This window comes from Physcomitrium patens, chromosome 10, assembly GCF_059467195.1.
Source record: "Physcomitrium patens ecotype Gransden chromosome 10, ASM5946719v1, whole genome shotgun sequence".
Lineage (NCBI taxonomy): Eukaryota > Viridiplantae > Streptophyta > Bryopsida > Funariales > Funariaceae > Physcomitrium > Physcomitrium patens.
The window spans coordinates 3,297,476-3,369,564 of record NC_143419.1 but is presented as its reverse complement, the minus strand read 5'-3'; the positions used below and the strand labels follow the sequence as shown (position 1 = coordinate 3,369,564).

At 32.5% G+C, this 72,089-nt stretch overlaps 4 protein-coding genes, 1 long non-coding RNA gene and 1 pseudogene across 18 annotated transcripts; all 6 read left to right on the top strand.

The window, feature by feature from the left end:
* The first annotated feature begins 24,063 nt into the window (after positions 1-24,063).
* On the top strand, positions 24,064-26,257 carry LOC112287802 (ornithine aminotransferase, mitochondrial-like; annotated as a pseudogene).
* Positions 26,258-27,091: 834 nt separating this feature from the next.
* LOC112287497 (U-box domain-containing protein 1) lies at positions 27,092-29,420 on the top strand. Its single transcript, XM_024530535.3, has one exon. The coding sequence runs from the start codon at positions 27,322-27,324 to the stop codon at positions 29,410-29,412; it is 2,091 nt and encodes a 696-aa protein (XP_024386303.1). The 5' UTR covers positions 27,092-27,321; the 3' UTR covers positions 29,413-29,420.
* Positions 29,421-48,674: 19,254 nt separating this feature from the next.
* LOC149988205 (uncharacterized) lies at positions 48,675-50,917 on the top strand. Of its 3 annotated transcripts, XR_016504983.1 has the most exons (3): positions 48,675-50,071; positions 50,353-50,426; positions 50,613-50,917. It is a non-coding gene; the product is annotated as an uncharacterized LOC149988205 (long non-coding RNA). The 3 variants fall into 3 exon arrangements; XR_016504982.1 differs by having other exon boundaries at positions 48,675-50,421; XR_016504981.1 differs by having other exon boundaries at positions 48,675-50,426.
* Positions 50,918-56,578: 5,661 nt separating this feature from the next.
* On the top strand, positions 56,579-59,783 carry LOC112287254 (uncharacterized). Of its 9 annotated transcripts, none has more exons than XM_024530086.3 (6): positions 56,579-56,882; positions 57,181-57,257; positions 57,402-57,738; positions 58,034-58,597; positions 59,162-59,295; positions 59,449-59,783. In XM_024530086.3, exons 3-6 carry the CDS (start codon positions 57,519-57,521, stop codon positions 59,569-59,571), a joined length of 1,041 nt encoding a protein of 346 aa, XP_024385854.1. In that variant the 5' UTR covers positions 56,579-56,882; positions 57,181-57,257; positions 57,402-57,518; the 3' UTR covers positions 59,572-59,783. The 9 variants fall into 9 exon arrangements, 6 of the variants coding, with proteins under 6 accessions (XP_024385854.1, XP_024385860.1, XP_024385853.1 ...); XR_016504980.1 differs by having other exon boundaries at positions 56,583-56,882; positions 57,176-57,257; positions 58,903-59,233; XR_016504978.1 differs by having other exon boundaries at positions 56,583-56,882; positions 57,176-57,257; positions 58,903-59,295.
* Positions 59,784-61,435: 1,652 nt separating this feature from the next.
* LOC112287907 (protein LIKE COV 1) lies at positions 61,436-65,858 on the top strand. 4 transcript variants are annotated; one of them, XM_090253456.1, is made up of 8 exons: positions 61,436-61,515; positions 61,692-62,148; positions 63,583-63,635; positions 64,046-64,155; positions 64,341-64,508; positions 64,766-64,863; positions 64,989-65,115; positions 65,286-65,858. In XM_090253456.1, the coding sequence occupies exons 2-8, from the start codon at positions 62,011-62,013 to the stop codon at positions 65,369-65,371; spliced, it is 780 nt and encodes a 259-aa protein (XP_090109582.1). In that variant the 5' UTR covers positions 61,436-61,515; positions 61,692-62,010; the 3' UTR covers positions 65,372-65,858. The 4 variants fall into 4 exon arrangements, with proteins under 4 accessions (XP_090109582.1, XP_024387288.1, XP_024387287.1 ...); XM_024531520.3 differs by having other exon boundaries at positions 61,448-61,515; positions 62,075-62,148; XM_024531519.3 differs by lacking the exon at positions 61,436-61,515 and having other exon boundaries at positions 61,522-62,148.
* Positions 65,859-67,505: 1,647 nt separating this feature from the next.
* Positions 67,506-71,609, top strand: LOC112287197 (protein LIKE COV 1). Its single transcript, XM_024529959.3, has 7 exons — positions 67,506-68,296; positions 69,288-69,340; positions 69,465-69,574; positions 69,787-69,954; positions 70,224-70,321; positions 70,707-70,833; positions 70,997-71,609. The coding sequence occupies exons 1-7, from the start codon at positions 68,153-68,155 to the stop codon at positions 71,080-71,082; spliced, it is 786 nt and encodes a 261-aa protein (XP_024385727.1). The 5' UTR covers positions 67,506-68,152; the 3' UTR covers positions 71,083-71,609.
* The last annotated feature ends 480 nt before the right edge of the window (positions 71,610-72,089 follow it).

The window sequence follows — 72,089 nt, the reverse complement described above, 5'->3', positions numbered from 1 at the left end:
CAATTGGTACAAAACTTGTGCAATCTAGGCCTCTCTAAATAATCAATCCTTACATTTGAGAAATGACCTTAATGTGTTATGGAAACTTGTTAGACAATCAATTAAATATTTGAGATTTTTACTTGGATATCAACTACCAAATAAAAAATGTGGCAATAAATGTTTTGAACAAATTACAAAACAATTAGTAAAGTGGAGGCCAAAAAAAACTTTTAATAGTCGGATGACTACTAACCATCAATCAAGTAATTCTTGTATTGATGTGGTACCTAATATCATGTATCAACATCTAAGGCAAAACCTTCACCCAAGTGCATGTTTTGATCCACAATTATCTAACACGAGGCATTGTAAGTGGCTAAGTAAGAGCTAAAGTCAAATGGGACATAATAATCCAACTAATTGCCAAAAGAAGATTCAAGATATTTGATTTTGTCACTCAAGCCAAAGCCTTCCTAACCAAGCTTACATAACATGTGGACTCATTTCAGGGCTAGAATCTTGAAAAATTCTAGTTTGACGTTAAATAGATACAATAAGATATATCAAATATAGTACATTATATCCTAATAAATACTAGCTAGTAGGGAGCTACTTATCAATAAATATCCAAGTCTTATAGTTTTAGTGTAATACAATCACAGCTTGGCTCAGTAACCAACACAAGCTCACCTCCGTCATACCAAAATATAGAGACAAGATCTTTTACTAACACTTCTATAGTAACGTCCAATTAGTAGATGTAGAACAAAAGATGTGGGATTAAGACAAAGACAATAGATTCATTCTATGGTCCTCCAAAAGAGTCCATGCAGTGCTTGACATCTGAGATGACAATAGACGGGATTGGTATACATCTACTTACCTTTGACAACAAACAAGAAGTTGTATAGCAAAACTCCAATACTACCAATTACTCAACAATATCCGATGGCACTCCAAAAATGTCCAATCATATTTTCCATAAGAATGGTGATGACAGATATTAGAGGTACAATTGTCAAAGTATTCCACATTGAAGTCCTTGACAATGGAGTCTTCATGGGCACTAAATACATTGTGCTATCTTTTGAAGAACTCAACCCAGTGTATGAAGGATCCCTGCAAATAAGAAAAGGAGGAACTACGAGTCTGGGTAGTCATAAAAAACAAGAAATAACAATGTGTTTCAACCCCAATAGCTTGGTACAATGGCCACAAACACTGTGGCTTGCAGGACCCTACATAACACTTCGTTGTAGTATGTCCCATAATAGAAAGAATCTTCAACTAATATGACAAAGATGTAATGTCTACGGTGAAGTGTGAATAACTCTACACTGTCAACATTGTGGCATCCAACTCGAGCAAAGAAGAGAGTAGTGATATGGTAGAGGGGAGTGAAGATGGAGCGAGCAGCAAGATGAGAAGCAAGTTTGCCTCAGAAAATCGTGTACAATGGAGATGAGAGCTGATTTTCTCCCTTGTGAAGTGCTAGTCATAGAGCGAGCTCTAATTAACAATACAGTTATCCTTCATTTTATTTTTGAGTTTGTTTGATTTTGTCTTCTGTGATCGGGTATTTGTCTCATCTAAGTGGTGGCTCCTAAGTGCAAAGATCTGGCGGGCATTGACAGCAAAACTTTTGTTTCACTTTACTTCGGGTTTGACTACCTCATGTGACGTACTGCTGGATTGTAGTATTGTACAACAGCTTACGTGCACTAGTGGTTAGTACCTGCTTGGGTGTACAATGAGGCTATGTATGGTTTTAAACTGGCACAAGTCTTGAATAAAATGGATAAATGCCCCGTTGGCTAGACACTACTAGAACATGAACATCAATATTGTAGATGTTATAATCATAGATAAGATATCATCGAGACATAATTCTGGACACCCGTCGATGCATCAACTGGATATCCATTGGACTAGAGTAACTTATTCTGTATAAGAACAATGCGTGCGATGAAATCCACAATTCGCTATTCTTAGCACCTGCAGTGGTGTCACAGCTCATTTTTAGAAAATTGTTTGCTCTTGTTATTCTATGTGTTTTTACTGTGATTTACTATGACTCATAGGCGCAAGAGACTGGTTTATAGTTTTTGTTATCAAGTACTGAGGATTGATAAAATGCGATTCAATGTAGAATCAGAGAAAGCGATGTAATAAAGATAGAACCAGATTTACGAGAGAAAGTAATAGAATCGATGGAATCTATTATTGCACCTTTGGAAATGCTTGCAGGTCCAGACAACAACAAGATGTAGAGCAGTACCATACACAGCATGTTCGAGCAAGAAGATTTGTGGAACGTGGTAGTCCCAACCAAGATTTTGTAAGGAAACCAAAGCATGAAGGCATCACCATTAGATAGTGGCACCTTGTCAAGCACAACCATGATGGAGCAAGAAGCGGAAGTAACGTCGATTGAAGCCAACAACACTGTTTCAAAGACAGCCTTAACACCGCAGGAGAAGGAGATTCTCCGCAGACAAAGAACAAGGGTAATGGGTTTTTTTTGCCTCTCATTGACAAAAATGATAAAATCCTACATTCTAAATATCTTGATCTTGCACTTGCTTGGAAAACCCTTGCAAATGTATATTCCACAAAAGCAATTGCAAAATGTGATAAAATTTCTGGACAAGTGGAGAAATCTTAGGACGATAGAAGACATGTCGATATCTATTTTTATGCAGCATGAATACGATTTACGGAATGATCTGAAATAGATCAACGAACTTCCAACAGATACTATTATTGTACACATGATTTTCAAAATTTTGCTAGAGAAATATGAAACATTTGTAAGAATGCTGCGAGTAGATAAGGTAACACCTTTACTCTCAAGTCTAGCTACCAAATTGCACATGGAGGAACTAGAAATGAAGTTAAGGTCAGTTTTGAATGAAGAAGCTTTCATGCTTTGAACAGGAAACAATCCACTAAAGACATTCACGGGGTCCAAAGATTTGAATTACTCATGCAACAACTTTTGGGGTAGACCATCACAATTTCGATCAAATGCTAGAAAATGCACAGAGCAGTCTATCACAGCAATGTGTCATCATTGTGGCAAACTGGGATACATTGAAAGATATTGTCATGCACAGAAACCAATGAACTAGAATCGGTATCAATTTAAAGCCAACCATGTACCGACAGAAAGATTTCCCACTGCTAGTAAGATTTAGAATGCATTGTAGATTCTATCTGTTGCATCACAAGAGAAGGAATGGATAATAGACGGTAGAGCTTAGTGACACTTCTCAGGATACCATGGAGTTTTCACACATCTAAAAAAAATTCGGAACAACATACAGTGGCAACAGCGGACGATGGATCACACTCCTTAAAAAGCAAAGGAGATGTAAGCTTTTGGAAACAAATAACAAAATAAAGCTAAAAAATATTTTCTATTTCCCCAAGTTAACGCAGAATCTACTGTCGGTTGGTCAATTTATACGCAATAATGATCAACTATTGATACTTGGGAAGGAACGATGTATTGCTGTCACAAATTTTCATCCCCAATAAATATATTCACTGGGGCATTAGGATGCAGAGTTCCGCCTCTATAAATTGAGTATTGATGGTAGAGCCAGCTCATCTTGAAATTCATTATAATCGACTGATCTTATTGACAGCACAAAGATATGGAAACCGTTGACCTCGGTAAATGGAAATGGAAAATCAAAATTAAATATGAGTGAACAGAAGTTATCAAAGGTGCAAACTCCAAGGTACCAATAGTTTTTGGAGGCGCTAACAATGTGATTGCGATCCTCTTTTAAATCCCTGAGCTTGCAAATGCCGCCATTCATAAGAAATTAAGAAAATTTTACATTGGCATATAGTATATTCCACCAGTAGAAGAGTAAAATATAGTACAAGATTGATATACTAATACAAGATTAATATAAGAATAGTATTCAGTACAAGATATGTATACCAATACAAGACCAATATGAGATTAGTATATTGTATTCTCTATCAGTACAAGATAGAATTGTAATTTTGTATAATACACTAGAACACAACAAGACTAGAGTATATCTAGTATAGCTTGTACTAGTGTATCTTGTACTAGTATACTAATCTTATATTGGTCTTGTATACAAGATTGATATACTAGTATAAGATATACTATAAAGACATGTCAACAAAAATTATTAACAAATTTTCGTAGGAGGTTGTTTTGAATCAACAGTCAAATTTTTTCACAAATATATATATATATATATATATAATGATCAAATTTCCTGTTTATGACTTTGACATCTTGGTCAGGCATGATTACAAAAGATGATATTGCTAGATATTGAGAACATGCCAAAAATCAAAGCAAAAAAAATATCTTATCAACATTGCCTTGAAAAAAATTAAATAAAAAATTCTATAGCTAAAAAAAGAGCATCAAGAGCAAAGTAAATATTAGACTTAATACATACAAATTTATATAGTTTGTTACCTATTATGTCTCTATCAAATACAAAAGATTTCTTTGTGTTGATGACTACTCTAAAAAATTATGAATTTATTTTTTCAAAAAAAAAGGAACAAACATTTGATAAGTTTATAGAATTCAAGGCAATGATAGAAAAAACAACAAAAAAACTCATCAAAGGATTGATAACTAATAATAGAAAAGAATTCATAGTATACAACTTTTCAAATTATTGCACAAGGAATGGGATTATTTGACAACTCACAGAACCATATATATTCTAATAAAACAGAATAGTAGAAAGAAGAAATAAATTTGTATTGGAAAAAACAAGATATATGTTATTATTTGAAAAATTACCAACCTAGTTATGACCTAAAGCGACAATAATAGCTGTTTATATAATAAATAGGCTACCTACAAAGATAAACAACTTCAATATGTTACTAGAAGAAGCATTCTCAAGAATTATATCAAAATTACATCACATGAAAACCTTTGGATGCTTATCAAATGTACACATAGGGCATCAATCAAGAAATAAACTACAATCATGGTCCATTATTAGCACATTTGTGGAATATAAAGAATATTCTAAGGAATATAGAATATTTTTGTATCATCTCAAGAAAATTATAGTCATAAGAGATGTAATATTTGAAGAAAAAAAAAATTATAGATTACTACAAACTTCAAGATAAAAATCTTACAAATCTCAAGAAAATTATAGTCTTTAGAGATGAAATATTCGAAGAATTTTTTTTTATCGATTACTAGAAACTTCAAGATAAAATTTTTACAAATCTCAAGAAAATTATAGTCTTTAGAGATGTAATATTCGAAGAAAAATAAAATTATAGATTACTACAAACTTCAAGATAAAAATCTTACAAATCTCAAGAAAATTATAGTCTTTAGAGATGTAATATTCGAAGAATTTTTTTTTATCGATTACTACAAACTTCAAGATAAAAATCTTACAAATCTCAAGAAAATTATAGTCTTTAGAGATGTAATATTCGAAGAATTTTTTTATAGATTACTACAAACTTTAAGATAAAAATCTTACAAATCTCAAGAAAGTTATAGTCTTTAGAGATGTAATATTCGAAGAAAAATAAAATTATAGATTATTACAAACTTCAAGATAAAAATCTTACAAATCTCAAGAAAGTTATAGTCTTTAGAGATGTAATATTCGAAGAAAAATAAAATTATAGATTACTACAAACTTCAAGATAAAAATCTTACGAATCTCAAGAAAGTTATAGTCTTTAGAGATGTAATATTCGAAGAAAAAAAAAATTATAGATTACTACAAACTTCAAGATAAAAATCTTACAAATCTCAAAAAAATTATAGTCTTTAGAGATGTAATATTCGAAGAATTTTCTTTTATAGATTACTACAAACTTCAAGATAAAAATCTTACAAATCTCAAGAAAGTTATAGTCTTTAGAGATGTAATATTCGAAGAATTTTCTTTTATAGATTACTACAAACTTCAAGATAAAAATCTTACAAATCTCAAGAAAGTTATAGTCTTTAGAGATGTAATATTCGAAGAAAAATAAAATTATAGATTACAGAAACTTCAAGATAAAAATCTTACAAATCTCAAGAAAATTATAGTCTTTAAAGATGAAATATTCGAAGAATTTTTTTTTATAGATTACTACAAACTTCAAGATAAAAATCTTACAAATCTCAAGAAAATTATAGTCTTTCGAGATGTAATATTCGAAGAAAAAAAAATTATAGATTACTACAAACTTCAAGATAAAAATCTTACAAATCTCAAGAAAGTTATAGTCTTTAGAGATGTAATACTCGAAGAATTTTCTTTTATAGATTACTACAAAACTTCAAGATAAAAATCTTACAAATCTCAAAAAAATTATAGTCTTTAGAGATGTAATATTCGAAGAAAAAAAAAATTATAGATTACAGAAACTTCAAGATAAAAATCTTACAAATCTCAAGAAAATTATAGTCTTTAAAGATGAAATATTCGAAGAATTTTTTTTTAAAGATTACTACAAACTTCAAGATAAAAATCTTACAAATCTCAAGAAAGTTATAGTCTTTAGAGATGTAATATTCGAAGAATTTTTTTTTATAGATTACTACAAACTTCCAGATAAAAATCTTACAAATCTCAAGAAAGTTATAGTCTTTAGAGATGTAATATTCGAAGAATTTTTTTTTATAGATTACTACAAACTTCAAGATAAAAATCTTACAAATCTAAAGAAACTTTTAGTCTTTAGAGATGTAATATTCGAAGAATTTTTTTTTATAGATTACTACAAACTTCAAGAGAGAAATCTTACAAATCTCAAGAAAATTTTAGTCTTTAGAGATGTAATATTCGAAGAATTTTCTTATATAGATTACTACAAACTTCAAGATAAAAATCTTACAAATCTCAAGAAAATTATAGTCTTTAGAGGTGTAATATTCGAAGAATTTTCTTATATAGATTACTACAAACTTCAAGATAAAAATCTTACAAATCTCAAAAAAATTATAGTCTTTAGAGATGTAATATTCGAAGAATTTTTTTATAGATTACTACAAACTTCAAGATAAAAATCTTACAAATCTCAAGAAAGTTATAGTCTTTAGAGATGAAATATTCGAAGAATTTTCTTTTATAGATTACTACAAACTTCAAGATAAAAATCTTACAAATCTCAAAAAAATTATAGTCTTTAGAGATGTAATATTCGAAGAATTTTTTTTTATAGATTACTACAAACTTCAAGATAAAAATCTTACAAATCTCAAGAAAGTTATAGTCTTTACAGATGTAATATTCGAAGAATTTTTTTATAGATTACTACAAACTTCAAGATAAAAATCTTACAAATCTCAAGAAAGTTATAGTCTTTAGAGATGAAATATTCGAAGAAAAATAAACCTATAGATTACTACAAACTTCAAAATAAAAATCTTACAAATCTCAAGAAAGTTATGGTCTTTAGAGATGTAATATTCGAAGATAAATAAAATTATAGATTACTACAAACTTCAAGATAAAAATCTTACAAATCTCAAGAAAATTATAGTCTTTAGAGATGTAATATTCGAAGAAAAAAAAAATATAGATTACTACAAACTTCAAGATAAAAATCTTACAAATCTCAAGAAAGTTATAGTCTTTAGAGATGTAATATTCGAAGAATTTTCTTTTATAGATTACTACAAACTTCAAGATAAAAATCTTACAAATCTCAAGAAAGTTATAGTCTTTAGAGATGTAATATTCGAAGAATTTTTTTTTATAGATTACTACAAACTTCAAGAGAAAAATCTTACAAATCTCAAGAAAGTTATAGTCTTTAGAGATGTAATATTCGAAGAATTTTCTTTTATAGATTACTACAAACTTCAAGATAAAAATCTTACAAATCTCAAGAAAGTTATAGTCTTTAGAGATGTAATATTCGAAGAATTTTTTTATAGATTACTACAAACTTCAAGATAAAAATCTTACAAATCTCAAGAAAGTTATAGGCTTTAGAGATGTAATCTTCGAAGAATTTTTTTTTATAGATTACTACAAACTTCAAGATAAAAATCTTACAAATCTCAAAAAAATTATAGTCTTTAGAGATGTAATATTCGAAGAATTTTCTTTTATAGATTACTACAAACTTCAAGATAAAAATCTTACAAATCTCAAGAAAATTATAGTCTTAAGAGATGTAATATTCGAAGAATTTTCTTTTATAGATTACTACAAACTTCAAGATAAAAATCTTACAAATCTCAAGAAAGTTATAGTCTTTAGAGATGAAATATTCGAAGAATTTTTTTTTATAGATTACTACAAACTTCAACAGAAAAATCTTACAAATCTCAAGAAAGTTATAGTCTTTAGAGATGTAATATTCGAAGTATTTTCTTTTATAGATTACTACAAACTTCAAGATAAAAATCTTACAAATCTCAAGAAAATTATAGTCTTTAGAGATGAAATATTCGAAGAATTATTTTTTATCGATTACTACAAACTTCAAGATAAAAATCTTACAAATCTCAAGAAAATTATAGTCTTTAGAGATGAAATATTCGAAGAATTTTTTTTTATAGATTACTACAAACTTCAAGAGAAAAATCTTACAAATCTCAAGAAAGTTATAGTCTTTAGAGATGTAATATTCGAAGAATTTTCTTTTATAGATTACTACAAACTTCAAGATAAAAATCTTACAAATCTCAAGAAAGTTATAGTCTTTAGAGATGTAATATTCGAAGAATTTTTTTATAGATTACTACAAACTTCAAGATAAAAATCTTACAAATCTCAAGAAAGTTATAGGCTTTAGAGATGTAATCTTCGAAGAATTTTTTTTTATAGATTACTACAAACTTCAAGATAAAAATCTTACAAATCTCAAAAAAATTATAGTCTTTAGAGATGTAATATTCGAAGAATTTTCTTTTATAGATTACTACAAACTTCAAGATAAAAATCTTACAAATCTCAAGAAAATTATAGTCTTAAGAGATGTAATATTCGAAGAATTTTCTTTTATAGATTACTACAAACTTCAAGATAAAAATCTTACAAATCTCAAGAAAGTTATAGTCTTTAGAGATGAAATATTCGAAGAATTTTTTTTTATAGATTACTACAAACTTCAACAGAAAAATCTTACAAATCTCAAGAAAGTTATAGTCTTTAGAGATGTAATATTCGAAGTATTTTCTTTTATAGATTACTACAAACTTCAAGATAAAAATCTTACAAATCTCAAGAAAATTATAGTCTTTAGAGATGAAATATTCGAAGAATTATTTTTTATCGATTACTACAAACTTCAAGAATCTTACAAATCTCAAGAAAATTATAGTCTTTAGAGATGAAATATTCGAAGAATTTTTTTTTATCGATTACTAGAAACTTCAAGATAAAAATCTTACAAATCTCAAGAAAATTATAGTCTTTAGATATGTAATATTCGAAGAAAAAAAAAATTATAGATTACTACAAACTTCAAGATAAAAATCTTACAAATCTCAACAAAATATAGTCTTTAGAGATGTAATATTCGAAGAATTATTTTTTATCGATTACTACAAACTTCAAGATAAAAATCTTACAAATCTCAAGAAAATTATAGTCTTTAGAGATGTAATATTCGAAGAATTTTTTTATAGATTACTACAAACTTCAAGATAAAAATCTTACAAATCTCAAGAAAGTTATAGTCTTTAAAGATGAAATACTCGAAGAATTTTTTTTTATAGATTACTACAAACTTCAACAGAAAAATCTTACAAATCTCAAGAAAGTTATAGTCTTTAGAGATGTAATATTCGAAGAATTTTCTTATATAGATTACTACAAACTTCAAGATAAAAATCTTACAAATCTCAAGAAAATTATAGTCTTTAGAGGTGTAATATTCGAAGAATTTTCTTATATAGAATACTACAAACTTCAAGATAAAAATCTTACAAATCTCAAAAAAATTATAGTCTTTAGAGATGTAATATTCGAAGAATTTTTTTATAGATTACTACAAACTTCAAGATAAAAATCTTACAAATCTCAAGAAAGTTATAGTCTTTAGAGATGAAATATTCGAAGAATTTTCTTTTATAGATTACTACAAACTTCAAGATAAAAATCTTACAAATCTCAAAAAAATTATAGTCTTTAGAGATGTAATATTCGAAGAATTTTTTTTTATAGATTACTACAAACTTCAAGATAAAAATCTTACAAATCTCAAGAAAGTTATAGTCTTTAGAGATGTAATATTCGAAGAATTTTTTTATAGATTACTACAAACTTCAAGATAAAAATCTTACAAATCTCAAGAAAGTTATAGTCTTTAGAGATGAAATATTCGAAGAATTTTTTTTTATAGATTACTACAAACTTCAACAGAAAAATCTTACAAATCTCAAGAAAGTTATAGTCTTTAGAGATGTAATATTCGAAGAATTTTTTTATATAGATTACTACAAACTTCAAGAGAAAAATCTTACAAATCTCAAGAAAATTTTAGTCTTTAGAGATGTAATATTCGAAGAATTTTCTTTTATAGATTACTACAAACTTCAAGATAAAAATCTTACAAATCTCAAGAAAATTATAGTCTTTAGAGATGAAATATTTGAAGAATTTTTTTTTATCGATTACTAGGAACTTCAAGATAAAAATCTTACAAATCTCAAGAAAATTATAGTCTTTAGATATGTAATATTCGAAGAAAAAAAAAATTATAGATTACTACAAACTTCAAGATAAAAATCTTACAAATCTCAAGAAAATTATAGTCTTTAGAGATGTAATATTCGAAGAATTTTTTTATAGATTACTACAAACTTCAAGATAAAAATCTTACAAATCTCAAGAAAGTTATAGTCTTTAGAGATGAAATATTCGAAGAATTTTTTTTTATAGATTACTACAAACTTCAACAGAAAAATCTTACAAATCTCAAGAAAGTTATAGTCTTTAGAGATGTAATATTCGAAGTATTTTCTTTTATAGATTACTACAAACTTCAAGATAAAAATCTTACAAATCTCAAGAAAAGTATAGTCTTTAGAGATGAAATATTCGAAGAATTTTTTTTTATCGATTACTAGAAACTTCAAGATAAAAATCTTACAAATCTCAAGAAAGTTATAGTCTTTAGAGATGTAATATTCGAAGAATTTTTTTATAGATTACTACAAACTTCAAGATAAAAATCTTACAAATCTCAAGAAAGTTATAGTCTTTAGAGATGAAATATTCGAAGAATTTTTTTTTATAGATTACTACAAACTTCAAGAGAAAAATCTTACAAATCTCAAGAAAGTTATAGTCTTTAGAGATGTAATATTCGAAGAATTTTCTTTTATAGATTACTACAAACTTCAAGATAAAAATCTTACAAATCTCAAAAAAATTATAGTCTTTAGAGATGTAATATTCGAAGAATTTTTTTTTATAGATTACTACAAACTTCAACATAAAAATCTTACAAATCTCAAGAAAGTTATAGTCTTTAGAGATGTAATATTCGAAGAATTTTTTTATATAGATTACTACAAACTTCAAGATAAAAATCTTACAAATCTCAAGAAAATTATAGTCTTAAGAGATGTAATATTCGAAGAATTTTTTTTTATAGATTACTATAAACTTCAAGATAAAAATCTTACAAATCTCAAGAAAATTATAGTCTTTAGAGATGAAATATTCGAAGAATTTTTTTTTATCGAATACTAGAAACTTCAAGATAAAAATCTTACAAATCTCAAGAAAATTATAGTCTTTAGAGATGTAATATTCGAAGAAAAAAAAAATTATAGATTACTACAAACTTCAAGATAAAAATCTTACAAATCTCAAGAAAGTTACAGTCTTTAGAGATGTAATATTCGAAGAAAAAAAACATTATAGATTACTACAAACTTCAAGATAAAAATCTTACAAATCTCAAGAAAGTTACAGTCTTTAGAGATGTAATATTCGAAGAAAAATAAAATTATAGATTACTACAAACTTCAAGATAAAAATCTTACAAATCTCAAGAAAGTTATAGTCTTTAGAGATGTAATATTCGAAGAATTTTCTTATATAGATTACTACAAACTTCAAGATAAAAATCTCACAAATCTCAAGAAAATTATAGTCTTTAGAGATGTAATATTCGAAGAATTTTTTTATAGATTACTACAAACTTCAAGATAAAAATCTTACAAATCTCAAGAAAGTTATAGTCTTTAGAGATGTAATATTCGAAGAAAAATAAAATTATAGATTACTACAAACTTCAAGATAAAAATCGTACAAATCTCAAGAAAGTTATAGTCTTTAGAGATGTAATATTCGAAGAATTTTCTTATATAGATTACTACAAACTTCAAGATAAAAATCTTACAAATCTCAAGAAAATTATAGTCTTTAGAGATGTAATATTCGAAGAATTTTTTTATAGATTACTACGAACTTCAAGATAAAAATCTTACAAATCTCAAGAAAGTTATAGTCTTTAGAGATGTAATATTCGAAGAAAAATAAAATTATAGATTACTACAAACTTCAAGATAAAAATCTTACAAATCTCAAGAAAGTTATAGTCTTTAGAGATGTAATATTCGAAGAATTTTCTTATATAGATTACTACAAACTTCAAGATAAAAATCTTACAAATCTCAAGAAAATTATAGTCTTTAGAGATGTAATATTCGAAGAAAAATAAAATTATAGATTACTACAAACTTCAAGATAAAAATCTTACAAATCTCAAGAAAGTTATAGTCTTTAGAGATGTAATATTCGAAGAATTTTTTTATATAGATTACTACAAACTTCAAGATAAAAATCTTACAAATCTCAAGAAAATTATAGTCTTAAGAGATGTAATATTCGAAGAATTTTTTTTTATAGATTACTATAAACTTCAAGATAAAAATCTTACAAATCTCAAGAAAATTATAGTCTTTAGAGATGAAATATTATAAGAATTTTTTTTTATCGAATACTAGAAACTTCAAGATAAAAATCTTACAAATCTCAAGAAAATTATAGTCTTTAGAGATGTAATATTCGAAGAATTTTCTTTTATAGATTACTACAAACTTCAAGATAAAAATCTTACAAATCTCAAAAAAATTATAGTCTTTAGAGATGTAATATTCGAAGAATTTTTTTTTATAGATTACTACAAACTTCAACATAAAAATCTTACAAATCTCAAGAAAGTTATAGTCTTTAGAGATGTAATATTCGAAGAATTTTTTTATATAGATTACTACAAACTTCAAGATAAAAATCTTACAAATCTCAAGAAAATTATAGTCTTAAGAGATGTAATATTCGAAGAATTTTTTTTTATAGATTACTATAAACTTCAAGATAAAAATCTTACAAATCTCAAGAAAATTATAGTCTTTAGAGATGAAATATTCGAAGAATTTTTTTTTATCGAATACTAGAAACTTCAAGATAAAAATCTTACAAATCTCAAGAAAATTATAGTCTTTAGAGATGTAATATTCGAAGAAAAAAAAAATTATAGATTACTACAAACTTCAAGATAAAAATCTTACAAATCTCAAGAAAGTTACAGTCTTTAGAGATGTAATATTCGAAGAAAAAAAACATTATAGATTACTACAAACTTCAAGATAAAAATCTTACAAATCTCAAGAAAGTTACAGTCTTTAGAGATGTAATATTCGAAGAAAAATAAAATTATAGATTACTACAAACTTCAAGATAAAAATCTTACAAATCTCAAGAAAATTATAGTCTTTAGAGATGAAATATTCGAAGAATTTTTTTTTATCGATTACTAGAAACTTCAAGATAAAAATCTTACAAATCTCAAGAAAGTTATAGTCTTTAGAGATGTAATATTCGAAGAAAAATAAAATTATAGATTACTACAAACTTCAAGATAAAAATCTTACAAATCTCAAGAAAGTTATAGTCTTTAGAGATGTAATATTCGAAGAATTTTCTTATATAGATTACTACAAACTTCAAGATAAAAATCTCACAAATCTCAAGAAAATTATAGTCTTTAGAGATGTAATATTCGAAGAATTTTTTTATAGATTACTACAAACTTCAAGATAAAAATCTTACAAATCTCAAGAAAGTTATAGTCTTTAGAGATGTAATATTCGAAGAAAAATAAAATTATAGATTACTACAAACTTCAAGATAAAAATCGTACAAATCTCAAGAAAGTTATAGTCTTTAGAGATGTAATATTCGAAGAATTTTCTTATATAGATTACTAAAAACTTCAAGATAAAAATCTTACAAATCTCAAGAAAATTATAGTCTTTAGAGATGTAATATTCGAAGAATTTTTTTATAGATTACTACGAACTTCAAGATAAAAATCTTACAAATCTCAAGAAAGTTATAGTCTTTAGAGATGTAATATTCGAAGAATTTTTTTTTATAGATTACTACAAACTTCAACAGAAAAATCTTACAAATCTCAAGAAAATTTTAGTCTTTAGAGATGTAATATTCGAAGAATTTTCTTTTATAGATTACTACAAACTTCAAGATAAAAATCTTACAAATCTCAAGAAAGTTATAGTCTTTAGAGATGTAACATTCGAAGAATTTTTTTTTATAGATTACTACAAACTTCAAGATAAAAATCTTACAAATCTCAAGAAAATTTTAGTCTTTAGAGATGTAATATTCGAAGAATTTTCTTTTATAGATTACTACAAACTTCAAGATAAAAATCTTACAAATCTCAAGAAAGTTATAGTCTTTAGAGATGTAATATTCGAAGAATGTTTTTTTATAGATTACTACAAACTTCAACATAAAAATCTTACAAATCTCAAGAAAGTTATAGTCTTTAGAGATGTAATATTCGAAGAATTTTTTTATATAGATTACTACAAACTTCAAGATAAAAATCTTACAAATCTCAAGAAAATTATAGTCTTAAGAGATGTAATATTCGAAGAATTTTTTTTTATAGATTACTATAAACTTCAAGATAAAAATCTTACAAATCTCAAGAAAATTATAGTCTTTAGAGATGAAATATTCGAAGAATTTTTTTTTATCGAATACTAGAAACTTCAAGATAAAAATCTTACAAATCTCAAGAAAATTATAGTCTTTAGAGATGTAATATTCGAAGAAAAAAAAAATTATAGATTACTACAAACTTCAAGATAAAAATCTTACAAATCTCAAGAAAGTTATAGTCTTTAGAGATGTAATATTCGAAGAAAATAAAATTATAGATTACTACAAACTTCAAGATAAAAATCTTACAAATCTCAAGAAAGTTATAGTCTTTAGAGATGTAATATTCGAAGAAAAATAAAATTATAGATTACTACAAACTTCAAGATAAAAATCTTACAAATCTCAAGAAAATTATAGTCTTTAGAGATGAAATATTCGAAGAATTTTTTTTTATCGAATACTAGAAACTTCAAGATAAAAATCTTACAAATCTCAAGAAAGTTATAGTCTTTAGAGATGTAATATTCGAAGAAAAATAAAATTATAGATTACTACAAACTTCAAGATAAAAATCTTACAAATCTCAAGAAAGTTATAGTCTTTAGAGATGTAATATTCGAAGAAAATAAAATTATAGATTACTACAAACTTCAAGATAAAAATCTTACAAATCTCAAGAAAGTTACAGTCTTTAGAGATGTAATATTCGAAGAAAAATAAAATTATAGATTACTACAAACTTCAAGATAAAAATCTTACAAATCTCAAGAAAATTATAGTCTTTAGAGATGTAATATTCGAAGAATTTTTTTTTATAGATTACTACAAACTTCAAGATAAAAATCTTACAAATCTCAAGAAAGTTATAGTCTTTAGAGATGTAATATTCGAAGAAAAATAAAATTATAGATTACTACAAACTTCAAGATAAAAATCTTACAAATCTCAAGAAAGTTATAGTCTTTAGAGATGTAATATTCGAAGAATTTTCTTATATAGATTACTACAAACTTCAAGATAAAAATCTTACAAATCTCAAGAAAATTATAGTCTTTAGAGATGTAATATTCGAAGAATTTTTTTATAGATTACTACAAACTTCAAGATAAAAATCTTACAAATCTCAAGAAAGTTATAGTCTTTAGAGATGTAATATTCGAAGAATTTTTTTTTATAGATTACTACAAACTTCAACAGAAAAATCTTACAAATCTCAAGAAAATTTTAGTCTTTAGAGATGTAATATTCGAAGAATTTTCTTTTATAGATTACTACAAACTTCAAGATAAAAATCTTACAAATCTCAAGAAAGTTATAGTCTTTAGAGATGTAACATTCGAAGAATTTTTTTTTATAGATTACTACAAACTTCAAGATAAAAATCTTACAAATCTCAAGAAAATTTTAGTCTTTAGAGATGTAATATTCGAAGAATTTTCTTTTATAGATTACTACAAACTTCAAGATAAAAATCTTACAAATCTCAAAAAAATTATAGTCTTTAGAGATGTAATATTCGAAGAATTTTTTTTTATAGATTACTACAAACTTCAACATAAAAATCTTACAAATCTCAAGAAAGTTATAGTCTTTAGAGATGTAATATTCGAAGAATTTTTTTATATAGATTACTACAAACTTCAAGATAAAAATCTTACAAATCTCAAGAAAATTATAGTCTTAAGAGATGTAATATTCGAAGAATTTTTTTTTATAGATTACTATAAACTTCAAGATAAAAATCTTACAAATCTCAAGAAAATTATAGTCTTTAGAGATGAAATATTCGAAGAATTTTTTTTTATCGAATACTAGAAACTTCAAGATAAAAATCTTACAAATCTCAAGAAAATTATAGTCTTTAGAGATGTAATATTCGAAGAAAAAAAAAATTATAGATTACTACAAACTTCAAGATAAAAATCTTACAAATCTCAAGAAAATTATAGTCTTTAGAGATGTAATATTCGAAGAATTTTTTTTTATAGATTACTACAAACTTCAAGATAAAAATCTTACAAATCTCAAGAAAGTTATAGTCTTTAGAGATGTAATATTCGAAGAAAAATAAAATTATAGATTACTACAAACTTCAAGATAAAAATCTTACAAATCTCAAGAAAGTTATAGTCTTTAGAGATGTAATATTCGAAGAATTTTCTTATATAGATTACTACAAACTTCAAGATAAAAATCTTACAAATCTCAAGAAAATTATAGTCTTTAGAGATGTAATATTCGAAGAATTTTTTTATAGATTACTACAAACTTCAAGATAAAAATCTTACAAATCTCAAGAAAGTTATAGTCTTTAGAGATGTAATATTCGAAGAATTTTCTTATATAGATTACTACAAACTTCAAGATAAAAATCTTACAAATCTCAAGAAAATTATAGTCTTTAGAGATGTAATATTCGAAGAATTTTTTTATAGATTACTACAAACTTCAAGATAAAAATCTTACAAATCTCAAGAAAGTTATAGTCTTTAGAGATGTAATATTCGAAGAATTTTTTTTTATAGATTACTACAAACTTCAACAGAAAAATCTTACAAATCTCAAGAAAATTTTAGTCTTTAGAGATGTAATATTCGAAGAATTTTCTTTTATAGATTACTACAAACTTCAAGATAAAAATCTTACAAATCTCAAGAAAGTTATAGTCTTTAGAGATGTAACATTCGAAGAATTTTTTTTTATAGATTACTACAAACTTCAAGATAAAAATCTTACAAATCTCAAGAAAATTTTAGTCTTTAGAGATGTAATATTCGAAGAATTTTCTTTTATAGATTACTACAAACTTCAAGATAAAAATCTTACAAATCTCAAAAAAATTATAGTCTTTAGAGATGTAATATTCGAAGAATTTTTTTTTATAGATTACTACAAACTTCAACATAAAAATCTTACAAATCTCAAGAAAGTTATAGTCTTTAGAGATGTAATATTCGAAGAATTTTTTTATATAGATTACTACAAACTTCAAGATAAAAATCTTACAAATCTCAAGAAAATTATAGTCTTAAGAGATGTAATATTCGAAGAATTTTTTTTTATAGATTACTATAAACTTCAAGATAAAAATCTTACAAATCTCAAGAAAATTATAGTCTTTAGAGATGAAATATTCGAAGAATTTTTTTTTATCGAATACTAGAAACTTCAAGATAAAAATCTTACAAATCTCAAGAAAATTATAGTCTTTAGAGATGTAATATTCGAAGAAAAAAAAAATTATAGATTACTACAAACTTCAAGATAAAAATCTTACAAATCTCAAGAAAATTATAGTCTTTAGAGATGTAATATTCGAAGAATTTTTTTTTATAGATTACTACAAACTTCAAGATAAAAATCTTACAAATCTCAAGAAAGTTATAGTCTTTAGAGATGTAATATTCGAAGAAAAATAAAATTATAGATTACTACAAACTTCAAGATAAAAATCTTACAAATCTCAAGAAAGTTATAGTCTTTAGAGATGTAATATTCGAAGAATTTTCTTTTATAGATTACTACAAACTTCAAGATAAAAATCTTACAAATCTCAAGAAAATTATAGTCTTTAGAGATGTAATATTCGAAGAATTTTTTTATAGATTACTACAAACTTCAAGATAAAAATCTTACAAATCTCAAGAAAGTTATAGTCTTTAGAGATGTAATATTCGAAGAATTTTCTTATATAGATTACTACAAACTTCAAGATAAAAATCTTACAAATCTCAAGAAAATTGTAGTCTTTAGAGATGTAATATTCGAAGAATTTTTTTATAGATTACTACAAACTTCAAGATAAAAATCTTACAAATCTCAAGAAAGTTATAGTCTTTAGAGATGTAATATTCGAAGAATTTTTTTTTATAGATTACTACAAACTTCAACAGAAAAATCTTACAAATCTCAAGAAAATTTTAGTCTTTAGAGATGTAATATTCGAAGAATTTTCTTTTATAGATTACTACAAACTTCAAGATAAAAATCTTACAAATCTCAAGAAAGTTATAGTCTTTAGAGATGTAACATTCGAAGAATTTTTTTTTATAGATTACTACAAACTTCAAGATAAAAATCTTACAAATCTCAAGAAAATTTTAGTCTTTAGAGATGTAATATTCGAAGAATTTTCTTTTATAGATTACTACAAACTTCAAGATAAAAATCTTACAAATCTCAAAAAAATTATAGTCTTTAGAGATGTAATATTCGAAGAATTTTTTTTTATAGATTACTACAAACTTCAACATAAAAATCTTACAAATCTCAAGAAAGTTATAGTCTTTAGAGATGTAATATTCGAAGAATTTTTTTATATAGATTACTACAAACTTCAAGATAAAAATCTTACAAATCTCAAGAAAATTATAGTCTTAAGAGATGTAATATTCGAAGAATTTTTTTTTATAGATTACTATAAACTTCAAGATAAAAATCTTACAAATCTCAAGAAAATTATAGTCTTTAGAGATGAAATATTCGAAGAATTTTTTTTTATCGAATACTAGAAACTTCAAGATAAAAATCTTACAAATCTCAAGAAAATTATAGTCTTTAGAGATGTAATATTCGAAGAAAAAAAAAATTATAGATTACTACAAACTTCAAGATAAAAATCTTACAAATCTCAAGAAAATTATAGTCTTTAGAGATGTAATATTCGAAGAATTTTTTTTTATAGATTACTACAAACTTCAAGATAAAAATCTTACAAATCTCAAGAAAGTTATAGTCTTTAGAGATGTAATATTCGAAGAAAAATAAAATTATAGATTACTACAAACTTCAAGATAAAAATCTTACAAATCTCAAGAAAGTTATAGTCTTTAGAGATGTAATATTCGAAGAATTTTTTTTTATAGATTGCTACAAACTTCAACAGAAAAATCTTACAAATCTCAAGAAAATTTTAGTCTTTAGAGATGTAATATTCGAAGAATTTTCTTTTATAGATTACTACAAACTTCAAGATAAAAATCTTACAAATCTCAAGAAAGTTATAGTCTTTAGAGATGTAACATTCGAAGAATTTTTTTTTATAGATTACTACAAACTTCAAGATAAAAATCTTACAAATCTCAAGAAAATTTTAGTCTTTAGAGATGTAATATTCGAAGAATTTTCTTTTATAGATTACTACAAACTTCAAGATAAAAATCTTACAAATCTCAAAAAAATTATAGTCTTTAGAGATGTAATATTCGAAGAATTTTTTTATAGATTACTACAAACTTCAAGATAAAAATCTTACAAATCTCAAGAAAGTTATAGTCTTTAGAGATGTAATATTCGAAGAATTTTTTTTTATAGATTACTACAAACTTCAACAGAAAAATCTTACAAATCTCAAGAAAGTTATAGTCTTTAGAGATGTAATATTCGAAGAATTTTCTTTTATAGATTACTACAAACTTCAAGATAAAAATCTTACAAATCTCAAGAAAATTATAGTCTTTAGAGATGAAATATTCGAAGAATTTTTTTTTATCGATTACTAGAAACTTCAAGATAAAAATCTTACAAATCTCAAGAAAATTATAGTCTTTAGAGATGTAATATTCGAAGAAAAAAAAAATTATAGATTACTACAAACTTCAAGATAAAAATCTTACAAATCTCAAGAAAGTTATAGTCTTTAGAGATGTAATATTCGAAGAAAATAAAATTATAGATTACTACAAACTTCAAGATAAAAATCTTACAAATCTCAAGAAAGTTACAGTCTTTAGAGATGTAATATTCGAAGAATTTTCTTTTATAGATTACTACAAACTTCAAGATAAAAATCTTACAAATCTCAAGAAAGTTATAGTCTTTAGAGATGTAATATTCGAAGAATTTTTTTTTTATAGACTACTACAAACTTCAAGATAAAAATCTTACAAATCTCAAGGAAATTATAGTCTTTAGAGATGTAATATTCGAAGAAAAAAAAAATTATAGATTACTACAAACTTCAAGATAAAAATCTTACAAATCTCAAGAAAATTATAGTCTTTAGAGATGTAATATTCGAAGAATTTTTTTTTTATCGATTACTACAAACTTCAAGATAAAAATCTTACAAATCTCAAAAAAATTATAGTCTTTAGAGATATAATATTCGAAGAATTTTTTTTATAGATTACTACAAACTTCAAGATAAAAATCTTACAAATCTCAAGAAAATTATAGTCTTTAGAGATGTAATATTCGAAGAATTTTTTTTTATAGATTACTACAAACTTCAAGATAAAAACCTTGCAAATAAGAATATAGACATCATGACAACAAATATCCCAACAAAAGTATCTCAACTCATACTCAGTTATAAAGAATAAAAGTTTTAAAGCTCTCTTAAGAAGGCAAATCAAATTCAGAAAGATCTTAAACTCAAAATATTTTGATTCTTTAAGAAAATATAGAAATCACTCATCTAATAGATCCTTGTAATAACATACATGATTCTTTACAAAAAAAAATAATTTTTGAATTATAAAAATAAAATATTCAAAAATAATATGACTATTTTTAGCTACACTTTATATATTGAAATAGATGGATGGCCTAACATTGAAAAACATGCACCTTTCAAAATTGAAAAATAGTATAACTTGGACATTACCAATTATCACATAAGTTGGCAAACAAATAAGAGCACCAAAGTAGATGAGAGATCATTTAATAAGACTCATGATATTATCAAATCTAGAACCATCAACATGTCATGAAGCGGCACAATATAAGAGATAGATGGAAGCTATCTAGGACAAGATGAAATCCATACATAAAAATGAAACTTGATATCTTACAAATCTTCTCCATAGAAAATCTGCTATTTCTTCATAGAGATTTAAAAGAAGAGGTTTGTATTACTCAACCATAAGGTTTTGAAATAGTTGGTAAAGAATAAATAGTTTACAAGTTACAAAAGGCATTGTACGATTTAAAATAAGTGTCACGAGAATGGTATAAAAAAATAAACTCTTATTTAAAAGAAATAGACTTTCAATAAGACATAGGTAATCATTACTTATATTCAATATTATGAAAAGATAAGATTATTCTAATTGCACTATATGTTGACAATCTTTTGATGATTGGAAATTGTATAAAAAATATAAATAAATTCAATAAGAAATTACATGATCACTTTGAGATGTCCAAATTATCAATGGAGGAAGTCACTCTTAATTTTAAAACAGAATGCATAAATATTAAAGAAGAAATATTCATGATATAAAAGGCCTATGTACACAATATCTTAGTAACTTTTTGAATAGAAAATTGTACACTAGTGACAACATGTATAGATAAGAAAATAAAACTCAAAGGAGTTGTGAGTCGTTTCATGGCAAGACCTTAAAAATCACATGTCCTAGCTACAAAAAGAATCTTAAGATACATCAAAAACACTTAAGATTACAAAAATTCATATTAAAAAATTAATCAAAATCCTCTCATTGGATATGTAGATTCTAATTAGATAGGATATTTGGAATAAGAAAAATCAATAACTAGTTTTGTTTTTAACATAAGAGATATATTTATTTCATGGTCATCCAAAAAACAACCAATAGTGGTCTTATCATCATCTGAAGTTGAATACTGCATGTTGCCAAATGCCTTTAAAGAAGCCACATGACTAACTATTCTTCTCAAGAATCTACACATAGAAACCAAACAACCAATAATTATTCATTGTGACAATAGAAGAAGTATCAATATTACAAGAAATCCAAGAGTTAATCCTAGAACAAGACATATAGCAATACATTATTATTTTACTAGAAAAAAATTAAATTGGGAGAAATCAATCTTTAATATATTCTAACCTTGGAACAAGTAACAAATATATTTATAGCCACTATGATGATTCCTACTTGAAAAATTTAGGAAAAGACTAAATGTGGTTAATACACTCAGTATTATTATATAGCATTAGAGGCATAAAGTTTATAAATAAAAAAAATAATAAAAAATAATAATAATAATAATAATAATAAACGGGAAGGATAGTCTAGTAATCTAGTACATATTTTTTTTGCCTCAAACCTATTTTTAACGGCTTTATACCTAGAATTTTTGAATCCTTTAACTTCAACCTCACATTCTGCCCAAGTCCTGTAAATTTCGGAATGGAATCTGCACTTAATAGCATAATATTTTTGACTACGAGGCACTACAATTTCTTCCAAATCCTCATAAGAATTGCACACTCCATGAAGTTGAGCAGGAACTTGAAAAGTTCGGCCAGAGAAACATCTCCAATATTGCTCCGACTAGAAGCCCTCACAGGAACAGGAAACAAACAGCTCCCCAATCACCTCAGCATCCATTTGCAGAGATTTGTCCCAAACACAAGCAAAGACCAGATGACTAGCCCGAAGGATTGACTTTGAGAAACCACACCAAACTTCTATTTCAAAACAATTGCAAGGAGAATTTATACAACACCGAGTAAATAGTGAGACCCACCAGTAAATTGCAATGGTTTCCCTGCTCTTGCGCCATCAGTTTTTTACTTTCTCGTTGATTCCTACAAACAGTAAAGCGATCTTCAAACTAAAACCCTTACACAGCTTTCTACAGCGAGCACGCAACGTGGAGCCTCCGGAGTGAGGGAGGGTGTTGAATATAATGGATAGATGCTCCGTCGGTAAGACACTATTAGAATATGAACATCAACATTGTAGATGTTATAATCATAGATAAGGTATTATCGAGACATGGTTCTGGACACCCGTCGATACAACAAATAGATATCCATTGGACTAGAGAAACTTATTCTGTATAAGAACAACGCGTGCAATGAAATCCATAGTTCACTTTTCTTAGCACCTGTAGTGGTGTCACTGCTGATTCTTGGGTAATTGTTTGCTCTTGTTATTCGGTGTGTTTTTACTGTGATCTACTGTGGCTCGTAGGCGCAGGAGACTGGTTTGTAATTTTTGTTATCAAGTACTGAGGATTGATAGAATGTGATTCAACAACTAGGTGGTCAGGAAAAAAGTAGACTTTGGTGACGCTAGTGCCCTTGAAACACTGCTTCAAGGACAGAGTGGCTATGAGTCTCACAACTTGTCATATATTCTTTGCTTGGTACCAGTACTTTTGACTTTACATAGAGAACCAGTGTAGCTAGAGGTTCAATTTTTGTCTCAGTTTGCACTAACTAAGACCCTCAGTAAGCAGCGTCTTAACATGCTCTATTGATGAAAATGCAGAGAAAGGAGACAGAATAGCTGCATTCTTGTTTGAGCCCATCCAAGGAGTAGCTGGGGTATGTGTCAAATCTTGATTGTTTATATGTTAAAATACAACCCGGTTTAAGGAAAATTGATTAGTTTCCTACCAGCCAGAATTAGGCACTCATTACATTCGTCTGAAACAGGGTTTGTAGGGTATACTTTTGTTGCTTCCATAGTCTTTACAGTAACAAGCACAGAAATAGATGCTTTTAGAGCTATACCTCATGACAGTTAATATGCGCGCAGTTTGTCCTGCCGCCGGATGGATATTTGAAGGTCAGAGAATTATGCACGAAGCATAAAGTTCTGATCATAGCCGATGAGATTCATACAGGGATTGCGCGCACAGGGCGCCTCTTGACATGCGACTGGGAGGATGTCAAACCTGATGTAATGGTAAGTGCATTCATACATTCTGCAATCGCTGGAAACAATCTCAACGTCTTGTTTTTGTCCACTGGAGCTTTTTGACTGTAATTTGTCATCCTTTCTCTTTCAGAACAGATTGGGTGTTTGCATTCCAATAACATAAGAACTCACCAGTTTTACATTTGCAGATTCTGGGAAAGGCATTGGGAGCAGAAGTGTTGCCTGTCAGTGCGGTGCTTGCGGATGAGGATATATCATGTTGTGCATCAGACCGGGCGAAAATGGCAGGTAGGCGATAATCTTGTGGAAGTGTCAATTTTGAAGTTGTACCATGTACAATGTTGTGAGCGCCGTGCATGGTACAGCTTTAGGATCTTCCTCCTTATTTACTGGGTGTTATGTAAATGTATATGACATAAGTTGTATATCAGATGATGGTTGAGTGAAGTTTATGAGTTCATTCTCTGTGAATATGCACTCCAGTACTTTCGGAGGAAATCCATTGGCCAGTGCTGTGGGAATAGATTCCCCGGAAGTAGTCATCGAACAAAACCACTGTGAAAGGTATATTCTTCGATCTAACCCCTAAAGGTTTTCGCTACATTATTCTCGTACCGAAACAGCTGGCCCTTGCTTATGAACTGGTTATTTCTTGTTTTGGTACTGGTGTTACAATCTGACTTTTATGCAGATGTTCCTCTTCTTCTTTCCATCTTCATCGGACCAGATGGAAATGACGGAATAGATTCCTTAATCGCAGCACCCTGTAGTGTTCTGGTGTAGGTAGGAACTCTATGTGCAGACTGAGAAGGATCTCATGTACTTGTTTTATTTATTGTGAACAAGGCTGATAAGATGGGAGAGGAGTTCAGAGAGCAATCACGAGATGTACAAAAAGGATACCCCAAGTTGATTAACGAAGTTCGTGGTCGTGGGCTTCTGAATGCTGTGGTGCTGGACCAGGCGGGGTTGGGCAATGCTACCGCCTACGATGCGTGCATTGCCCTAAAAATATCGGGGGATTCTAGCTAAACCCACACATGGAAATGTAATTCGGCTGTCGCCACCTCTTATCATCACGTTACATTTCTCAACTCTCGACCACGTCGTGATTAATTTATCTTCTACTAAATGGATTTCACTGTGTCACCCACAAATGCATCCAAGTCAAGCCGTTAAGCTGTTTTGTACATTCGGTGCAGGCGAGAACAGATAGCACAGGCTAGCAAATCACTGATTGAAGTTTTTGAGTTTGATTACCATGAAGCTCCACGCTGAAAATCGCACTCCACCGAAAACTCCTGACGCCTGCGATTACTGTGGGCGCCACAAGTGTGTCATGCCTGAGACTGATCTTTGAGCCCCTTTCGATTCCAAACTGACAGTTTTATTGTAGGAACATGTTGTGTTATCTGATTCATTAGTTTCATCACTGCAAAACTCTAGTATTGAGAGAGCCCCACCACAGCAATTTTGTGCATAGGCTCTACCCACACCAACGATACGAAATAGATCAAGACCCCCAGTGTGTAAAGCTTTGCTGATATGAACAGTTTGTTCACTTTGCTGGCGCATTCAGCTGTAATATTGGTGACCATTTCACGGTTAAGTTTCATGGTCTCAAGAGCCGAAAAGCTTGCAATGAGTCTACATGATAAAACTAAAATCTTACAGGAGGTAGAGCTGCTGATTTCGAATGAGAGAGCACAATGATCTCACTGATGTTTAGAATATTTTTATATATATATATATATACACATATATAAATATTTCACACATCATACCTGCGATAGAAGATTATCCACACAATGTGATATGCATCATGAACAGAGTATTACTAACTTTGACCTTTTCACATTATTTATGCACAACCATTGATTGGAACCATTCTCAAATAACTTTTTCTAATAATATCATTCAACAGAACGAAGTATGTTTCTTTTCTATCGATGATGAAAAAAAACATAATTAATAAATAAACTAGCAAATAGCTTGTTGTGCATAAGGAGCACAATTTTACATTGCTTGCATCAGGTGTGACCAAGTTAGAACACATTGGCAGGAGGGATCTAATTTTTTATTGGAATAAAATAAATCAAAGAAATATGTTGAGGAGGTGACAATGGCAGTGGCAAAAATTGTGCTGACATTAACAATATCCTCTCTCTCTCTCTCTCTCTCTCTCTCTCTCTATATATATATATATATATATATATATAAGAGTTGCCTAAAAATTAGGGGCCTCACTGTGCCTCATTCAACCAAGTGGTCTTAGTTTTCAAAATAAAAATGTAACAAATTTCAAACAACCTTACAGTCTCAAAATGACTTCATGTTTAAAATATCAATGATAGATTCTTTCTTGAGAATTTACGAATTCAATATCCACGTATACCGACCACTATACGTCTGTACATACTTAGAGGTCAATTATTCCACAGTAGCAAGTCCGAATTGGAGCCACGCCGAAGACCACGCAAAATTTGAGTCCACCGAAACACGGCATCCGTTATTGCCAACGAAAGGCGGCTCGGTTGTAAGTGCAGCGCGTTGACGGTGCAAGTCAGACCGAAGTCACTCTCGCCTTGAAATGCTTGGAAGTCCCTAACTCTTCCTCATAACAACTAAGGACTTGTGGACAGGATTGAGAAGGTTAAGACCGTGCGGAAAGAGTTGGACAGTTGATATACCCCTGGAAGTGGTGAGAAGCAGCAGAACGCATTTTGTGAAAAGACAATAGGGTGAAGGAAAGGAAAAACAAAGTATATCGATAGGAAGTTGTGTTGAGTTTTGCGGTAGAGAAGACGGTGTTGGGTATGGCACACCTTGCGCCTGTGCAGATCGTGAGGAAGAAGCGGCTGATGCTACCATTGCCTCCCCCAGCGACTCCCTCCGCGAAGAGTTTATTGAAAGCACTGATCAGCCTGACGAAGGTTGTGTCGTCATGTGGGAAACCGAAGGCATGTCAAAGCCGGAACGTCTCGAACATTGTTCGGAGAGTCGAGCTGTTGGCGGCTCTTTTCGAGGAGATTAGAGAATCTCGCAGCCCTATTCCCCCATCTGCTGTGGTAGGTTTCCAAGAGTTACACCGATTGGTGCAGAGGATCTACATACTGCTCGAGGAGTGCAGAGAGATGAGCGTGTTTTGGTTGCTTATGGAGCAAGAGGAATACAATCAATACTTTTATGAGCTCACGCAGACTTTTGGAAGTGTACTGAGTTCCATGCCTTTGGAGCTTCTGGATCTGTCAGAGGAAGCAATGGAACAAACCCTGCTAGTTCGTGCACAAGTGCTCCGAGCACGCCTCGCGCTGAATCCCGTCGAAGTTCAACTGCGTGAAAATGCCATCAATATGCTTCAGATGGTGGAGAGGAACGAGATCCCTCGACTATCTCAACTGGGATCTCTCTTCAACAAGCTACAGTTGCTGAACGCTACAGACTGTGAGACGGAGATCCATCGCTTAGAAGATATTAGCATGCAAGAAAACAGAAAGGACGATGAAAAGACACAGCATGGGATTGCCGGGTTAATCAGCTTCGTGCGATACGGGAAGTATGTGCTTCACTCGGCAGACCTTGACGAAGTTGATGACGAATCTTCTCAAGTAAGCTCAAGAAACAGTCGAAGAGAAGGGTTGGATGAGGTTTCCACCAGCAGGCCAGGTGAAGACGCTGCGATGGTCGGCCCTCCAGTTGAGTTCCTTTGTCCGATTACCCTTGACCTCATGCGAGACCCCGTGATTGTTACAACTGGGCAGACGTATGACAGGACATCAATTACTAGGTGGATTCAAGAAGGCCACTCCACATGCCCAAAGACGAGTCAGAAGCTTGATCGGAACAAACTAATTTCAAATCATGCATTGAAGAGCTTGATTTCACAGTGGTGTGAAGACCACGACGTTCCATACGAAAACGGAACTCTTAAAGCTGGTAAAAAAGTGGCTGGTATTCAACACGTGCACAGTACCCGAGTTGGCCTTGGGGCTATGAGGCTCACTGCAACATTCTTGATCGAGAAACTAGCTACTGGTAACGTGTATGTGCAGAAGCATGTTGCCCGTGAGCTTCACCTGCTTTCAAAAAGTGGAGCGGACGGTAGGATCTCCATTGCAGAAGCTGGGGGTGTTCCCCTTCTTCTTCCCCTCCTATCATCCTCCGATGCTAAAACTCAAGAACACGCCATCACAACTTTGCTGAATCTTTCCCTTGTCAAAGAAAACAGTAAAAAGATCGTTGCAGCTGGTTCATTGGAACGCATCATTGAGGTTTTGAAATCAGGTCATACGATGGAAGCACGAGAAAACGCTGCTGCAACATTGTTTTCTATATCTGTTAGTGATGAGTTTAAAGTGGAGATCGGAAGCACGTTTGGTGCAATTCCATCTTTGATCACACTACTTCGGGACGGAAGCATGCAAAGAGGGAAGAAAGATGCTGTAACCGCATTGTTCAACTTGGCTGTCTACCATGGCAACAAAGCCAAGATTATTAAGGCAGGTGCGGTGCCGTTGCTTGTTGTTCACTTGTCGGACCAATCATCCTCTATAGCTGAAACGTGTGCGGCAGTCCTAACTTTGCTCGCAACCTCCCCAGATGCCATTGATGCAATACACAACGCGGCTTCCATCTCTGAGTTCCTTCCCCTACTGCGAAATGGCTCGCCTAAAGGACGCGAAAACCTCGCCTCGATACTGTTGTCTATGTGCCTCAGTGGTGACCAAAAGGTCATCGACGATATCTTTCTCCATCTTAAGGACATTGTCCCAATTCTTCACAGCTTGCTCCTGTCTGGAACACCACGGGCAAAGCGCAAAGCTGCTTCTCTGCTTAAGCTCCTCAGCAGCTTGAACCCTGCTGAAGTCAAGCGCTGCTTCTCAGGAGTTCGACTAACAGCACACTGAGTCATCAGCGCTGTGTTACAAAAATTCCTCGAAACTCCTTGTACCAAATAAAGACGCCGTAAATACATTTTAGTGGAAAAAATTCACAGCATGTTCATTGTAATTAGTTCATACAGCATTATTTTCACATTAATTAGTATAATTATACTGACGGAAGCAGCCATTATGAGGGTTCGTAGATAGACAAGTACAGATTTCAGCAGACCACGCGATTCTGAGCATGGAAAGGAAAGCCAAGGGAAATAAAGAGAGTTCAGTTGAGTAGGTACATTTTTTCGGCACCTAGCGCAGACACGGACATGGATGTCCTGAGTTGTATTCTTCCTGTACGAAATCTCAGAACGTTCCTCCTCTTAGCTGTACATACAACACACGATCTCGGAAGTCATACACTGTGTCTAACAAAGTCTTCATGCTACAACACTACATCGGTGCGACGGCATCAGAGGCGGCGCGAAAAAACCGCGTGTGGAGGACCGAACCCTCTTTGAATTCAAACCATGCGACCCACATTCATCTGAAGCGCATCGACTTCGTTGCTTCCAGTCGGCATTCATCCACTCGTCTATCCATCCACATTTACGTTCATCCATTTTATTCATCCATAAATACAACCTTCCATTTCTCATTTGATAGTGTTAAAAATAAGCTTGGAAAGATTCATGTATCTAAATTACAAGGAAGCTTAATTATATGACTGAGGCTTAATAAAAATAAATAAAAATAAACTTTCTTATTGGGCCAAGACAAAGAAGTCTTCCCATTAGCCAAAAACATATGTTGCTCTTTCACAATGTCAAAATATATGTTGTCATTTCTTGTTGTATGTTGATTTTTCATAATGCACTTCTTCTAATACAATCAAGATTTTTTTATCTTGAAAATTATACAACAAAAAATACCATAATAAATGTAATTTATTTTAAAAATTTATTGAATTAGTTATTTTAACTATTGAAGTAAATAGAAATTGCCTTTGCCAATAATACTAAAGAAATGTAAATATTTCCATGTTCTTTAATATTTTTATTAATATTATTATTTCTTTTATTTCTTTGGGCTGACATTTCTTTAGGAGTTGTTGATTTTTGACTTTGAAAATTAAAATACAACTTTTTTGTATCCAATAGCACATGTTTCTACTAACTAACTAATTATATATATATATATGTATATATATATATATATATATATACACTTACATACACATATTTATCCATATTGGTGTGAACTACAATAAAAAAATAAAAATTTATTTGTCTATTTATTTTGGTTGTCATAACAAAGAAATTAAAATAATGTAATATTTTAAGTTTATATTCTAACTTGATGTTGTAACACTGAGGGTTTTTTCCTCATCAGTAATGCCTAATTTTAATGTATTCAAAATAAATGTAGCTACAATAAGAATATATGAGTGGTTTATTTGGTCACTAGCTCATGAGCAAGATGATTCTTTCATGATCTTTAATGGCATCAAGAATTACTAAATATTAATTTAAATAAAAGTGATTTTTTATTTGATTGCATCAAATAAAATTTTATGGAATGAAAATAATTTAAAATTAAATATTTTTTCATAAATTCATTATTAAATTTAATATTATAACAAGTCTTAAAATCAACATGGTTTTAAATTCATTTATTTTTACAATAAAATAAACAAATACTTTTAATACGGTTTTTTTGTTTAAAATATATATTTTGAAACTTATGTTGGTCTTTACACAATTGATCAGAAATACTTTAAATTATTCATGGTAATAATATTTTTTAAATCAATACAACATCATTACTCTATTGAGTATTTTTTAAGGTTTTTGATATTTTTACATAGTAGATATTCTATTGTATCATTTCTATTTGTGTATATTGAAAGTTTCAAATAAAACTTTGTTTTAAAAATGCATCAATTCATTTTAAATTCAAATTTGACTTTTGTGCATTTGAATGAATGACCAATCAAAGGTAGTATTACTCTACAACAATATAAGCATATCAATATTTTTAGAACCACAAACATTAAATTTTAAAATTTAATCAGTTAATTAATTATAATAAATAAATCATTAAAATTTTAAACTTTATGATCTTTGTGTCACAAATACATATATTTATTCTAATATTTATCAATATGATTAAGTAGAAGTAGATAAAAATAGATTTATTCCATAATATCTTTTAGAGAAGCTTTCTAAAAGCTTCATAGATGTTGTGTTCATTTAAAATATGTTTGTTGTTAATTGGTAGATTAGAAACTTGGTCAACAAGTTAATAATATGTCACATGTTTTAGTAGCTTGTGTCATACTACTAATATGGCACATATATAAAAAACTTTTCTTGCAAGTTAAGATATGAGTCTTGCAAAGTCAACATATTTTAGAGGTTCTATAGAACATTGCTACATAGCTCTTAGTTAAATAATATATATGGAACCAAGAGTGAAGCCTTTTTATTCTTATCAATGCTTTTCTAGTCCTTAGTTTTGTTTCAAGTCTTTCTAATCTTTTGTCTTTAGCAATAGCCATTCTAACTTAATACTATATTATCTTTGAGTGATTTTTTAATTCTTTTGAATGACAAAAGAGCATATTGAAGTTTTATTTTTTCAAGATTCATGTCTTTGATAATTTGGTAAGGATGCTAATTTACTATTTTTGTTATGTGTGAGGCCAAATTTCACCACTTGATGAAACCTATGCCACACAACAAGTCTAAGAGGTGGAATTAGAGAGCTCCCAATTGTGTAATTGTTAGATTAATTTAAATCTTTATATTAAAAATTTAATTATTTTTAGGCCTTCTAAGCAATGATTATCAACACTGAATTAACATATTAAATGAAATTTACTATGCAAACACAATAAAAATAATTAACTAAGTTATTACTATTAATTGACCATAAGAATAAAAACTTAAGTTTGAATTAAAAGCTAAGTTAAAAGTTAAGTTAAAAAAATTTACAATTAAAAATTAAGATTAAAAATTTAAGTTAAAAGTTAAAATTAAAAGTTTAAGTAAAAAAATAAGTGAAAAGTTAAAATTCAAAGTTAAAGTTAAAAAGTTAAAAGTTAAAAGTTAAAGTTAAAATTTAAAAGTTAAAAGTTAAAAGTTAAAGTTAAAATTTAAAATGAGAATATTAAAGGTTAAAAGTTAAAGTTAAAATTTATTAGCCAAAAAGTGAAATGTGGAGCTTACAAGTCACTGTGAAGACGAGAGTAAAAATAAAGTGAGAGAGGTAAAAGCGAAGGTACCTTGACAACACGTAAGGATTAAAGGCAGTGACCCCTTTCTACTCCAAAATTTGCCAAAATTTTTAATCGGCTTCAATATGAATGATTCTTAGCTTGTTGCAAGGCTGACTTAAAGGCGCTTTTGATCCAACAATCCTTGTTGCAATCTAATGATCCAGTCGTGAGAATTCCTCCTTTGAAGTTGAGTGATCCAAACTGCCACGATGACCAACCCTCTTCACTTAGAAATTCACTAAAAATTCAGATTGTTTTTAAATTCAACAAAACTTGTGCCTTTTAGAGCTTAGCTTATAAATCTTGATGATCTCAAAATTTCAAATAAATTCAATCACTACGCACTGAGAAATACCTTTCCAAACTTGATTGATTCAAACTGCAAAGGCAGTCGACTCCCTCAAACTCAGAAATTCACCAAAAATTCCTTCTTCTTCCAAATTAAGCAAGTCTTATCTTCTTAGAAAACTAACAACAAAGGCTACAATTATTCAGAATCTCACATTGAAACAATGGAAATTGAGTGACTGATTGAAGAAAATCCGAGTCCCTTAAAACCTTTGAGATATTTGAAAGTCCAAGGAGATATCTACCTCAATGAAATATATTTTAAAACTTAATGACCATCCATCACAATTCAAAATCCATACAAACACAATCACAAGGTTCACAATGAGAATTAAAATGTAATTAAAATTAAGATTAGGATTTCGGCCAAATTTTGGCATGGCTCCGCCCTTCACTCAAAAGAGGAGAGAGAGAGGGCTTGGAAAACCATACCTCTCTCATAAAATTGAATGGAGGCTCATAGAAGGGTGGCTACACTTCCACCCTTGATTTTTAAGATCCCTAATCTAGATCTATGGCCTTCATTCATTCAAGAGCCAATCTCGTTACCAAGGCTGATGGCTCTTGTAAGTGGTCAAGAAAGTATTTTTTTTGTAAATCTAACTTCACTATTGTGTTCAAAACACTTTTTTAAGCTAGTACCGACTACTCACATGCCTCAATCCATGTTCAATTATAATTTTCATGGAAGTTTTTACTTACAAGGATCTTGGCAATTTTTGTGAAATTCTTCAAAATGAGAATTTCATTGCTTTTCTTGTATTTTGAAGGAGAAGTTGCTGATCTTGTTTTCTTCACTCCACGAGGTAAATCCAGTGCCACCATTGCATTAAAAAGACTCACATTAAGTAAAAGAGCCACCATGCCGCTTGAATTTGTCAAATTTGGAAGAAAATTCAAAATTACCATTGCTAACTTCTTTAAATCTTTTAGAGAATTATAATTCCAACTCCTAAATCATGTGAATGATTATAGATGCACTCATAGGCTTTTAGTCAACCCTTATAGTAATGACTAATAACCTCTAAATTATTAAATTAACTAAGTTGCTATTCTAATTTTCTAACTCTTATCATTTTAGTCCAATTAACCTAATTCAATGAATTAGGCTATGATTTATACGATCAAGGATTGTAATCCTAAAAAATTCTATAAAACTGAATTCCACTTATATAAATCCTAATCTAACATGTTTAATTAGGATTCATAAAATGCATAATATTATCATAAAATAGGAAAATAACAAAAATTTAAATTTTAGAGCATAATTGTGAGCTTATATTATGTTTTAGAAATGAGGGAATTATTCCACTTCTATTGTTGTATTTTGAAGGTTACAAATTATCTACTTTTAAACAAATAATTTAATTTTCTAACACTAATTTTTTCTTTTAAAAAAAATATATATCTTTCTTTGTAGAAATTTTTATTTGATATTAGAAGTTATAGATTACCCTCTTCTAATTTGACTTGTGGATTTGTTAGGTTATTTGAAATAGAAGGAAAAATCATGGATATTATTCTTGGTAGAAGTGAGAATAGATTTGCAACTATTATAGATCTTCACAAACTTGCCAACATTTTTAGGGTGGAAATTTCAGGCATCACCAATGCCAACTATGGAAATACTAATCCTATGCCTGTAGAAGAAGTTCAAAGTCTATGTCAAGAAGTTGAAAGAAGCAAGTAGATCAACCTCACAACCAAATCCAAGAAATTTTGCTTCTACAAGTATGATAGGGATAAGGATTAGTATGCCCAAGAAATTTGATGGAACAAGATCAAAATTTTAAAGATTTCTATAAAAAAATCAAATTCTATCTTAGATTGCATTTCTTCCAATATCTTAATGAATTTACTCAAGTTGGATTTATGGATGCACTTTTATCTAGAAGTACTCTCTCTTAGTTTACATCTTTGATGGAAAAAGATTCTTTACTCTTTTATGATTTGAATTCATTCCTAAAGGTATTTACGGCCATATTTAGAGCAAATAATTGAGAAATAATAGCAAAGATTAAGTTCTTAACTTCACAACAAAGATCATAGTCAACTACCATATATATTTTTGAATTCCAAAATCTTGCTTATGACATGGACTAAAATCACAAAGCCCTTATTAATCAATTTTTATATAGGTTTAAGAATAATGTCAAAGATTTATTATTAACAATGCCAAAAGGAGAATCTATGAAATAATTTATTGCTCAAGCCATTGCATACAAAAATCGATTATTTGAAAGGTGTCAAGGGAAAAGATTTGGCTAGAGATAAATAAGTCAAGTATCGATAGCAATTTCTAAGTTTTTACAAACTTATTCATCAAGACCAAAACCAATACAAATTAATACAATATACTTTAAATTCTTCACAAAGAAAGAAAAGAGGGTTTATGCTTATATTATAGAAAAACTAAGTACACTACTCAATATTATCCAAAGAAGTAATGTAATCACAAAATAAAGAGAACGATTGCCAAAGAAGATAATGTATCAAAAAATGAGTTTTTTCAACTATAATAGAGACTATGTGGCTGGAATTATGTGCAATATCTAGTAAAGGTCCTATTTTTTTTAAAATATTTTACTTTTATTTATAGTAGATATATGTTTAGGACCTAAAAATCACAAAGTCTTTATATTATTAGATTCAAGAGCCTCAATTTGTTTTATAGACAAAGGCATTGTCAAAAAATAAGAAATATCTTTACTTAAGAAAACTAAATCTATACATATAGAAGTCATAGATGGTCGTTTATTTTCTTATGAAGATGTTATTTATAACATTTTTCCTTTAGATGTAATAATTAAAGATCACAATATTATACTAATATTTAATAATATTAGATCTCATTTTAGTTCAATTATTTTAGAATTATTATGGTTAAAAAAATACAATCCTCAAATAGATTGGATTTCTTATAACCTTAATATTTTTGGTAGTTTAATCCAAAATCTTATTAGTAAAGTAGAAATATATAAATTTAGTATATTTAAATCCTTACTAGTAGAAACGAGAGCTTTCATGCATGCTGCAAAAGAAGGATCATCTTTTAATATGTATACCACATTCATTTTTGATGGTAGAAAGACTTCAAGTGATATTCCAAATTAGTATTAAGATTTTTAGGATGTTTTTGAAAAGAAGAATGTAGATATTTTTTTAAAGCATTGACCTTATGATTATTTAATTGATTTTTAAGAAGGAGCTCAATTACTATTTGGACTAATCTATAGCTTATTACACAATGAGTTGGCTGCATTAAATGAGTAAATTGATAAAAATTTGGCTAAGAACTTGTCACGACCATAATCATGTAAGCTAATAATTACATATAGAAATAGGTAGAAGTAAGTAAAAGTATATAAAAGTAAGTTAATTCTATAATATTTAATATGGAAGCTTTCTACAAACTTCTTAGATGCTGCTTTGACTTCATAGGTGTCTTTAATTGACTTTTTGGATTAGAAACGTGGTCAACAAGTTGGCCATGTGCCACACATGTTGTTATCTTGAAGATCAAGCTAACTATGTGGCCCACACGTAGAAAAACTTGCCTTGTAAGTCAAGGCATGTGTCCTACAAAGTCAATACATATTGGAGGTCCTATAGAACGTCGCCACGTTGCCCCTAGTTAGATAGTATATATAGAGACAAGACTGAAGGCTTCTTCACTCTTGTCAACTCCTTTCTTGCTTCTAGTCTAGTTTCAAGGGTCTCTAGTTTTCTTGTCTTTTGGCAATAGCCATTCCAGTTCCTCTTTCAATATATATACTTGTTTATATATATTTTGTTACCTCTCTTTGAGTGAAGGCTCACTTGTCTGAATTATTTTTTCATCGAGTTCTTGTCCTTGACAGATTGACAAGAGTACACCTACAATATCAGAGCTTTGTCTAATCTTGATTAAGAGTGGATTACCCCTTTTTTTTTGATAAGATATAAGCGTATTAGAAGTTGCGGATTACCCTCTTCTAAACTGATATTGTCTTTAGTATTTTCTTTGTCCGCAAGTCCTCTCTTCTATTTGTCTTGAGTGATATTAGACATCTTCTCTCTTCTAAGTGTTATCATGGCAGAACTTCTTGAACTGAAGAGTGCAATGGCACAAATGCAAGAGCAATTGAGGGAGTTAATGCTTGCAATGCATCAACTCAATTTACCACCACAAGGAGCAACAAGATTGGCAGGAAGTGAAGATATAGAAATGGTTGGAGCTGCTTCAACATCTGTACCAAATCATGTCCTTTTTCCTATGGTAGAACGCCCTTCAAATGTTAGAGAACCAAGAATTGCCCTACCCGAGAAGTTTGATGGCACCAGATCCAAGTTTCGAGGATTTATCAATCAAGTGCAACTTGTGATTGAACTTCAACCCCAAAGCTATCCAACTCCAGGATCACAAGTTAGATTCATTGGTACGCTTCTTTCAGGTTCGGCACTATCGTGGTTTTCATCTTTTCTTGAACGACGAGATCCAATATTGGATAATCTAGAGGCTTTTTTGGTGGAGTTTCGATCCATGTATGGAGAACATAATGCAATTCGTATTGCAACCAGTAAGATTCATATTTTACGACAAGGCAATCGATCAGTAATGTTATATGCTTCACAATTTCGACAACTTGCAACTGATATCAAGTGAGATGATGCTGCACTTATTAGCCAATTTTTCTACGGATTACAATATGAGGTAAAAAAATTAATGCTCAACTTACTTGATCCTCAAACATTGAGTCAAGCAATTGACTTTGCTGTGAAGTGCGACAATCGTCTTTTTGAATTTCGATCTCACAACCGTACAAGTGGACCTCAACGTTACTATAATTCAATGGCAACACCAACACGTGTTCAACACATACATTCGGAAGTAGAGGATATGCAAATTGATGCAGTACGTTTCAAACCTCTTACTGAGCAAGAAAAGACTCGTCGTCATCAAGAAGGATTATGTTTATATTGTGGAGAACCAAAGCACACTGCTCAACATTGTCCAAAGAAATGACACAATCACAAAATGAGGAGTATGGCTGTGAAAGAAGATAATATGTCGAAAAACGAGTTTGTCCAGCTACAATAGGGACCGTGCGGCTGGAACCTTGCACAACATCTAGTAAAGGTCCTATTCTCTCCTCAGAGCCCTCTCCTTGTTTTACATTAAATGTTATTATAGGACCTAAACATTACAAAGTCTCTGCCTTGTTAGATTCAGGAGCCTCAGCGTGTTTTTTAGATGAAGAATTTACTAAAAGACATAGCATATCTTTAGTAAAGAAAACTAAACCTGTTCATGTAGAAGTCATAGATGGTTGTCCATTGTCTTCTGGAGATATTACTCATGAAACCCTTCCTATAGAAGTAATAATCAATGGTCATAATAGTTTTGTAGTATTTAATATCATTAGATCTCCCTCTAATCTAGTCATTTTAGGTTTATTGTGGTTAGAAAAATACAACCCTCAAATAGACTGGATTTCCCGAACTCTTACTTTCTCTAAAAGTATAACTAACATTATAGTTAAACAAGTAGAGAGTCATAAGTCCAGTTCAATTAAACCCGTATTTATAGGTGCAAAAGCTTTCTTGCATGCTGCTATGAAAGAATCACTGTACATTATTTATGCTACACCCGTTTCTACTGGTGAAAAGACTTCAAGTGGCATTCCAAGCCAATATCAAGAATTTCAAGATGTATTTGAAAAAAAAAATGCGGATATACTCCCGGAACATCGTCCCTATGATTGCTCAATTGACCTTCAAGAAGGAGCACAACCACCATTCGGACCAATCTATAGTTTATCACAAAATGAGTTGGCTGAACTCAACAATTATATTGAAGAAAATCTAGCCAAGAATTTCATACGCCATTCTAAATCTCCGGCACGAGCTCCAATTCTATTTGTGAAGAAAAAAGATGGATCATTGCGGATGTGTGTTGATTATCGAGGACTCAACAAGATTACCATCAAAAACAGGTATCCACTACCTTTAATATCCGGACTTCTTGATCAGTTGAATCAAGCTAAGATCTATACAAAAATAGATCTTCGAGGAGCATACAATCTAGTACGCATCAAAGAAGGAGATGAATGGAAGACTGCGTTTCGAACTAGGTATGGACATTTTGAATACAACGTCATGCCTTTTGGACTTACAAATGCACCAGCAGCTTTTCAACATCTAATGAATAATATTTTTCGAGAGTTTTTGGATGATTTTGTAGTATGTTATCTAGACAATATCTTGATCTATTCTAAGAATCCAAAAGAACACGAACTTCATGTTCGTCATGTGTTACAAAAATTAAGAGATGCAGGACTCTATGCCAAGATAGAAAAGTATGTATTCCACACTACTCAAGTCGATTTCTTAGGTTACATCATTTCAAATGATGGAATTATGATGGATCCTAAGAAAGTTCAAACTATTATAGACTGGAAGATCCCAAAAACGGTAAGAGATGTCCAATGTTTTTTGGGATTTTCCAACTACTATCGGATCTTCATCAAAGACTTCTCTCGAGTTGCAGCTCCACTTACACGTTTGACTTGTAAAGACAAACTCCAATGGAATCAAGAAGCGGAAGTTGCTTTTGAATCTTTAAAGACAGCGTTTGTTTCTGCACCAATCTTGTATCGTGTTGATTTTTCCAAAGCATTTTTTATGGAAACAGATGCATCGGACTTTGCTTTGGGTGCGGTTTTATCACAAATGGGAACAGATGACAAACTTCATCCAGTAGCCTTTCATTCAAGAAAATTCTCAGCAGCAGAAATCAATTATGAGATCCACGACAAAGAACTTCTTGCAATTGTGGATTCTTTCCAAAAATGGCATCATTATCTAGAAGGCGCTTCTAATCTAGTCACTGTGTATACGGATCACAAGAACCTCGAATATTTTATGTCAACACGTGTATTAAATCGTCGCCAAGCTCGTTGGAGCATGTCTTTATCAAGATTCGAGTTCATCATCACTGATCGGCCAGGAAAACAACAAGGTTTATCCGATGCCTTGTCTAGACGTTCTTATCTTGCACCAAAAGAAGGAGATGCAGCTTTTGAGCAACAAAGAATGGTTCTCTTGAAGCCGGAACAATTTTATCTTCGAGCAATAATATCAACATTGACTGTTGATTTAACTTTTCTTAAGCAAGTCCAGTTAAGTATGTCTTCAGACCCTCTTGTTCATGATATCAAGAACAATTCTTCTAAATCTCATGATCCATCTAAATTTGAATTCAAGAACAACCTACTCTATTTCGAAGGACGCCTATATGTTCCAGAAGGAGAAACACGTTTACGTGTTCTTCAAGCTCGTCACGACTTCCCAGCAGCAGGACATTTCGAATATAATAAGACTTTGGAGCTGATATCTAGGGATTTTTGGTGGCTTCATATGTGGAAGGTAGTTAAAGATTTTGTACAATCATGTGATGTTTGCTCAAGATCAAAAATCCCTCGTCATCGACCTTTTGGACTTCTTCAGCCATTACCCATTCCAGAACAACTATGGTCTTCTGTTTCTATGGACTTCATCACGGATCTTCCAATCTCAGGTTCTTATGACTCTATATTCGTGATAGTAGATCATTTTACCAAGATGGCACATTTTGTACCATGTACAAAATCTATCACAGGTGAAGAAACAGCTAAGCTCTTTCTTGACAATATCTATCGCTATCATGGATTACCTAAGGATATTATATCAGATAGGGGAACTCAATTTATATCAAGATTTTGGTGGACTCTTTTCAAGATTCTTAAAGTGGATATAAAACTATCTTCGGCATTCCATCCTCAAACTGATGGACAAACGGAGCATGTTAATCAAGTTTTGGAGCAATATTTAAGATGTACCATTAATTACCAACAAGATGATTGGAAAACTCTTTTGCCATTGGCAGAGTTTGCTTACAATAACACGGTACACTCTTCTACAAAACAAACACCTTTCTTTGCTAATTATGGTTATCATCCACGACTTGATACTTTTGACTTTTCAAAAGTTGATAATCCTGCTGCGAAAGATTTGGCAATTCATTTATCAAAGTTACATGCAACGATGAAGGTGCAGTTAAAAGAGGCTCAAGAACAACAAAAGGCCAATGCGGATGTCTATCGAAAGGAACAACCATCATTCATCTTGGGTGATAAGGTATGGCTACTTCGTCGCAATATCAAGACCACTCGTCCTTGTGACAAGTTGGACTATCGAAGGCTTACACCATTTTCTATTTCTGCACAAATCAATCCAGTTGCATATCGTTTAGATCTACCATAGTCAATGAAAATCCATCTAATATTCCACGTGTCTCTTCTTGAACCATACAAGACAGTGGACATACCAAGAAGACGACAAGTTCCACCTCATCCTATAGAAGTGGACAATAATGAAGAGTTTGAAGTAGAAGAAATCTTAGATTCAAGGCGGCGCCGAAATAAATTAGAATATCTTGTCCATTGGCGCGGATATGGTATTAGTGAACGCACATGGGAGCCAATAAAGAATCTTGCAAATGCAGCAAAGGCGGTGGAGGCTTTTCATCGACGACATCCATCAAAATCAAGATGAAAACCTTCTTCAAAAAAGAAACAACATCTAGGCAAGATAACATTCTACTTTCAATTCTTGTTCGTAGCTTCGTTGTAGTAGTGGCGCTCAAGAGATGGAGAACCAACAACCAACACATTCAACTCAAGAGCCTTTATTTGCTAACCTGCCAGAAAAGACATTACGATTGTCACAACCTTCAAGACGACGCAATCGAGATGAAGATCTTCAAGAACGACATGTTCTTCCTCGAATAGATGGTGAGATACAACGCGTTTGGTATCACGATTTGGGAAGGGACTCCCGATGTTTGGTGATTTTGCTAGAGGTAGGAACAACTCCTGATGGTGTTCCAAATACTCTATTCGAATGAAGGTACAAAGGCCTCAACAATGATCAAATAACTGGGTGGTCTTCCCGCCCTAGTATGGGACACTACCGATGGTTGAGAGGCCCTATCAATCATCTTCGAAGAGAACACAGATCAGAGTATGTGGCGAATACAATTCGTCGCATCATAGATTTTCTCAACATATGATGACCGCTCCTCGTGGAACTCGTCTCTAGAAGGGGGGGTAATGTCACGGCCATAATCATGTAAGCTAATAATTACATATAGAAATAGGTAGAAATAAGTAAAAGTAGATAAAAGTAAGTTAATTCTATAATATTTAATATGGAAGCTTCCTAAAAACTTCTTAGATGCTGCTTTAACTTCATAGGTGTCTTTAATTGACTTTTTGGATTAGAAACGTGGTCAACAAGTTAGCCATGTGCCACACATGTTGTTAGCTTGAGGATCAAGCTAATTATGTGGCCCACATGTAGAAAAACTTGCCTTGTAAGTCAAGGCATGTGTCCTACAAAGTCAACACATATTGGAGGTCCTATAGAACGTCGCCACGTAGCCCCTAGTTAGATAGTATATATAGAGACAAGAGTGAAGGCTTCTTCACTCTTGTCAACTCCTTTCTTGCTTCTAGTCTAGTTTCAAGGGTCTCTAGTTTTCTTGTCTTTTGGTAATAGCCATTCCAGTTTCTCTTTCAATATATATACTTGTTTATATATATTTTGTTACCTCTCTTTGAGTGAAGGCTCACTTGTCTGAATTGTTTTTTCATCGAGTTCATGTCCTTGACAGAACTTCCAATAAGAGCTCTTTTCTTATTTTTGGAATATATATATATATATATATATATATGGATCTTTGTAGATATGTATAGACTATCAAGGACTTAACAAGATTACCATCAAAAATAGATATCTACTACCACTAATTTCAAGACTTCTAGACCAACTCAATCATGCAAAGATTTATACAAAAATGGATCTATAAGGAGCATACAACTTGATCTATATCTAAAAAAGAGATGAATGAAATATTAGTTTTTAAATTAAGTATAGAAATTTTGAATATAATGTCATGCCTTTTGGAATCATAAATGTACCAGTTGCTTTTCAATATCTCATGAATGATATTTTTTTAGTGATTTTATTATCACTTATTTAAATGACATTCTAATCTACTCTAAGAATACAAAAAAATATGAATTTTATGTTTGTTATGTATTAAAAAAACTTAGAGATGCAAGATTATATGCAAAGTTGAAAAAGTATATATTCTACATTACTCAAGTTGACTTTTTAAGATACATCATTTCCAATGAGTGACTAATAATAGATCCAAAGAAGGTCTAGATTATCATGGATTAGAAGATTCGAAAAACATTGAAAGATATTTAATATTTTTTTCAAATTGCAACTCTTCTTATACATTTAATATGTAAAGATAAACTTAAGAATAATAAAGAAATTGAAGCATCTTTTGAAGCTTTGAAGATACCATTTATTTTTGCACCAATTTTATATTGCATCAATACTTTCAAGACATTCTTCATAAAAATAGATGCATCAAACTTTGCTATACATGTTGTTTTGTCATAAATAAGAATTTAGAATATGTATCATATATCCACTAATCTCCAATTTCAACTTTGCAGTTTCAACATTAGAATTTAATGCACTAGGAGTGCCTTACAATTCTATAAGAAGGTCTCTAGAATTATTCTAAATTTCTTATTTATGATATTGAGAATAATTCTTCTAAGTTTCATAATACTTCCAAGTTTGAGTTTAAAAATAATCTACTCTATTTTGAAGAATGATTATATTTTTCAAAAAATAAAGCACAATTATAAGTTTTTTAAGCTCGTCATGACTTTCTAACAATTGGACATTTTGGATACAATAAAACTTTAGATGTAATATCAAGAGATTTTTTATGGCTTCAAATATGGAATGTAATTAAAATCTTTCTATAATCATGTGATATTTTTTTAAGATCAAAAACTTATTGTCATTGACCTTATGGACTTTTTCAACCATTATCTATTCTAAAACAACCATAGTCTTTTGTTTCTGTGGATTTTATTACAAATCTTTCAATCTCAAGTTTTTATGATTTTATATTCATGATAGTAGATTGTTTTACCAAAATGGCATATTTTGTACTATATACAAAATCTATCATAGATAAAAAAAAAAAGTAGCTAAGTTTTTTTCTTGACAATATGTATTCTTATCATAGATTCTTCAAAGATATTATATTGGATAGAAGGACTCAATTTGTATGAAGATTTTGGAAAATCTTTTCTAAAATTTTAAAGGTATATATAAAGCTCTATTTGATTTCAAAGCAATAGAAAAAAAATAGATAAATCAAATTCTAAAATAATATTTGAGGTATACTATCAAGTATCATTAAATTTATTGGACTACTGTTTTGCCATTAGCAGAGTTTGTATACAATAATTTGGTATATTCTTCTACTCAATAAATATATTTTTTATCAATTATGGTTATCATTCACGACTTAATATTTTTGACTTTTCAAAAGTTAATTATCTTACGAAAAAAAAAATATATGAATTATTTGTTAAAGCTACATGCAACAATGAAGGCTCAGTTAAAAGAAGCTCAAGAACAAAAAAAGGTCAATAAAGATGCTTATCACAAGAACAACTATAATTCATGGTAAATGATAAGATATGACTACTTTGTTGCAACATCAAGACTACTTGTCATTGTGATAAGTTGGACTATTATAAGCTTGGATCTTTTTTATTTGTAAACAAGTCAATCCTATCACTTATTGATTACATATTTTGGAGTCTATAAAGATTCATCTTGTATTCCATACATTTTTTTTTTGAGCCATATAAAACATTGAATATCTCAAAAAGAAGAAAAATACCACCTCTTCCTATAAAAGTAAATAATAATTAAGAATTTGAGGTAGAAGAAGTCTTAGATTCAAGGCGGCACCAAAATAAGTTGGAATATCTTGTTCATTGGCAATAATATGATACTAGTAAATGTACATGGAAGTTAGCAAAGAATCTTGTAAATGCAACAAAGAGGGTTCATGCTTTTCATCAATAACATCCATCAAAATTAAGATGAAGAATAAAAAAATAATAATAATAAAAAAAATCTATAAAAAAAAAAAAAAAAAAAAAAAAAAAAATCTAAAAAAGTTAACATTCTTTTTTTACTCTTATTTGTGTATTTGTGATGTTAAAGAGATGAAGAATCAACAACCAATAGATTCAATTTAAGAATTATGATTTATTCACTTACTAACAAGACATTGTAATTATCACAACCTTCAAGACAATATAATCAAAATGAAGATCTTCAAGTACAACATATATTTCCTTAAATAAATGGAAAGATATAACATATTTAATATCACAACTTTGGAAGAAAGTTAGAATGTTTGGTGATTTTATTAGAGGTAGAAACAACTCTTGATGGTGTTCCAAATGTTTTATTTAAAAGAAGTTATGAACGCCTTAACAATGATCAAATAATAAGGTGGTCTTTTTACCTTAATATGGGATACTATTGATGGCTAAGAGGACCTATCAACCATCTTCAAAGAGAACAAAGATTAGAGTATGTCGTAAATATAATTTGTTGCATCTTGAATTTCTTCAACATAGGATAATTGCTCTTTATGGAACTTGTCTCTAGAAGGAGATTAATATAATGGACATATATATTTATTCTAATATTTATCTATATGATTAAATAGAAGTAAGTAAAAATAGATTTATTTCATAATATCTTCTAGATGAGCTTCTTAAAAGCTTCATAGATATTGTTTTGATTTTACATATGTTTGTAATTGATTGGTAGATTAAAAACTTGGTCAATAAGTTAACAATGTGCCACATGTATTAATAGCTTGTAAAACAAGCTAACTATGTGGTACACATATAGAAAATTTGTCTTACAAGTTAAGATATGTATCTTATAAAGTCAACATGTTTTGGAGGTCCTATAGAATATTGCCACATAGCTCTTACTTAGATAGTATATATAGATGTAAGAGTGAAGCCTTCTTCATTCTTGTCAATGCCTTTCTAAGCTTTAGTCTTGTTTCAAGACTTTCTAATCTTCTTAGCTTTGACAATAGCCATTTTAATTTAATGCTATATCATCTTTGAATGATCTCTTATTTCTTTTGAATGACAAAAGAGTGTATTGAAGATTTCTTTCTTTGAGATTTATATCTTTGATACTTTGTTGTGTAATATATAAATTATATATTAAAATATTTTAAGATAGTAAGATGTAAATAAAAATTAAATAAAAATTGTGATAAACATACATATTTACTTCAATAAATACCTATATGATTAAGTAGAAGTATATATAAGTAGATTAATTTCATAATATCTTCTAGAAAAACTTCTTAGAAGCTTTATAGATGTTGCTTTGACTTTACAAAGGTTTGTAGTTAATTGGCAAGCTAAAAACTTTTTCAATAAATTAGCCATGTATTATATGTATTAATAGCTTATAGATTAAGCTAATTATGTGGCTTACATATAAAAAACCTGCCTTGCAAGTTAAGACATGTATCTAGCAAAGGTAACACATATTAGAGGTCTTATTGCATATTATCATGTAGCTTCTAGTTAGATAGTATATATGGAGGCAAGAATGAAGCCTTCTTTACCCTTATCAATACCTTTTTAATCCTTAGTCTTGTTTCAAGACTTTGTAGTCTTCTTTTCTTTGAAAATAGCCATTCTAGTTTAATATATTACCATCTTTGAGTAATTTCTTGGTCTTTTTGAGCGATACAAGAATGTATTGAGGTTTCTTTTTTTCAAGATTCATGACATTAACAAAAGTGCACAAAATATTAAATCATATTTTTATTATAAAAAATAAATTAATGGACTAATAAAAAATATTAATAAGTGATTCCTATCATTTGATTTCTATTAATTTTATATTATAATTTTAAATTATTTATAAAATAAATGAGGTTTTTTTTTTGTAATTTATATATCAAAGCATGAAACTATTTATTTTTATTTTAAAAAAGATATCTTAAAATTTAATATGTATTGCTAATGTCATGACATTTTTTACAATTGCCACCACAATTAATCATCCACTTAATATATTTTTTAATTCTAATAAAAAACTATATTTTATCAAATAATTTAAAAATATTAAATAAATAAAATTTTATTGATTTTAGATGTATTCAATAAAGATGGCATGTGATGGCCATGGAGTTGTAGTAGCAATAGTAAAAAATTATAGCAGCATTAGCAATATCTAATATACATTTTTTTTTTAAATGTCTCTTATATAAAACAAATCAAAGAGAGAAAATTTAATAAGATAAATAAGAAAAGACAAAAACCATCTCTAATTTGCTACATACCTCATTTTTTCAAATCAAAAGTAAAGTAAAACTTGAGTTCACATAGTCTTAATAGAACCATGGTTTCTAATTAATATTATATTGTAGGTAGAAATCTACCAACTACTTCATGGAATAAAATATGTTTAGGGCAAGTCGTTTGATAAAATTGTAATAGAAACCTTTTTAATAAGAAACCTTTCTTCTTTGCACATTTCTTATAATTTACAATAGATTCTTGATTCAACAACTAATGGTTGTATAACACAATTGTTGTACGTAGGTTTGTAAGGAGTAAGACTGGTGTGTGGTTGAAAAGAAAGTAAAATCTATAAAGATTTTGCTAATAGATGTGGAATTGATGTAGTACTTAGTTAGAAATGAAAGAGTTTGAAGATAGGTAGTAATGTAAGATTGATGTAATATAATTTGATAGAATAGCATAGGCAAGGCGATAATGTTGTAAAGTAGAAAGCGAAGCTTGTGGCTTGCGACAAAGTATTTGATCTATTGACTACAATAGTAGGATAGATCTTACAAGAAGGAAGAAAAGAAGACAATAACAAGATGAAGCAGAGTGATAAGGAAGATATAAAGGAAGAAATAGATCTTAGTATGGATTTTGTAAGGCCAAGTTTAGAGAGTTAGAAAAGGTTGATATTAGGAAATAAATCTTAGACAAGTAGAAGTGGATGGATGCAAGTTAAGATTGTGGAACATATGAGATGGATTAGGAATGTGTCTGCCTAAGGCAGTAGCAATAAAAAGAATGCACAAGTTGTGTTGTGTGGATCCTATTATAAGAAGAAAAGTAAACAAGTATGGTGAAGAATATGCTCATAAATGAGAATAATATGTTGGTTCTTGCCTCGATACTCAATTTTTCTTTTGTGATGTATTCTGAACTTGACCAAATTCATTGTGTAATAAATTGGCTTCAATGTTTGGATTATTGCATGTTTCTAGAAGGACATGCCTTCTTGTTATTTTTATCCCTAATTAAACTAATTTTATGACAATGACATAGATTCAACTAATCTATATAATAAAGAAGCTAAGTTATAAGATGAAAATGCCTTCTAATTGACCAAAATCAAAGATATTGTTTACTGGTAAAAAGCCTTACATAACTTTTAGAATGACTTCTAATTTACTATTAGCAAACACTTTTTTTGTGTCAACAACATGAATTTTTACTAGTGTTTTAATAAAAATATATATATGTATCTCAAAATATATAATTTTAAACTTTTGTAAACATAGTTTCAAAACTCTTGAAACAAATAACCGAAAGGTTGAAACATATTCTACACATATCACCAGACTTAGAAAACACATTGCATTCACACCACGAGGATATTTTTGAGAAGGTGTTGAGCTCACACTACGAAGATATTTTCGTGACATGTATTAGACGCCACATGAATGCGGAGGCGACGTAAGAAGAAGCCGCTGCCGACAGCTGCTCGTCTTTGGATTTCAAGTTTTCGCTTCAGCATTTGGTTCTGCTGTGTAGACATTCCTCCGTTTCATTCACATATTTGGCCTGGGTCGTTTTGATTCGTGGGCCGAAATGCGGGTGCGAGGTTGTGAAGAAGTCGAGATGTTAAAAGAGATGGTCGGATCGGCGGATCCAAAGAATGTTTTAGCGTTTCCTGTGGATGCAGAGCTCCATTCATGTTTAGATGCATTGTCGTGTTGCTTTCACGGAGGACGACAGGTGGCTTGAGTGGAGATTTTGTACCGATGACTGCCTCGAACCTATCACGGCCTGTCCTGGCCTGAATTGTGAGGATTCAACAGGCACAGACTAACTGTGTGGAAGTAGAAATCGAGTTGATATTCATGTTCAGTTTCTTTACAATGCCCCCATGTCTTTCGTGTTATGTAAGTACAATGTGTTAACTTTAGAGGTTGTATGAAGCACGCAATTCTGCTTGCCAGTTCTAATCTCTTTGTTGCCAAGATTTGCAGACCCATTTTAGTCACACGGCCCTGTCGTCATTCCTCAATCACCACCATAGCCAAGTGTCAAAAACGCTCTTTAGTAGTAGAGTCATCCAAGCGCCGGAATTGATTTCTCTTAGTTATTAAAATTTGGGCTTTGTCTCCATTTCAAATGCACGTTCTGTTGGATTTTCAGGGCGTAGCGCTGCACTATGGTAATTTAGAGGTTCTTGAATGAGTTTCCAACGTTCGTTGATCACCTGGAACAGAGTCTTCAAGGCTAAACATCGTCAGGCCGCAAGTTCTTCGCAAGCGGGTTGATCTCACCGGTCCTGGGCTTCCCCCCCCAAAATTCATTCGGAAGGATCCAAGCTTATATTTGGAATTGAGATATTGCGGATGTCCTGAAGTTGCATGAAGAATTGTTTGTGTTTGAATGCTAAGGGGTTAGAAATTACTGATACGCCCTGTTTTTAATGGGCAGTTTAATTACATCAACTCGTTTTATGATGGACCATATAGTTTATAGAACTTGAAATGTGGTTGAAGATCGATTCAGGGTTAAGGTGCTTAATTTTGGCTGCTAGCGACTTATTTATGCTAAAATTCTCAGGCTCTTTTAGAATAAACGTTCACGGAATAGCAGCAGGCGGGATCCTCGAGAAATACATCAGCTACTCAATTGATGTCTAGCTCATTACCTGTCGTGCTTGTGGTTGCAGGAAAAGGATGTTGGAGATATCAGAAAGTTGATGCTGGCAATTCACCAGGAAAGTTCGTGGAGTTGCAGTACCACCAAGCTTAGCTATTCAGGCCCAGTTATCATTTAGCGGGTCAATACACTGACAGCGTGTCTTTCTTTCTAGCAGCAAACTTAGACTCTTAAACCTTGCTTTTTAACCTATGTTTTGATCTTCCAGAACTTTTCTTGATGATTTTCTGAATTTTATGCTGACAGCCGTTTCGCACATAAGAACGGGAAGTCTCTTAAAGCAGCTACTTGAGGATAAGCCTGTAAACTACCAAAAGAGTGCTCTATACTTTGTGATGTTTCATTTCCAGAACATCATCTGAAAGATCTGTTACTGATATTTACGCTCAATCTTCATAACAGGACTTGGAGAAGAAGAAACCAGTGATTCTCACACGAGATTTGATTTGAATTCATTTACAAGGCCCTGCTGTAAGGTTTACAAATGTTTCCCCTCTCGTGTTCTTGCGGCTTTGCATCTAAGGTTATTGCACTCAAACAGTTTGAATCTTTTTCTTCCATCTACTAGAAAAAATAAAGTCAGTAAGGCATCCGAAATAAACTTTGTGTGGCATCTTGGAGTTAAGCTGATCAATAGCTGATACACTGGATGTTTTATTCAGGGTAACAAGAGGGTTCATAGAAGAACAGGAATCGTTGATAACGAATTTTCAACGAATCGTTGATAACACATTTTGGAAGTAACACAAAAATGCTGTCTCTTAAACAGGCTGGGGTCATCGCACAGCAGCTCGACCGAAAAGTAAAATTATTGATTTGTAGCTTGCATGCTCTTTCTGTATACTTCGGATTCAGGTCTTCTTCAACTTGTACTACTTTCGGTTCAAAGTGGTGTGATTAATCTAAACACTGAGTTGGATTAATTATGCGCTTCCAATCTTGATTACAAATTTTGCACTTCAGCTAACTCGAAGCAGTGTACGTATCATGCATTTCAAGAGTTATATTATCAATAACAGATAAATGTTGATTATCCTCTATTTTAACATTGAGTTTGTGAGTTAGCCACAACGAGATGAGGTTTGCATGAAAATGATTTTGAAATTCATTAGTATAATCCAACCTACAGCATGAAAGATCTTACATCAATCGTAGGGATAAGTCACCAAGATTTTAAGAGTAGGTTGAACCTTCTGAACGAGTTTTGAAGTCTGCTGGAGCTGGAAGAATTACGTCCACAATCACAATTGGCACGTTTACAGCCTCGAAGCTTCCTGATTATAGCACGGAGGCAGATCGCGTAAACATGAACACAAGCAACTTGATCCGAGAATTCAGTGAATTTCATTTGGAAAATCCATGGGCTATATTATCTCTGTTCTTGCTCTAGCAGATCACTAGTTCTAAGCTACCATAAACAGTGTTATAATGTAAATAATGGCTAGGTTGAATGTGCTAGAGCTTCTTCAACGTGTAAATTGTGGTTTCACCCAAGGTAGTATCAATAACTTATTCGTAGAGGGTGACAGAAGCTGATGGACCACATGGACACTCGAGTCATCGGGTGAAATAATTTGTGGATGAAATATGTTATTATTGATATACACACAATACACAGAATTCATTTGGGTAGAAGAGAATTGAAATTTTCATTGGTATAAAGAATGTGGTCTACCTTTCCTCATGAATAATATATATATGCAACCGCTGTCTACAAAATAGGCTACTCATTTTCGACGTAAAATTATAGTGTTGAAAGTGTGTTGCATTGCAGCTGATAACTTGATAAAAAAATTATTTGCAATTTGAAGAACACTAAATGGTATCTACCATGAACTAGCCGCTTAGTGTCCCCTAATGAGAGACGCAATTGATAAATTACTATCCTGAACCCATGACTGAGGTACTTGTTCCTGTGAACTCCAGTTGCTAGGAACACAGTTTATTTGAATAGGAACTGTACAATTGAATATGATGTAGTAAACCAAAATTCAGAAAAATAAGAACACCGTAGTGATGCTATATGAGTGGGCAAATACTCTAATCAACGCTAACCCCTCATTCCGCAGAAGGTTCTCTTATGAGTTCATAAGGAAGAGGAATATGCGTACAAAGATCTAGATGTTGCTTGATGTATGCAGACTATTGCAAAGTGGTGAGCTTTTGCAAATCCTCCTGCTCTCCTAATAAGTTGGTCTGCTTCATAGCCGTCGCAAGGGAAACCTGGCTGACGAGAGGCACCTTGAAGGAAGATGATGTAGTTCTACGAATGCCTGGCATTGCGGAGGAAGTCCGTCTCAGATCGTTACTTTGCTTGCTATTGCTTTCGATGTTACTAACACACGGCCTAACCATGCCCAGAGCTAAGCACGTCACCAACGCACGTCTCCGGGAAATTCTAGAGTTCACCTTGCCTGCATTCTTGCGCACTCGCATTGCAACAGGCCCGTCCTCAATGACTGAGTCCACAGCGTCGAGGATCTCGCTCGACGTGGTGGCAATTTCCTCACTTACTTTGTTAACAGCCTGAGTTACGGTACTCTCCAGGGACTGCTCCACAGTGGGGACGGCGTCCTGGACTCCAGCACGAGCCTTAGTATTCTTCACTGGCTTCCTAGACTTGGTCCTTTTAAGTCCAGCGCTCTGGAACTTGGGCTTCGCCGGAAGCGGCACCACACCGCCACTCGGCGCCTTCGGAGACGAAACCGAACCATCCGAGGCGAGCAAGCTGCTCACCGCCGGAGTACAAGACGAACTTGCTGTCAACGCCATTGCAACCGAAAGATCCAACCACGGCACCAAGAAGTAAAAGTATTATAAAAAGAAAGTCAAAATCTCAAGCTTCAAACCCCAACCTCCAGTCGATCGACACTACCCTCACAAGCAACCAACCGATCAAAGCACAGAAAACGGACCCCGTTGATGGAGCACACACACTTCCACCGAAATCGTAAACCTGCAGTGTTTCGCGAAGGAATGCGGTCGAGCACAGTTACTACACCCAGGACCAGTATTTGACTATACCCCAGACTAGATGATGACCCACGACTGGGCAGATCGACCGGCACGAAATTTGTGAGCTGGGTCTAGGCAGATGAACGGTGGAGAAATGGGGTGGGGAAAATCAGAAATGCCGAGGACAATTGGCATGAACGGGTTGGTGGGGGAAGGGCCAGCTCCTAGATGCAGGACATGTGGCCGCGATATTTTGTAAGCCAGAAGAATGCGATTGCGCACAGCCGCTGGTTTTATAGAATAATAAGACAGATATATACTGTTCATTCGCCCTCCCAGATTTGATTCTACTGCTTCTTCTTCTTCCTCTTATTCTGCTTCACTTTGCTGCTGCTGCTAATGTCACTGGTGCCCAGTCTCCTCGCCCCCACTTCGGCAAGTGCCTCAGCTCTGGCCTCGTGTGGGGCTCCAGCTCTGCGGCGGTGCATCGTGTGGTGCTCCCCAAGCCTTGTTCGCTTTGCGCGTTCCCCGTCGTTCGAGCGTGGGAGCGCGGAGCTCGGGATTCGGGACCTCGTGCGAACTGGGGGAGGGGCGGGGAGCATGGTTCTCACTATAAAGCTCATACCGCTTAATGAATGAGGATTATACATGTTGCTACTCTTGATAAATCGTGGATGAAAAGCTGGTTGCGTTGTCAGTGGTCTCGACGTGAGTTAGGATCTGTATGCTGGCATGTTGAATTTTCATATCTTTTTACACAAGTTCTCGTTTACCTATCGAAACAAAAATCAAAAATGTTGTTTGATAAATTACTTGAAGAATTGGACTTACCTATGTTGAAAAATGAAATATTAGTTTTAAAATGAGTAACTGATCCAAGCAACTGTGTAAAATAAATTGATATGGTAAAAGAATTTCTGAAAAATCAAAACTGTTGTTGATTTTGAATTTTGAATTATTTTTATGTAATAAAGAGGAGAATTGTTAACTCTACATCCCTAATTGATATCCCTACACCCTAAGTGACCTCCTCGTAGACAATTAGCTAATAATATGCTTCTTTCTTTTGCACATTATTTCCTTTCTTTGTGTTAAAAAAAGGGTGGTTATTGCAATGGAAACAATGAAAGTTTTATTTTAAAAAGCAAGTTGTGAGCTGATTTTTCAATATATATATATATATATATATATATATATATATATTTGTCTCAAGTAATATTTAATTTTTTAAAAAAAATCACTTGGTTTTCACAAAAAACTTATTTATTATTTATTCTATTTTTGGGTTAATATTAGAATAACATATTGGGCTCCTAAATATGCCCTTAGTGTAAAAGTGAGATTTTTAGTCAATTTAGGTTGTGTGGAGGTCATGTGGGATGTAGCAATATCAATTGGGGATGTAGCAATATCAATTGGAGATGTAGCATTAACAATTCTTTACAAAAAAGAATCAAAGATATGTTTGAATAAGTGTATATCTATACATATATAATATTAAATTGATAAAATATTTTTGAATGAATAAAAATAATATCTTAAAAAATAATCAAGTAAAAAATATTCAATAAGTTTTAAGAATAGATGTGCTACTTAAAACAATTCTTAAAAGCATGGTGCTACAATATTAACTTATACTTGCTTCTTTACAATTTACTAAAACCAAATATTACATCATGATTTATAAACTTATATTAAAATATATAAAAAGTAATATTATAAGATAATATATAAGATAATGTAAGTATTTTATTATCATCATACAATATATTTGCTTAAGTCTTTTAATATTTATCCAATAACTTATTTATAGATTAGCAATGTATTGGGTCACCATAATGATAGTATATTTAAAGTCTAATTGAATGTTTATAATTCTATACATTAATAAATCTATAACTTGTGTGTATATTATATCTATTAAAAATTGAAATATATAAATACTTGTAAAAAAATAATAAATGAATTTATACAACTAAAAAAGAAAAGAAAAAAAAATTGAGAAGAAGTACATTGTAAAGTAGATAGATATTACAATGAATATTACATAGTCCAAAGAAACTAAAAATTCTTGAATTAATACAGAGTACAAGAAAAGATATTGTGAGGATTGAGAATGGCTATAGTCTTATCTTCACATATATTTGATACTATAAAGATCATGTAGAAGTGTCAATATCTATAAACATATTTTTATCTACTTTTACTTATTTAAAATGAATTCTCTATTAATATAAAAACATATTAAATTAATATAATAGTGAGATAAAAATTATGTAAACACATTAAAAAAAATTAAATCAAAAAATAAATGTACATATTTTTTTATGTTGGCAAGGATATTTTACAAAATAATAATAATAATAATAATAATAATAAATATATTACTACATTTTAATTAAAGAATAAAAACATGTAACAATCTATTATTATACAAATGTATGACTTTGTCAAAGAATAAGTATGAAAGGGTTTTAAGACAAATAGAGTTATGACATGATAATTTTTTGAAAATAGTAAAAAATATATATTATTCTGAATAGTTTATAGATATGTATGGTATAAAGAAAAATTTAAAAAGAAAAAAACGACTATGATTTATATCATCTTGTTGTACCCATGTGTACTATAACATTGTTTATAATTTATTTTTTTTAATATTTTTATATCATATTTGCAACATATAAGAACTGCAACACATATTCTTTGTAATAACAAATAATTAAGCACATATTAAGAGACTTAAACCATTTGCAAAACAATTTTTATTGTTATATTTAAATATATGTATATATATATATATATATATATATATATAGAAAATACTTCTAATTTTTGAAAATTAAAATACATTTAAAAAAACTAAAGATTCCAATTTTTCTTTAGGTTCAAAAGACTATTAAGAAGAAAATTAAAGGATAAGATGTAAAAGATATAAAAAGAGAAAACAAACATAAGTTGATCATATTTTAATTGGTCTGTAAAAATCTAAATCAAGTTTAGAATTTAATTAAAAATCTAAAGAAGGGTGTGTAAATTTTAAAATTTCCTAAATATATTTCCAAATTATATTTAATATAAAAATTATAATTTTATTGCAGTTCATATATTTAAGAAAAATATACAAAAACATTTCAAAAATTAAAACCTTCTTTATCTTCCAAAATATTAATAATTAAAAAAAAAACTTGAATAAAAACTCAATTCAAAGACATTTTATTTCAAAATTTTAAATGTGTTAATTGATGTTTTGCCTATTTGAAAGAAAGTTTTTATTTTTATTTTTATTTTTTATAGTCATGTAATATTGTGTATTCTTCAATAAATTTCATCATAAAATTTTCTTTAAATTAGTTTAATTTTTTTTACCACAAGGTAGTTTAAAAGACAGCTTCTTACTTCAAAGCAAAAGTTTATCTTTGAGATACACAGAACGGAGACAAAAAGACTTGCCGCCTACTGCCGCGGACTGACGCCGACTACCGCGGTAAGGAAAAGACCCAGCGTCAGTCGCCCGCCCCCGACTTTGAACGCATGTCCACGAAATCATCCATCTACTTCGGAACGGGTCATCCAACGGGATTAGACCCCACACCTTTTACCGCGCTCTCGGAGAAGCACCGTCTGAACACACATAGTGGATTCCACTTGTCGACACGACAGAAGAGCATGCCGAAATTCGCGACCTGCGCTGTGATGACGACCTCCTCGATTTTCAGCTTGATGCGCCCTTCTTCCCTTCAACCCCATCCCATATTCGAAGAGCCCCCAATTCGTTGGTTTTGGAAGAAAATTGCGAGTATTGTTGGTAGGGTAGCTGTGTTTCTGAGTTGTCCGCTGAGGTTGATTGGTGTGGAGAGTTTTGGGTGCCAAACCGGTGGCATGCGGTGATTTTTTTGTTGTGCCGCAGGGCGACGTGCTTGAAGACAGGCGATGCGTTGTGTCTGTCGTTCGGGGGGAGCTTGATCAGGAGTAGAGTGAGTTTTTATTTATTTATTTATTTATTTTGTTGTGATTTTGCACGGCATTATAATTCTGAATGGCTGAGGGTTTGAATAGTGTGGTTTTCAGTTTTGGGTTGGGGGTGTGGGTGTTTAAGAGCTGAATCATTGTTGATTCGGTAACATTTTGCTGCACCAATACAGTGGTTGAAGCGATTTGAAGCGGAGAGAAATGTATGAAAGTGCCCTGTTTTGAGGTTTAGCATCCTTTTCCTGCGACAGATTGTTCGATCCTGACCGGTTATTTTGTTGATCTGAATTCGCCCCAGAATAGTGTGAATACTGTTTCACAAAGTTGGTGGAAAGTACCAATTGAAGATAATTCTACTTACATTTCTTTCGAGTTTGTAGGTATGCATTGCTCCACTTTTGCATTGCATTATGTCACCTCATCAAGGAAGTAGGGAGCGATGTTTTTTATTTTATTTTATATTTTAATTCAAGATAGATTATAGCTGCGGATGCTATTCGAACTAACAGTGCCAGTCATCTCAGGGTATGAGTAGTGACGGGCAACACGATTTTGCCGTTGAGAATAAGTACTTGGTGCACAAATCTTTCAACATTTGACGGGAGTGTAGAGTTCCAGTCCAATTCTGAGAAGCAAGAAGCATGGTGAAAGCCGTGCGCGTACATGCGGTCGGAGGTCGTCACCATCTCCAACTTGAAGAGGTTGAGCTGCCTCACCCTGGTTGCGATGAAGTTGAAGTCCGACATAGGGCAATTGGGTTCAATTACCCAGACATGGAAGATTGTAGAGGAGTAGGTCATCACACTAGTCATTCAATTTTCACACCAGGCCTTAGCGCTGTGGGTGTTATTACTGAACTAGGTAAGTGTGTAACTTAAAAATATTTCCTTTACACAAATTTGTCAAATAGCTTTCAAATTATCTTTGCCCTCGGCGGTTTATGGCTTCAAGAAAAAGAGGGCTTCAACCATCCTTGTTAGAGTTAAATTCCTTCGGTGAGGACACGCTTCCATGTTGCAAAGATTTTTGCAGATTTTAGCTAGATTTGTTTCTCGATATGTAGTATATGTATAGGTAGGAAAGAATGAATAACGCACTTGAATCAAACATTTGTACTGACATGAAGAAATTGTTCCTTTTCGCTTCGAGCCACCAGGTACTGGAGTGCTTAATCATCAAATAGGGCAGCGCGTGGGCTACGTAAACCCGCCCAAAAAAGGCGCCTTCAGTGAGACGAGTATATTACCAACGAACTGCCTAATTCCTCTTCCCTCGAACATCGCTGATGAGGAAGCTGCTGCTTTACTCTTCCCAGGCTTGACGGCGTGGATGACGTTGAAGAAGCTGAAGCCTCTTCGACGTGGTGATGCAGTGTTAGTTCGCAATGTGACAAGTGGACTTGGGTCTATAATCGCTCAGTGGGCGAAACACTTCCAAGCTTTTGTAATAGGGACCGTTAGTTCTGAAGATCGTGTTGAGCATGCAAAAAATAATGGGTGCCGTGAAGTTCTCGTCAATCGGGATGAGGCAAGCTCCCAGTGTGGTTTTGCTGACGAGGTGAGGGAGTTGACATCTGGAGAAGGGGTGGATGTCGCATTTGATTCGATAGGAAATAACACTTTCATGGCGTCTCTCGATTGTTTGGCTCCGAAGGGAATGCTGGTTAGCCTCGGCGCTAAAGGAGGCGATGCCCCAGTGCTCAACCTCAATTATCTTGCAGGTAATTAACTGTCTTTACCGCAGTTCACTTGGTCATCTGAACGACGTATGCGTGGATGTGGGTTGAGCTGCTTTGATTTAAGCTCCACTGCTACAATCTGATACAGTCGAAAACTCCTTGAATTGCTGGGTTGTGGAGTTTCGTGTTCACTCATTAATGGCTGGCCAAAAGCCTTCAGCGGTAGACATGGATTGAGAGAGAGAGAGAGTTATCAGTCATTTTATCGGTCTTAATTGACCACTGCAGTTGCTCGAAAAAGACGGAAAGTGTAACTGCCATTGCGTCTGCTGTTACGATGCCCCTAGATTGTATTGTCAAGGAAGAGCGGCACGAACTCCTGCTTTATCATCTGAAGGGTCTATTTTCCTACAGTCAGACACAAGAGTACCATTTACGTCCTCCAAATTTACAAAACAAAACAAGCACATCAGAATGTGCTTGTCAATGGGACATGAGGAGCAAAACAGTCATGTGTTGCAGTCGCAGGTTCAGACGTGAAACATCTTCCATTTCAATCACTCCGAAACCACGACTGAAACTGGCTGCTGCTTTCTGACCCTCCAGGAAAGACAAGTGTGGTGGTGGCATTTCCCGTCTTGGCAGATTATGTAAAGCGAAAAGTTGATCTTCTAGAAGGTGCGCAATTGCTCTTCGAACTGTACAAGGCTGGTGATCTGAAAGTTGAGATTGCTAAGAAGGTTTGTATTATTACTCCACTGCAACCCAATTGATATAACTCGTCTGTCGTTACGTTGTCTTCGTTTACCTTAAATGTATCTGTTATATATATATATATATAAAAACAAGTCCTGGTCAAATCATGAAGGATCTATCACGTCTCGGTTGTGCAGGTTGATTTGAATATGATAAGCAAAGAGCTCGATGAGATGGTGGAGGTAGAGTTTCAGGGTTCGGGTTCGTGTATCCTCATTCCTCCTATTCCTACTCCGGAGCATTACTACTCTTCGAAGTAGAGTTTGCCAGATCCAGACACTTGACGGTTTCAAAGCAGGAGGGGTAAAAGGTGGAAGATGAGTTCAACTACCGGAGCCATAAATAGAAAAAAGTGGTAGGTATGATGAAAATAAGGTGATTGCTTACCTTTATTCTTATCTGTACACTTTGGTATAACTTTGTACACTACAAAGTTGGAGGTTTTTTCTTGTAATGGAACTTGTTTTACTGAGTTGGGCAGTGAGAGTGTGGGTTTCATTACTCGTCCACAATGGGATATATGTATATGTATAAATATATATTTATATATATATATATATATATATATATATGTTTTTCTGAAGGTCTTGTGGAATGAAAGATATTCCACCTACTTCAACCCTGAGATTTGACTATTTGAGATTAAAGATAAGGCGCCGGACAGGAATAGATTTGAAGATTTAAAAAAAATAAAAAATAAAAACAAAAACAAACAAACAAGTGCTTTGGATCATGGATAACCTTGTGAGCTGTTGTTTTTAATATATATTGCAAAATGGTTAAGAGTACAAGATTCTCTTGTGATTTGTATTATCATGTGAGATTGTATGTTTTTGTTTCATTCATCTCTTTTTCATAGGTTTAAATCAGAGTTTAAAATTTTGAAATATGTTATTTTTTTATTATGAACCAAGTAAGTTTCTATGATATTTTTTAATATGTGCAATGTTAATGAAAATTAATGAAATTTGTATTGTAATATAAGCAAATGTATATGAATTAGAAACGAAAAATTTATTGCACATATTTTGCATCATTGTTGTAAGTGTATAATTCACTTTATAATTTTATAATTATAAAAAAAATCTTTAATTAAAATAGAATGGATATGTGGAGTATCTCCATGTTTTTTTCCATTTGAAATATTACTGGGATTTAAACATCAAATTCTTGATATAAAATGCTTAATCGTGCAATTATTATGCACTCATTTTTTATTTTCTAATTTTTGATTGCACAAAATCATCAATCTATTTCAGTGATAGTTTGGATTTAAAAGTATACATAAAAATTATTAATATTTTAAAATATTTTTTCTATATTTTAATTTGTTTTGAAATTGAGCATATTCAATTTATATAAATAAATTAGCAATAAAATAATATTATTAAAAGATAAATAATTGACTAGTAATTTTTTAAAATAATTACAAAAAAATAAAAATACATAATTTAATTATAAATGTTATAAAAATTATTACTGATTCAAAATTCCATACTTTTACATTGTAAAAATCTTCTGACGCAAGAGAATGATTAATTGTTAATATGGCTGTGAGACATATGATTGTACATTGTTTTACAAAGTTTTGGGCTAATCTTCAACATATGATTTTTTTAATGAATGCATCTTGTTCTCATTTTATTTTACTAATATTTTTCTTTTGTTTCGTTCTAACTATAGAATATCTGTAAATCAAATTCTCGTAGAATAGTTAATGAAATACAATTTTAAAATTCAGACTATAATTTGCTCATAAATGTTCCATATTTATATATATATATATATATATATATATATATATTTGTTCTACAACCGTTGAACTGACAGAAGACTTAAATGAAATTTAATTCAAAAATTATATTTCTATGTGCTAAATATACAATAAATATAGCACACACACAAACAAACACAAACACACACACAAACACGTTTGAGCCCACGAAGTTGCTCTGAACTCGACCATTCTAAATGGAATTCTACTCCTACTACCCGGAGCACACCACCTGATGACAAATTCCACACGGAATCGTCTGCCCGTGGAAATACCGGGTGAAACCCGTACCCGCGGGCATAGAGGGCCTCCCCCTATAAGCGGGGTCGGTCATCAGAGAGGGACGGAGCGAGCTCCTCCGGCCATCGCGGATGCGGGAAAGCGCTGCATCGCTTAATGGCATATCGCCGGATTTCGCCCTTTCCTGCCGGTATGTCGAGATTGTTTGTTTCGTTTGAGTATCAGCGACCTCAATCTCGCGTTTTCAGTTCATACCCACCTCGTCAAATTTTCGGATTCTTCTTCTCCCACTTGTTGTTGTTGCTGTTGTGGGTCGGGGTTTGGAACTTCGGTGTTTCGCCTGCTTAGGGTTTGGTGAATTGGCAGGAAAATTCGTGTTAAAGGGAATTGATTGGGTAGTGGACTACTACTACTACTGCGCCGAAGCGTGTGTGGGGAGGTCACAGGAATGGAGACAGATTTTGGTGGGGCTTTCTGGAAAGTATGACTTAAGCGAGTGGCTGTGCGGGGTTGATGTGTGTGGAATGCGTGGAAGGGGGGGCGAGAGAGTTCATGAGAGGACTAGGTTGTTGTGTGTGGAGGAGAGAGGTGAGCGTGAGAGTTTAGCGTGGGTCAATTGCTGGAGTGGAGTGTTGGGGTGAGCTTTGTGCAGCTCCGCGCGATTGGGAGGGTTTTTGCTGTGAGCATGGGTGATGATAAAGCTTCGCCGTCGCGGCAGGCAGGAAGTGACAGAGAATTGCTCATGGCAGGGCATGGCGATGACATAGAGGATCCCCCGAAGACTGGCCAGCCTTCTCCTTCTGCGTACCATTCAGGCCGGGAGGTGCGTTGAGTTTTCGTTTGTGTTTTTCTTCCTTTTCTTTCATTTTAAGTCTGCTCTACCAACGACCGTGCATTTTTATTTTGGCTTGGAACAGAGGCTGTGTTGTTGAAGGTGTGGTTGAATGATGAGGGTGGCGTGAGCCGCGATGCTCTATCTCTCCCTCTTGCCTCTGCTCCTCTCTCCCTCTTCGTCGTATATATATATATATATATATATTCATAATTTAAAGTTTGGAATTTTAAAAAATGAAATTAATATACAATTGACACAATCATCTCCATCCCTCTATTTTTCCTTGAGAAAATTAACGCTCTACCTACCTTGACGGATTTTATCTGTCCCGTCTCCTCGTTAGTTGGCTGCGTTACATTCAGGCTTTTGTGGTTTATCGTTTTCCATAGTTCTAGGTGCCAGTCTTTCTCGTCTGAAAGCTCATGTGTTAGGTCTCAGCTGAGATAACGGTTATCAAGAGTGTGAGTACATCGAATGTACTCTTGTGGATCAGTTTGACAGCGTGTAATCGTCTACAAATGGCTGTTGAACTGGTTCTACTGGCTTTTAATATTCTAGTTTGTTCCATGCCAGAAGATTTTACACGATGATGTTTATGAAAGTATTTTTCTTGCGCAAATTTTTCTGGTGCAAATTTTGAAAATTTCTACGATGATAACTATCTAGTATCTTTGCCTGTATATTACTCATCAGAGTGTGAGAGTTGTCGAAGAGTTGAAGTACAATAACTGCTTATGATTCGAGTAACAATGGCTTCTGCCGATGCTGGCGATAGTTGTAATGGTTGCAAAACTGTTCGTATAATATTTGCAACGCCAGTTCTGTTGGCATCGTCTTCTTTCTCTATGCACTATTCACCTTAAGAAAATATTACTTTGTGTGTCAGTGCGAAGATTGTTGGGCTACCAAGTTTGAAGTTGCAGGATAGAAAATATGCAGCCACGGTAGAATGAGCAAACTCAGTGAAGCATATGAAGGAACAGCGTGTACAACAACAAACGACTTGGTTTGACTTCAGGGTCTTCGTTGTTAGTTATCTTACTCGCTGCAAGAGGGAAGGCCGAGGCAACTGTATGCAGTGGCGTTCTGTCTGGTTAGCGATAGGCTTACATTTTGGATCAACAGGACCAGTACTCTTTCGCACTGAATATGTGTTGGTCTGCAGTGATATTCTTATCTGGGATATAGTCCAGGTCCATGCTGTGCTCCATTGCCTCGGATGTTCTCTCTGTTTCTATTTGTTTTTGGCCACAGCTGCACTCCATAAATTCTTAAGTCAAGTATGAGTAGCTTGTTTTAGTGAAACGATTTGATTAGGCTGTTATCAAACATGTTCTCGTCAAACATGTTTGTATATGGATACGTGACACCAGGAGCTGATTTCAGTCGTTGTTCTTTCTTTTTTTTGTTTTGTTGTGATAGGCTTTCTATGGATTTCTTTCAAGTTGGGCATCGAAAAAGTTCATGAGCGGCTGGTAAGTTTCCTAGAACTATTTTTTGTTTTATGTTTTACTGCTCCGATATTGCTTTTGTTCGTTTTCTGATGCAGTTTGAGGTCTATTATTAGGTTGAGAATTTATGGTGCATATCACTGCATGTTAGTCACAGTCGGTTCTGATGGTCGTGTTTAGAAGATTTGGGTACGTTATGGAAAGGTTGCCCGGTGTCTTGTGTTACGTGGTTGTCTGATAGTGTTTCTGGAGGAGTTGAAATTTGATTGCCAACAAACTTCGTCTTTATTGATGAATGTTCAGAAGCTTTACTCAATTTAACCCTAGCAGATAGATAAAATGGTCATTTGAAACATGGTTAAGATTTTTCAGTTTTAGCATTTGTCGAACCAGCTAAGCTTCTCCTCACCGGTTCCTCTGGTGGATTGAAACAGTGTTATCTTGTTGCCAATCGCGGTCACATTCTATATTACGTGGTGGTTCATCAAATTCTTTGACAGCTTCTTTTCTCCAGTTTATGACTATCTCGGCATTCATGTGTTTGGTAAGCTGTTATTTAACGATGGCGTGGCCTGTGTTTTGTCTGTGTATCGCTACTTCTCGATTTTTTGGTTCGTTGATGTATCGCTCGTACATGGTTTAGATGGGTGTGGTTGCAAGCCAGATTTATATCTTCGTGTGCGAAGTGCATGTTGTTATGAATGCTGACGAACATAGGTTTTGTTCCAGGGCTTGGATTTGTGACATCATTTGTGTTCATATTTCTTGTGGGAGTATTTGGAGCATCGTGGATCGGATCATCTGTGATAACGGTGGGCGAATGGTTTATTAAACGCATGCCTCTTGTGAAGCAAGTTTATTCTGCCTCGAAGCAGATCAGTGCTGCAATCTCTCCAGGTATAGCTCCTTCATTGTTCTGGAATCTTAGTGATGGTAGATTTCAGCAACGTTGGTGTTGCAAACTCATGTAGATGGTTCCACAAGTTGAAACGACTTCAAATTTGTGGAATGGTTGGCGAATCTTGTCCAGAGCATTGTTCCAGGCATGTTATATTTTAAGTTGCTCTAAATTACCAGTACGGATTCGTTCTTATTTAGTGATACCTCATTCATGCTTTAGTGCTAAGTGTGTGATGTCATTGATATTTGAGCAGATCAAAATACCCAAGCATTCAAAGAGGTTGCTATCATTCGGCACCCTCGAGTTGGGGAGTACGCCTTTGGGTTTATTACTTCCACCCTTGTTCTTCAGGTGAGGAGCCCTCTGTACCATAAACCTTTTTTTATTTGTATTTCTCCTTGTATCTAATTGCATTAGTCTTGCTGAAGCCTATGTTATCTTGTCGTGACTGACTCACACTTGTGGTGACGAATCAGAACGAATCAGGAGATGAGGAGCTGTGCAGCATATTTGTACCTACCAATCACCTTTACATCGGCGACATTTTCCTAGTGAATTCGAAGGATGTGATCCGACCGAGCTTGTCCGTGCGAGAGGGCATTGGTATGTTTCAATCTCCTTTGTTTGCTTGCTTAATCTTGCGCCGTGTTTGTGTTATATGGGTTGATATTGACACATGATTACTCAATCTTACCTGGTCTTTATTAGTTGTTAATATCTTGGTAGTCAGTTGTGGCAGCGGGTTCCTGAGTAACTGTTTTTGTTATTCACAGAGATTGTGGTTTCGGGTGGAATGTCGATGCCACAAGTGATCACACCGATATCATCTCCAGCAAACCGTATTATTGTGTCGAGATGAAGAACTTGTGTGCTGATTTCGTAGGTAGAATGTGGAGCTCGTTTAATGCCCCATGGTTTAGCATTGCAAGGGTTTTACAGATGGTCGGAATCGACCATTCTAAGAAAAGCAGTTTGAGGGAATGTAGATCATTTATGTTTGCGGATCTTGGTGGGGCTTACTTGATGAAATCACCTCCTCATCTTTTTGTACACAAGACACGTTGCTATCGGTACGTGGACTAGTCATCATCGGAAAAGGGCTAGAGCATATTCTTCAGTGTCAGAATCTTGAACAGTCAAAGAAAGAGAGACTTATGTGTCAACTTCACAGTTGCAGGTTCTATTTCCAACTCAGAAAGTAGCACGTCGTGCTGACATGTATCCATTGCTTGATGCTTTATAAGCAGTACAGACTTTTTCTTAGAATCCAAAGAAGTTTGTAACCGTCTTACTGGGTTTTCTTGTAAACAGTAAAAAAATAAAAATTAAAAAAAATTAAAAAGCAACTTGGACCTGGAGACTTCTCTCTATTGATGTACTGTTCTTACTTCGCACAACGTATGGGTGTGATTGATTTCGAATCACCAGCAGTCCTCATTTTGTGTGTGTATTTGGAATCCAGTTAGCTGTCTTGGTTTGTGACAGCACCTGTAAGAGTTTGGTAACATGATAAAATTTGGGGCAGCAGGAACTTGTGAAAGAGAACGAGAGAAGCTGAGAGATCTACATCTTTTCCGAAAACAAGTCAGCCAAGACACTATTGAATGACATTAAATCCAAAACCTATCAACTGCTGATTGAAAATTCGTTTTCCACTTTGAAACTCTATGTCCTTAAAGCTCCCAGGGGTTCTAGAAGTCCACCAAGGCATGGACTCTACAAGACAATAGTACAAGCCTTTTCAGATGTGTTGTATTTGGTGAAGAAAATTTTCTTTTTGGAAGACTTGACTTTTTGACAAAGTATATTTTGGACAGCCTAAATCAAATTAGTATTTTTCTTTTAAATATAATTTTTTCAATTAATATTTCAATTTAATAATTATGGCACATTTAAAGATTTAAAAGTATAAATAAATACATGAACAAACTTTGGTTGTTTTTTGTATCAAAATTTAACTTAAATTATTGAATTCTTGTTATAGCTATCTCTTCAATGTATGCTTATTGTACATTCTAGAAGACAACGCTATTCATGTTATTTTCAAAGCATAAACGACCTGGCTTTTCAAATATTTGTAAAATCATAAATTCTAGGAAACAACACTATTCATCCCATATAGGAAAATCTATAACTTTAACATTTAAAACACAACTCAAAAAAAAAAATATATATATATATATATATATGTGTGTGTGTGTGTGTGTGTGGATATGTATTTTTAACAAAATTATTCTTTAATTTGTAAAGATCCAAACTGGATTTAGACAAGTAAAGAATATACTTAAATAACTTTGATTATTTACGAATACATTTATCATGCACTATTTTTGCAAAAATCCCTTAAAATACTCTAAGATGAGTCATATCGCCTTAGCATACTCATATTCTATTTTAATAATGAATGAGAAATACTTTTAATAATGAAGCTAAGATTGATATAAAAAAAACATAAAGCAAATATAAATTCTAACATTATGAAAAGTAGAAAACATAAATTCATTGCACTAACAATCACTTGTAAACAGTAATAGTTTAAGAATTTTCTTGCTCAATGGGTTTTTGTCTTGATTTAATGCATGATTAATTATTATAAAGTATAATTCTACAACAAATTAGAAATACTTTGAAAAAACAAAGTTAAATATATCACAATGGTATGACTTTTAAATGGTGAACATTTTTTATAAATGTATTCTAATATTCAACAATAAAAAAGAATGACTAAAATGATCTTGACACCATTCTCTCGCTCTCTCTTTCTTCGTTTATATCTACATTTTGTTCAATAAAATCTTCAATAAAAGGAGATTACGAGACCCATCCAACTAAAGAGCTCATTCCCGGGCCAGAAAAGGCGGGAAATGACTCCACTAAGTTCAAGATTCTCCGCGGCACAATTTGGCCCAAACAGGTGTTCGTGCCTTATTTCCGTCCCGCGCGGAATTCCGCCTTCCTGGTGGTCTGAAACACCCCACGCCACGACGGATTTCACTCAGAACAGGCCCTGCTCGCAATCCTCGGGCAGGGCCAGGAGCAGGTGAGAAACAATTTCGAACGAAAGAGTCGTTGGCCAATCTTGTTGCGAGATGGCTGCGGAAGTACACTCACTCGCTTGCTCACTTACTTACACACGACGACGACGACGATGAAGGTGGGCTATGGTGGCCTTGAATGATCACTCACTCACTCACTTACTCATTCCATAATCAGCTTCACCATGGCATTGAAGAAGGCTCACTCATAGCCAGCCCTACACTCCCCTTCGGTTACCTACACTGGCGCTGCGTTCTGAACTCTACACATTCATCGGTTGATGCTTCGGATCGCGGTCGAGCTCTGTTTTTTTCTGTTTTCTTTTTTTGCTCCTTAGGGTTTGCGAGTTGCAGGAAGCTTGTTACAGGTGTTGTGAGTTGATGATCGAGGGGAAGCGTATGAGGACGGGTTTTGGTGAAAGTTAGTGGAGACCATGACGACTGCGTTGGCGGTGTTGTGGAGTTGTGAGAAGTGGGCTGGAGCACAGGAAGCAGGGGAGTGGATTATGTATGGGGAGGCGAGGGTGAGGATGGAGTAGGGGAGTTACTTATAGCAGACCGGACTGAGTTCAGCGTACGTCGACACGATAGGGAAGGTCGTTGTTATGACCATGGGCGAGGAGAAAGCTTCGCCGTCGCGGTCGGGAGGGGTTGACAGGGAGATGCTCATGGCCGGACATTGTAATGACATGGAGGATCCTCCGAAGACTAGTCAGTCTTCACCTTCCGCTTATCATTCAGGCAGAGAGGTGCGTTGAGCTTTTATTAACTTTTTTCGTGTTGGGTAAGGTCGGGGTGGTTGATTACAGGAGCTTCTTCTGCAGTGATCATTTTTAATATTTAAAATAACTAAGTAGATAATTGCCTCGATCATCTCTCTCTCCGTATTTCGGTTCACCGGTAAGGTTTGTTCTCTCTGCTCTGTTGATTCTTACTGTCCTGTCTCCATATTAGTTGTAATCTTGTATGGTTTGCGTTTTTCTTGTCATTTCCAGTGTTGGTGTGTCGCGTCTGACAGCTGATGGCTCAGAGCACAGCTGAAGTAATACTTATCAATTTTGAGTAGAAGATTGGTTGCATCATTGTGGCTGAGTTATGCAGCACCTACTCGTCGATGAAGGCATTTCGAGCCGGTTCTTCTAGATTGTGATGTTATCCTGTGAGGTGTAGGAGAGTATTTCATGTGCATTGTGTCACGGTGTTTCTGTGTTTATTTGCGAGAAAGTGCATTTGCGCAGATTTTCAATCTAGTTGTATAGGTTATTCCAAGTCATTCGCTTACTCGGTAGCAATGTGTGATTTTCTGTTGTCAAAATGTGTGGGAGTAGTGGAAGATCAAAATTGCAGTTGTTACTGGTAGTTTCACTCTTGACTAGGGAGCGTGCTTGTCGTGCAACTCTCACTGGAATCTGTCGCTTCTGAAAACAATGTAAATGATTGCAATTTGCTAACATTGATAGAGATGTCGACCATGTTCTTTTCGTGTGTAACGTCTGGCCATGAGCATCTCCTTGTCAACGTATAGAAAGGTCACCTTAGAAATTTGTTACAGAGCTTGATTTTAGGACTTTCTTTGTCCTGTTGCCCTGTGTTCTGCAGAAGGGTAGGGCAAGGCGGAAGCATTTTAAATTTGGAAATGCCTTTATTGTTCCTTGAAGTTTCTCATACACGCTATGTTTGTGCATTGTGGCTTTGTAGGAAAAAAATGATAATGACCGGACGCTTTGTTTGTTGTAACAGGCCTTTTATGGTTTTCTTTCAAGCTGGGCATCGAAAAAGTTCATGAGCGGCTGGTAAACTGTTTTTTCCTTTTTTTTCTTCTTTCTTTTTCTCCAATGTGGTCAATGTTATTCTCTTTTTAGTGGTTTATGGTCCATCAAAGCTTCTTCTCATCGGTTTCTCTGGTGCATGGAACAGTGTGATTTTGTCGCCGATTACGGTGACATTCTATACTACGTGGTGGTTTATCTTGTTCTTCGATAGCTTCTTTTCTCCAGTTTATGACTATCTTGGCATGCATGTGTTTGGTAAGCTATCATCAGAGTCTGCTGTTTAATTTGATTCTGGAGGGTTCATCATGTACCTCATTTTCTTCCTGCAATTAGAATTGATAGCTTCAGAATTGTTACAACGGTTTGCAATGGATTTACTCGCAGTTAAGTGGGACCAGACCTTTGTGGCGCTTTCTATGTGAAGTGTCTGTTTTGACAAAATCTGATGAACATGAGCTTTGTCGCAGGACTTGGATTTGTGACGTCCTTTGTATTTATATTTTTGGTGGGAGTATTTGGAGCATCGTGGATTGGATCATCCGTGATAATGGTGGGCGAATGGTTCATCAAGCGAATGCCTCTTGTGAAGCATATTTATTCGGCCTCGAAGCAGATCAGTGCTGCTATCTCTCCTGGTACAGTTTCTTCCAGCATCGTTAACTTCATGTTAGTCATAGTTGTGTTGTCCTAATTTGTTGATTCGCTGATCACTGTAGAACTGGTAAAAAAGATCCCAGGAGCCTGGATTTTGATGCTGCACTGGTTTCGCTTTATGTTTGTGTTTGAAAGGCTTTGCAACTCCTGCAATCGTAATGATGTAAGCAGCTTGGAAGATAATTGAAGTCATAATTCAAAGAACACATGTTTGAACCTGAGGCATTTGCCACTTGTGTTGTTTGAGCAGATCAACATACACAAGCATTCAAAGAAGTTGCTATCATTCCTCATCCTAGAGTTGGAGAGTACGCATTTGGGTTTATTACATCCACTCTTATTCTTCAGGTGAGAACCCTTGGCATCATGCACATCTCTTTACTCGCACGCCTCAGGGAGTTATATCTGATCCATCGATATACATCCACGCTGTAAGGTCAACACTCTTTTTGCTGAGTCACTTGAGTTCTTAAGGTTTATGTCTAGACGAACTTCTGTACCGTGATACTATGAGTTTCTGTACCTCAACTGATTGACTCGGAGCGTTAACTTGTTTGAACTGGGAGCTCGTTGTTGACTCTAGAGGCGATCCAAGGATCAGCTTAAGATACTGATAGGTCAGGTCAACACTATCCTAATCAGTGTCTCAGAGTCTTGTTAAAGCCTAACCTCGCTCTTACGCAGATCGTTCAGGATTAGACCTGGCTAACTCTACTTAATTGTGACAAATTAGAACGATTCAGGAGATGAGGAACTTTGCAGCATATATGTACCTACCAATCACCTTTACATCGGCGACATTTTTCTTGTGAGTTCGAAGGATGTGATCCGACCAAGCTTGTCTGTGCGGGAGGGAATCGGTAAGATTTAGTCTGCTGCACTTGCTTGTTTAGGATTTACTCTATTTGTGTTACATATGAGTCGGTAACTGCAAATCATTACTTTACCCTGTGTATTCTTCAGTATGTGCACAGTATGTTGAGGTGTTCTGCAGGCTTCTGAATGACTGTTTGATATTTACAGAGATAGTGGTGTCAGGAGGAATGTCGATGCCTCAAGTAATCACGCCGATTTCATCTCCAACAAATCGAATTATCGTATCAAGGTGAAGTGCTAGCATGTCCACTTCCTGGGTGGAGTGTGTAGCTCCTGAAACGCTCTGTGGCTCACAAGCGAAAGCTCTCAACCTACGGTTAGAATTGTCATTTTAAGAAAAGCAAGATGAGAGGTAGGATGGGCATTCCCTGCTTTTCCAATTTTTATTTTTTTATTATTGGATTTTCGGATATTTGGGGGTTCGCTTGATCAAGCTATCTTATATTTTTGCATACAAGACGCATCTCTATTAGTAGGTGGTGTTCGCCCGTATACAGTAGTGCTACAATCTAACTAGCTCGATGGAGCAACCTGGGTATGTTTCAATTTCACCTTTGTAGGCTCTTTCTTCAGGTGTACAAGCAGCACTTTGTGTCACATCTATCCCTTGGTTTGCACTTATGGCCAGGGGTTTTCCTTGAACAATTTCAACAGTCTGTAAATGTTGGAGCAGGGATCGTGAAGCACTACTACCGGAATTTGCTATGCAAAAACCTGCTGTTAAATAATCAGTTTGATTGAGAACTTTCTCTTTTCTTCAGTTTGGTTATCCTTTTATACATTTTCAGTTTGCATATTTCAATTTCTTAATTTTGATGGGATGAGCACATGATGAACAGAAAGCCGTGAACACACAAATTGAAAGTTTGCGAACAATGTTCATTACCTAGTGATGGTCATGAATTTCCCGTACTTCCAAAACTTGTCGTACTTCTTACTTTACTCGACTTGAAACAGAATGTTAACATCAAAAGAGCGCGATGTACATTGTCATGTTGTGTGTAATGGAATGGGGGGGGAATCGTACAGGAATACTTTATTCAAAATCAGTGTTATTGTTCCATATTTCAACAGTCATTTCGAAAGCTTTTCAAAATGTAATTACACTTACAGGTTTATTTATTTAGTTATTAATTTTTAAATCCGCACACTCACGGCTTCAGTTAATGTTAATTGCTTGTTTTAATAGGTTTTTTTTACGGTGAACTGTGTACACCAAATTCATAATGATATTCTGGCA

What these genes read in the sequence shown, in the direction of transcription:
- LOC112287197 (XM_024529959.3), top strand. Translation starts at nt 68,153, where the DNA reads ATGACCATGGGCGAGGAGAAAGCTTCGCCGTCGCGGTCGGGAGGGGTT. An exon ending in AAAAAGTTCATGAGCGGCTG is followed by an intron (nt 69,341 to 69,464) that starts GTAAACTGTTTT and finishes TGCATGGAACAG; the next exon opens with TGTGATTTTGTCGCCGATTA. An exon ending in TCTTGGCATGCATGTGTTTG is followed by an intron (nt 69,575 to 69,786) that starts GTAAGCTATCAT and finishes GCTTTGTCGCAG; the next exon opens with GACTTGGATTTGTGACGTCC.
- LOC112287907 (XM_073536495.2), top strand. Translation starts at nt 63,132, where the DNA reads ATGAAGGAACAGCGTGTACAACAACAAACGACTTGGTTTGACTTCAGG. An exon ending in TTATCTGGGATATAGTCCAG is followed by an intron (nt 63,354 to 63,582) that starts GTCCATGCTGTG and finishes TTGTTGTGATAG; the next exon opens with GCTTTCTATGGATTTCTTTC. An exon ending in GTCCGTGCGAGAGGGCATTG is followed by an intron (nt 65,116 to 65,285) that starts GTATGTTTCAAT and finishes TGTTATTCACAG; the next exon opens with AGATTGTGGTTTCGGGTGGA.
- LOC112287254 (XM_024530086.3), top strand. Translation starts at nt 57,519, where the DNA reads ATGGTGAAAGCCGTGCGCGTACATGCGGTCGGAGGTCGTCACCATCTC. An exon ending in GGGTGTTATTACTGAACTAG is followed by an intron (nt 57,739 to 58,033) that starts GTAAGTGTGTAA and finishes TCGAGCCACCAG; the next exon opens with GTACTGGAGTGCTTAATCAT. An exon ending in AAGTTGAGATTGCTAAGAAG is followed by an intron (nt 59,296 to 59,448) that starts GTTTGTATTATT and finishes TCGGTTGTGCAG; the next exon opens with GTTGATTTGAATATGATAAG.
- LOC112287497 (XM_024530535.3), top strand. Translation starts at nt 27,322, where the DNA reads ATGGCACACCTTGCGCCTGTGCAGATCGTGAGGAAGAAGCGGCTGATG.